Source organism: Sorex fumeus, unplaced genomic scaffold (genome assembly GCF_029834395.1).
Source record: "Sorex fumeus unplaced genomic scaffold, SorFum_2.1 ptg000002l, whole genome shotgun sequence".
Taxonomy (NCBI): Eukaryota; Metazoa; Chordata; class Mammalia; order Eulipotyphla; family Soricidae; genus Sorex; species Sorex fumeus.
In genome coordinates this window covers 18,415,971-18,482,026 of record NW_026606059.1, presented here as the reverse complement: position 1 = coordinate 18,482,026, position 66,056 = coordinate 18,415,971, and the positions used below count along the sequence as shown (strand labels likewise).

General features: G+C 42.2%; 1 protein-coding gene across 1 annotated transcript; it reads right to left on the bottom strand.

The window, feature by feature from the left end:
- Window positions 1–5,611: 5,611 nt before the first annotated feature.
- On the bottom strand, window positions 5,612–42,846 carry SNX16 (sorting nexin 16). The gene is made up of 8 exons (XM_056107326.1): window positions 42,715–42,846; window positions 40,420–40,893; window positions 31,893–31,979; window positions 23,627–23,775; window positions 14,892–14,961; window positions 11,447–11,583; window positions 9,166–9,285; window positions 5,612–7,135 (listed from the first exon to the last, which is right to left on the bottom strand). The coding sequence occupies exons 2-8, from the start codon at window positions 40,792–40,794 to the stop codon at window positions 7,039–7,041; spliced, it is 1,035 nt and encodes a 344-aa protein (XP_055963301.1). The 5' UTR covers window positions 40,795–40,893; window positions 42,715–42,846; the 3' UTR covers window positions 5,612–7,038.
- Window positions 42,847–66,056: the final 23,210 nt, after the last annotated feature.

Sequence of the window (66,056 nt, the reverse complement as noted above, 5' to 3'; positions counted from 1 at the left end):
ATTTTCCACCACCATGGATCCCAGTAACCCTCCCACCGCCCATCCCCCCCATTCTACCTTGCCTCTGTGGCAGGGCATTCCCTGTTGGGGAACTTACATTCTTTTTTTTTTTGGCTTTTTGGGTCACAGCCGGCGATGCACAGGGGTTACTCCTGGCTCTGTACTCAGGAATTACCCCTGGCAGTGCTCAGGGGACCATATGGGATGCTGGGAATCGAACCTGAGTTGGCCACGTGCAAGGCAAATGCCCTACCCGCTGTGCTATTGCTCCAGCCCCCGGAACTTACATTCTTAAGAAAATATTTTATTTTGTTTTGGGGCCACACCCAGCTGTGTTCAGGGTTTACTCCTGGCTGTGTGCTGAGGAATCACTCCTGGCAGAGCTTGGTGGACCATATGGGAGACCATTCAGGGATTGAATCTGGGTTGGCTGCATGCAAGCCAGGCACACTATGTTCTGTACTATGTGCTACATACTATGTGCTATGTACTATGTGTTCCAGTCACAGAAATCTATGTTCTGTAAGAACCAAGCAGGGAGAGTCTCCTAACAGCTTCTGAGGGAACTGCCCCACCATGCTCCCAAAGCTCCCTGTGTCTCCCAGGGAGTCGTGTGGCTACTTTGGGAAATAGAGGAGAGAACAGGTTTTCTTGGTCCTGAGACTAATTCTCCTAGCGGTTCTTCTACAGGGCAACTGTGTGATATAGTACCCATTAGAATAACAAACACACAACACAACACAAAGGCCCTCCCTTGATCGTCGATTTGCTCGAGCGGGCCCAGTACCGTGTCCATTGGAGACTTTGTTGTTACTGTGTTTGGCATATCGAATACTCTCGGTAGCTTGCCGGGCTCTCCGAGAGGGGCGGAGGAATCGAACTCGGGTCGGCCATGTTGGCTGCTTGTAAGGCGAACGCCCTACCCGCTGTGCTATCACTCCAGCCATTGAAAATACAGGCACTGAAAATAAATGTGTGGACAATTATTTTTGCTAATAGAATGCAACACTGCAAAAGAAAAACACAATCAAGATAATTATAAAGCCAAATGTGGATTGAAATTAGTTTTTTTGGGGGGCCATACCTGGCAGTGCTCGGGGCTTACTGCTGGCTGTGCTGAGAGATTATTCCTGGCAGGACTCAGTGGACCACCCGGGGTGCTGGGGATTAAGTCCGTTGGCTGCATGCAAGGCAAACACCTTCCCTACAATACTATCTCTCTAGCTCCCAAAACCATAGTTCTTAAAATATTTCCCAGAGCATAACATTTAGATTCCTCTCCTTACTGCAATCACTTGTTAATGATAGGGACACAAATAATCTATTATTTCAGTATTATGCAAAATCACAGTACAGAATTAACCTTTACTAATCTAGATAGCATTATCTACTCCATAATTATAACTTTCATTTTCCCGTCAATAATAAAAGTATCATGCTGTAACTTTATAATCATATTTTAACTTTGGGATTCTTACAGTAACAGTTGAAAACACACATCATACAAGTGTACAAAAATGTTTCCCTTTAAAAAAGTACTCTAAAAGCGTTGTTCTATTTTCAGCCCCTGCCTCCTTTTCAAAACTTTGTTATGAGCCTAACATACCCAAGGTCAGGCTTGTCGATACTGTTTTCAGCCTCCCTGGCTCCTCTAAGTGGAGTAATGGAGGGTCTTCAGCGAGTTGCTTGCAGTGTTCTCTCCAACGAGAACAGAGACTTCTGTAAGAAAACGGCGGAAACTCTTCTCAGAGGACGTCATTCTTCAGAAAGATGTCTATGGGGGTTGGAGAGACAGGACAGTGGGTAGGATGCTTGCCTTCCACACGGCTGACCCAGGTTCATTCCCTGGCATCCCATATGGTCCCTCGAGCATCACAGTGCAGAGCCAGGAGTAACCCCTGAACATCACCAGGTGTGGCCCCAAAACAAGTAACAAAAAGGTGTCTATGTTGGTTTATTGGCGCATCGCAGATAACATCGCTGAACCTATTACGAAACTTTCAATGTTGAGGTCCACGTTTTTAAACTACAAGGAACTTCTTGAGTTCTGCAAGTTTCTGCTAGATTTATCACTGAGTTTCCTGTGGTGTTCCTTATCTTCTAATTCCCTCCACTCTTGCTTTCCCTCAGCTTTTCAGTCTTATTTAGTTCCAATCAACTGCTCAGTCAATTCCTCAAGAGTAATCTTTAGCCCTTCAAGTCATCTTCATCCACCCCCAGGTGCAAGATGCTTGCCAACTTGTCCAGTTTTGTTCCCTTTTACAACTTACTCATCCTTGGCAAATCTGCCAAAGTCAAGGTTGAAGCTTGAGTATTCTAGGCAGATGCCAATCAAACCCTCGGTGACCTCTTCACATTTTTGCAAGTCTGTGCAGTCTTAGATGTTGTAATCCTTTCAGAATGGTATCAGTGTCATCTCAGTGACTTTCTTCTGACCCAGATCAGCACTCACCAGGGCAAAGGTGCTCTCTAGGCAGTAGTCCTTTAAAAGTTGCAGTGACTCTGTAACCCATTTGTGATGTGAGATAAAAATAAAAACCTTTCTAGTATTGGGATAAAGATCACCAGCAAAAGGGAGAGAGTCCATGAGCATTACTAACAAGCAAAAAATTGAAAGCTATCTAAACAGAATTTGTCCACTTTACTATCACAGAAATCTAAGATCTTGGAAGAGGAGCTTTGTCACCCTTGAGTCTGTATGGCTCCGGAGTCCACTGGCCAGTGTGTGCACATGGAGATCGTTGTGGAAGTTTGTGAAAGATTTTTGATTTGCACCCTGAAACAGTGCTCAGAGGCAATGCATTCTGCCCGTCAAAGCCTTGAAATCTGGCACTGACTTATTCTCCAAAAGACTGAAGTCCTTTCAAGTTCCCATTGGCAGGATAAGGTTTTATCCATAATGAAACTTTTGCTCTAGTATATAATTTTTCTCCACGATTAGCCTATTTGGAATGTCCACTCTTTTCCTTGGCTCTACTTCAGCATTCACAGGCTCCCCACTCTCTTGGGCACTTTGTAATGACTATAGGACTGTTTGGAGGATCCAGAGTCAGCAATAAATGTAATGTTGTTTGGTTCAGCTTCTTCTGACAAGGAAACAACCTTCTTGCTTTGCTCATGGTTGTCACGGTGCCAAAAAAAAAAAAAAGCAACCAAGGAGGAAGTGATCGGTCATCCCTGGTCTATTTTGGTCACTACAAGTTCCTATATATCTGGTAAACCTCAAAATTTTGTGAATGGTTTTGTCGATTATCTGTCAAAGGCTGGAGCGATAGTACAGCGCTAGGGCGTTTGCCTTGCGTGCAGCCAGCCCAGCCAAACCGGGTTCGATTCCTCCGCCCCTCTTGGAGAGCCCGGCAAGCTACCGAGAGTATCTTGCCCCCACGGCAAAGCCTGGCAAGCTACCCGTGAGGTATCCAATATACCAAACACAGTATCAAGTCTCACAATGGAGATGTTACTGGGCCCGCTTGAGCAAATTGATGAACAATGAGAGGACAGTGCTACAGTTCAAGATTGCAACTATGATGAAATGTGGAGCATGTCAGTGAGTAATAACCATAACTCATTTTCCACTTTTGTTGTCCTTAATCTTTTCATTTACCGACGAATCATTTGATATGTCTCCCTGCAAAATTAGCAATAGCGTTTGTATGGTCAGGGGCCAGGATGAACATACAGGAGTTCCAATCAAACCAAAGGGATGCTATCGAGACTCAGTAAATGTTAGCTGTCTGAGGATTCTGTGGCTACCACATGATTAAGCACTAGGCATTTTGGGACCATGGTCGTGTGTATTTTGTCTTTCCGCTGTCAAGCACATCATTATTGAAAATGTAACCCAAGTCTTAACATCTACTCCAAACTCCTGTATTACTATAATCCACAAAATCCTATTCAATATCAAATTATTCTTAGACACGGTCTTCTAAATAAAAGAGTTTTTTGGGGGGATAGGTGTCAGACCTGGGACTGCTCAGAGCCAACTCCTGGCTGTATGCTCAGGGATAACTCCTGGCAGTGCCTGGAACACCACCTGTGGTGCCGGATATAAAACCCAGATCAGCTGCATGCAAGGCAATCACTTTCCCGCTTGATTACTTCTATGACCCCTAATGGGCTTTTAATTCACTTATCTCTGTACAGTAGAGGTAAAACACGTTTGCTAAGTTTTAAGACGACTGTTCTCTTAATATATGAATTTAATTTTTAAAGGCTAAGAGATTATCCACAAAAATATTTCAATTTTTTATTAATATCGGTTACATTTGAAGTACACTGCACCTTCTCACAAAGACTTAAAATGATTAGTAATATATATATATAAAGTGCAAGCTTAAGAAGAAAACCAGACTTATTCCACATCTGTGAAATGTAGCAGTTAACTTAGATTTACAATTATCAGAAGTAGGAAGAAGAGAGAAATCGGAGAGGGAAAGTACTATTCAACATCTGAAAAAGCAATTTATTAAATGAATATAATACTGGGAATTAATTACAAAAATAAAAAAAACCCTCTAAATCTATATCATAGTGGTTTACCTGTTAATTGTATAGCCTCGTTTTATTCTAAAAGGCCCAGTTTTGAAGATGTGTGGTCCACGTAAAAAAAAAAAAAAAAAAAAAAAAAGCACTCTATCTGAATTTTAGCAAAAATCACCTTGTTCTATTAGGTGAAATATAACCGATTTCTTTAAATGCCTTCTTTTAAATTACTGTAAAAGTCTGGAAGAGTATTTTTAAGTGAGTGAGCTGTTCAGTTTATTACATTCTTTCTGTCTCTCAGGACAGAAACCACATTTCTAATACACATTTCCACTTTGTGGAAAATATTCTGACAGATTTATTGTACCTGCCTATTTTTGACAGAGGCTGCAGGCAGCTGGGCTCAGGGCATCTGAAGACAATTCCCTGGTGACGCCCAGCCCTAGCAGGGCAGGAGATGGGTGAGCACCTCTGCCAAGCTGGGTGCAGGGCTGGGCCGGGCAGTGCTGGGGTACCAACGTTGGTGTCTGGGCGATGCAAGGGGGGCCGAGCAGTGCTAGGCTCGAACTCAGGGCATCTCACATCTTAGGCATATGTTGTACCACTGGAGCGATCTTCATGGCCCTATACATTTCAATAAAGACAAGAATTTTTGGTACTTTTTGCCAAAAAGTGTCCTTTTCTAGATCAAAAGCTAATCCTGGTTGGTGGGCCTGTTAATCTGTCAGCGGGATTTTAAACAATGATGTCCTAGAGTGTGTAACAAATACTGATAAACATTTAACTAGTAAAGAAAAAAATAATGGAGATTGTTATTCTTATGCTCCAGCAAGTATACCTTAGTAGGTGGGAAGCATATGCAGTTCAATGTAGCTGCATTAAAAACGCAAGCGCATTTATGACGCTTCATAACAAATATGCAGAACAGCAGGAATAGGGCTGGGGAGGTCAGTGGTCGGTGGCACACGCCTTGCCTTGCAGAGGCCTGGACCTGAATCATAGTCACAGGAGCCCGGCTGGGTGTGGTTCCGGCAGCTGTGGACCACGGTGAGGGTGCTGCTGTGGACTGTGACCAGATTTGCTGAGCATTGCCACGAGGAGCCAAGGCCTGGCCCCTAAGCACTTCTTTCTTTCTAGGGCAGGGGGCGTAGTGTTCCGGACTTACTCCTGGCTCTGTGCTCAGGGCCACTTCCTGGTGGGCTCGGAGTTATGTGGTATTGGGGTTTAAAGCAAACCGGCTGCCTGCAAGGCAGGTGCTTGGACAATCGCTCCGGCCTCGTCCCTACGCACTGCTGGAAGACCTCCACCAAAACACCCAAACAAAACAGTGACGAGAAGATAAAAATGAAACGAGGGCCTTTTAAACAACTAAACATAAAGCAGATATAAACATTTTAAAAAATGAAGCTGACTCACAGATCCCAGGAGACTTTTTCAAAAAGTGAAATAGTAAAGGCACTGTATATTTTCTTTTTCCTAGCTCCAATTATTAAGGAAATTAATTCACCAATGACACTTGGCACAAAACACTTTAATCTTATAAAGTGCATCATATATAATTTTATAAAGTTAAATGTGTTAAAAAGAACGTCAGCCTGATTACACTACAGCAGATTAGTCACATATAAAGAAATAATGTAATGCCAGGAGTCAACATAGTTAGGAACTTCGTAGTAATATGGCTTTTTTATTAAGATTTTTGTTTACTGTTTGCCTCGAATTTATGGTCTATTTCCTAAAGGAAAATAGACCATAATAGCCTTGATTAGCAAAAAGAGGTAGTGTTCTCAGAGGCAAACTTACCAATTCTAAGTGGAGACTTAAAGTAAATATAGAAGAAAAATATGTAACATAAGAAGCTGGGACACTTATAGTTTCCGATTATCAATTAATTAGCTTTTAACTTGAAAGCTATCAGTTTTGTTATTCTTCTATTTTTTTTTAATAGTTTCCCTTTGGTTGGTACTAGAAAGTTTCCTTTTTTAAATAGCATAGCACTCCAAATAAGCAATTTTTATTTAAAGATAATAAACAGGTTATTATTTTAAATTCAACTTTCAACCACCGATTTAAACAAAAGTGAAAACATCATGTCAAAGAGCAAAGTATCCACCAACCAGGCAGTAACATGCAATTTTCACTTGAGTAGTAGAACAGACCCAAATACACACACACAAGATACTCACGTCATCACACTCACATCCATGTTACTTTGGAGCAATCCACTGTCCAAAACACCACAATAATTTATGCACACTATTTAAGAACGTGGAGCTTGGTAACAGAATTCTTAACTAGAATTTTTTTTTAGTATATTAAGTACAACAGTTGGCTAAAGGATCATTTAAAGCAGCAGTGAATATATTTCTTATTACAATAACTTAAACTGTATGTAAACTTTATACATGTGCATCCTTACAGTTTTCAGTAAATGTTTCAGTCTTTTTTAAAATTTACAATTTTTGCCACTCTGGAATGGGAACAAAGACGAAATATTTGCCACTCTATTCTAAAGCTGATAAAACAGACATATACAGAACTGCTTGTGAAGCTTCAGTCTTCTTCAGCATTATATGCCACTTCTGCGACTTCTATCTCTGACACAGAATTTTCAGGTTCACTAAAACTTAAGTGTGGCTTATTACCAACTCTGTAAAGAAAGAGAAACACATCAATGAAGAGACTGGATAGATGCTATTTCATTTTCCATAAACTTAAAAAAAAACCTCTTAACATATGAAAAGCATATTTTTGTACTCAATGAAAAATATAATGAGAAAGTATTTAAATAATTTTGTTTTTGCACCATATCCAGCAGTGCTCAGGGCTCTGCACTCAGGAATTACTCCTGGCGGGGACTGGGGGACCATATGGGATGCCGAGGATTGAACCTGGGTAGGAAGTTTGCAAGGCAAGCTCCTTACCTGCTGTATATCATTGCTCTAACCCCCTAGAAAGTATTTAAATTGCTAATCAGACAAAAAATTTTATTTTTTGTTGGTGGGGGAGGGGGTGGGGGGGTGCATCCCATGCGGTGCTTAGGGAGTCTAGGTGCCTCTCCTGATGCTACTAGGTCAGATGGCTCACACCAGGGCTGAGAGTGCCATTCCGGCGCTGTTATTGCTAAACCCATGATACTTGGGGTCAACTAGAAGTTAATATTTTATTTTATTTTTTGCGGGGCTGGAGCGATAGCACAGCGGTAGGGCGTTCGCCTTACAAGTGGCCAACGTGGCCGACCCAAGTTCGATTCCTCCGCCCCTCTCTGAGAGCCCGGCAAGCTACCGAGAGTATCTTGCCCGCACGGCAGAGCCAGGCAAGCTATCCGTGACGTATTCCATATGCCAAACACAGTAACAACAAGTCTCACGATGGAGATGTTACTGGGCCCGCTCGAGCAAATTGATGAACAGGAGGACTATGACCAACTGTGACTTGCTTTTTGGGTCACATCCGGCAATGCACAGGGGTTATTCCTGGCTCTGCACTCAGGAATTACTCCTGGCGGCGCTCAGGGGACCATATGGGATGCTGGGAATCGATCCCAGGTCGGCTGCGTGCAAGGCAAATGCCCTACCCACTGTGCTATTGCTCCAGCCCCGGAAGTTAATATTTTAAAGTCATCACTTGCACGTGGCCGGCCGGCTGAGCTGGGTTTGATTCCTCTGCCCCTCTCGGAGAGCCCGGCAAGCTACCCGTGAAGTACTCGATATGCCAAACACAGTAACAACAAGTCTCACGATGGAGACGTTACTGGGCCCGCTCGAGCAAATCGATGAACAATGGGAGGACAGTGCTACAGTGCTACTGTCATATAACTCTTCAAAGTTTATTTTGGACTCTTCCAGCTCTCTCAACTACCGCTTACCAACATAAATCTAGTCTGCAATTACTTTTGCCAACAGAAACTCCATGTATATCACAACATTAGAAGCTCTGCCATTTAAGTACTGAAAACGACCTTGAGTTTATAAGTAAAACATATTATAAACCTTCAAATGCACCATGGTTTAACTAGGTAGGCAGGGTCATACTGTTATATCATCCCATATTTTTGAATGGAAAAAGTAACACTGAAGGAGATAAAAGATTAAAAAAAAAAAAGGGCCGGAGTGATAGTACAGCAGGTAGGGTGTTTGCATTGCAAGCAGTTGACCCAGGTTCGATCCTTGGTATCCCATAAGGTCCTCTGAGCACCGCCAGAGGTAGCTCCTAAGCATTGCTGGGTATAAACTACAAAGCAACAACAACAACAACCACCACCACCACCACCACAAATTAATAAAATAACAATTCGGTCAGTGCTAAATGTATGTTTACCGAGTCAGTGCTCGGTTAATAAAACATACTTTCTGAAAAAGGCGAATAAAAAAATGTAGAGCCTGGATACCAAAATTCACCCTTAGGCGCTGGCTAGAATATCTACGGTCTGTTTCCGTTTTTTTAAAGGTAATTAATGATGAAAATCTGATTTCATAGATAGTACTGTATCACTATCATCCCGTATCACTGTCATTACTCGAGGGGGCACCAGTAACGTCTCCACTGTGAGACTTGTTACTATTTTTGGCATATGGAATACGCCACCGGGAGCTTTCATAAAAAGTAAGCTACAGAATTATAATTATTTCCATGCCATGATTAGGACGATTAGAGTGTAAGACATTAGACACTATGTACCGAGGTTCTTCTTCCAAGGCCTCTCGGTCCCCAACAGGTGCAGTGCACTCCACCTTCCGGTCAGACCCGTCTTCTGCCTCATACATGTGCAGTGACCCTGCAGGATCTAATGACAGTGTTCTGAAAGATAGTAAGAGCAACCAGTGAGAGTCTATGAGGAAAATACGCGTGCTTATTATTGCGAATACAGGAGGCCTTAGTAGTCTTCGGCTACAAAGTCTTAATACAGTCATCTGGTGAATGAACTACTGATACAGAGTCTAATGATTACTTTCTAAATTTAAATGATTTATCTAAATTTAAATGATTTAAATGATTTATATTTTATTTCTGATATTTTTTCTTTTAATTTGCATTGATTCCGGTTTTCAAAGCCGCATATAACAGAGCTGTTTCAGACAGACATTCTGACGCCAGTCCCACCAACAATGCCCCAGGTTCCTTCCTGCCCCCAGCCTGCCCTTGACAGGAATGTTATGAATTTATTTCACATGACTTGTTCCATAAAAACTTAAAGGAATGGCAAATGGAATTATCATAAAATAAATCAGTAAGTGAATTAGTGATGATTGGTTACTGTATGATTTTAACCTACGTAAAGAAATTCAAATGATGCACTACAATATAGTATACTGTCTATCTTCATAACTGAATTTTCAACTCTGGCACCTAAAATATATTGCTGCGTGCTATATTTCAATCTTACTGTGGTAATTATCATGCCTTCCCTGCGATAAAGCTTTTCATAAACAAAATTCTGTGCCAATATATTTTAGAGTTCCATGAAATGGGCAAAACCTACAAAAGTAAAAAAAAAAAAAATTTTTTTTTTTTTTTTTTTTGCTTTTTGGCTCACACCCCGTGATGCATAGGGGTTATTCCTGGCTTTGCACTCAGGAATTACTCCTGGTGGTGCTCGGGGGAACATATTCCCATGGGATGCTGAGAATCGAACCCACGTCGGATACGTGCAAAGCAAACTCCCTACCTGCTATGCTATCGCTCCAGCCCCATAAAGTAAAATCTATTGAGTGAAGGGAGGTAAAGGTAAAGGTAAAGGCCCTCCCGTTGTTCATCGATTTGCTTGAGCGGGTCCAGTAACGTCTCCATTGGAGACTTTGTTGTTACTGTGTCTGGCATATAGAATGCGTCACGGGGAGCTTGCCAGGCTCTGCCGTGCGGGCGAGATACTCTCGGTAGCTTGCCGGGCTCTCCGAGAGGGGCGGAGGAATCGAACTCGGGTCGGCCATGTTGGCTGCGTGCAAGGCAAATGCCCTACCTCTGTGCTATCGCTCCAACGGGAAAATATAAACAGTTGTATAATAGTACAAAGAGTACCAACAGTACAAAGCACTAAGAATCCTAAGAAAAGGAATATTGGTTTTATGTCAGAAAAAATATTATAGATACTGCTTACGTGTCTGCATTAAGTGAAATATTTCAATAAAAATATCTCTGGCTGTTAAAAAAAAAAAACCTGATCAAACATAGGTCAATACAGATATTAATTCATTATTGAAAAGGTGTAAAAAGTCCCACAGTAAACTGGGAATAAACATCCCTTTTTTAATCTAGCAAAGGGAGACACAGGTGCCTTTAGTGAGTGCCCTGCACATTAGGGTTTGTCCTAGTGAAGCTCTTTTAATGCTTCTTACAAAACTGGTTTCAGGGGCTAGAGCAATAGCACAGCTGGTAGGGCGTTTGCCTTGCACACAGCTTTCTGGGTCACACCCGGAGATGCTCAGGGCTGCAGTAAGGAATCACTCCTGGCGGGGCTGGGGGACCATATGGGATGCCGGGGATTGAGCCTTGATCAGCCGTGTGCAAGGCAAATGCCCTCCCCGCTGCACTGTCACTCCAGCCCTGAGGAGTCCATTTTGTTGCGTTTTTGTTCTGTATCTCTCCATTCTCTTCTGGCTTGTAGAATCTCAATTTAAAAATGCTCTTAACACTGATTCAACATATTTTGATGAGAAGGCCAACTAGAATCTTCATATGCAAAGTACTGCCACGTATGGCCCTCACCCATTGAAAAAAAAAAAAGGCCTAAAATGTACCATTTAAATAGATTAAAATGCACATTAATAATTGAACAGGTAGAGCTTATTTTTTTGAAGTTTCTTCCCACTCTCCAAATGTGCAGTCACCGAAATAATCCAGGCAAGTTTCCGGTCTACCAGTAATCTGCAATTTCCTGAGTCATAGCAAAATACAAAGGGTATTAGCCAAGAGGACTGAGAGCGGAAGTGGTCAGACCAAAAATACAAGTACCGCAACATACCTGAACCTGCTCTGGAGAGCGTCTAAGAAAAGCTGCTTCTCGCTGAGTAGTTTCTTCAGCGATTCCACTTCTTTTTGTTTTTCAAGGAGTTCCTTCTGTAAACGGTAGTTCGTCTCTTCTAAAGTTTCACAAAAAGCCTTAGAAACAATGAAACACATACACAGAATCACTTACACAATACTATTCTTCACAGCGCAAGTTTCTGAAACTGTGTGGGGCCTTCCAGAAACGAAATGTGTAAGTCACAGAAAAGTTAGCAGCAATATAAGGTTTCCGAATGTGTCAACTCAGCAACCAAAAGCCAATTCTTTTTTTTTTTTTTTTTTTTGCTTTTTGGGTCACACCTGGCTCTGAACTCAGGAGTTACTCCTGGCGGTGCTCAAAGGACCATATGGGATGCTGGGAATCGAACCCGGATTGGCCGTGTGCAAAGCAAACGCCCTACCCGCTGTGCTATCTCTCCAGCCCCGCCAATTCGTCTTTGATTTGACTTTTACATGTGGCATTAGAAAGACATCTGAGTTCAATTTTTTTTTTTTTTTTGCATGTTGCCAACCAGATTTCCCAGCATCATTTATTGAAGAGGCTTTCCTTGCTCCACTTTATATATCCCTGTATCAAAGATTAACTGACCATCTACCTGAGGGGCTGCCTTTGGATTTTCAACTCTATCCCACTGATCTGAAGGTCTGTTTTTACATTCAGAGGGAGACACAGACAGGGGAGGTTCTCACTCGGACATGGCGTATAGAGATACACTGTAGGGGAATAACTAAAACCCCACGGCAACAAAAATCAAGAGCACCAGAACTGGTCCTTGGTAGGGACCTTACCACCGGGAGGGCAGGGGAGGTGGGAGGAATCAGGGAAGAGAGCACTGCAGTGAGAAAGGAAGTGGTTACTCTGGCCCAGGACTCAGTGCTGTAGCACTGTAGCACTGTCCTCCCGTTGTACATCGATTTGCTAGAGCAGGCACCAGTAACGTCTCACAGCAAATTGTGACACTCTTGTTACTGTTTTTGGCATGTCGAATATGGCATGGGTAGCTTGCCAGGCTTTGCCGTGCAGGCGGGATACTCTCGGCAGCTTGCCAGGCTCTCAGAGAGGGGCAGAGGAATTGAACTTGGGTCGGCCACGTGCAAGGCAAACACCCTACCCGCTGTGCGATTGCTCCGGCCTGGAGGTAAAGGGATACGCACAGTAAGGTAAACCACAGTGCTGAAAAGGGTGGGGGGGGGGATGGGGAAGAAAGACGAGTAAGACTGCCTGCTTGGGGGCTGGAGAGATAGCACAGTGGGTAGGGTGTTTGCCTTGCATGCAGCAGACCTGGTTCGATTCCCAGTATCCCATATGGTCCCCTGAGAACCGCCAGGAGTAACTCCTGAGAGAAGAACCAGGAGTAACCCCTGTGCATCACTGGGTGTGACCCAAAAAGCACAGTCACGGTCACGGTCCTCCCGTTGTTCATCGATTTGCTCGAGTGGGCCAGTAATGTCTCCATCATACTTGTTGTTACTGTGTTTGGCATATCGAATATGCTACAGGGAGCTTGCCAAGCTTTGTCATGCAGGCGAGATACTCTCGGTAGCTTGCCAGGCTCTCCAAGAGGGGCGGAAGAATTGAACCTTGCTTGGCCGGGCCAGCTGTGTGCAAGGCAAATGCCCCACCGCTGTGCAATTGCTCCAGCAAAAAAAAAAAAAAAAAAGAAAAAGAAAAAAGTGCCTGCTTTTTCTTTCACTGATCCTATATGGATTTAGTTCAGTTTAAAAATTAAATACTTAGATATGTCATATAGTTGCTAAAATCTTGCACTCTGTTCTCTATCTTTTTTACCATTAAAAGAAAATTAATTTGGGGCTAGAGCGATAGCACAGCAGGTAGGGCGTTTGCCTTGCATGCAGCCAAGATGGCCGATACAGGTTCGATTCCCAGCACCCCATATGTTCCCCTGAGCACTGCCAGGAGCAATTCCTGAGTGCATGAGCCAGGAGTAACCCCTGAGCATCGCCGGGTGTGACCCAAAAAGCAAAAAAAAAAAAAAAAAAAAAAAAAAAAAAATTAATTCAAAATTTGACAACATTTACAAGTATTTAAATTAAATTTAAAAGTATTCAAATGGAATTTAAAAATTTATTTTACTACGGTAGGGCGTTTGCCTTGCACGCAGCCAACATGGCCGAGCCGAGTTCGATTCCTCTGCCCCTCTCGGAGAGCCCGGCAAGCTACCGAGAGTATCTCGCCCACACGGCAGAGCCTGGCAAGCTACCCATGATGTATTCGATATTTCAAACACAGTAACAATGAAGTCTCCAATGGAGACGTTACTGGGCCCGCTCGAGCAAATCGACGAACAACGGGAGGGCCTTTACTTTACTTTACATTTAAAAGTATTACTTGAAAAAGACCATAGAGGCAGGCTGGGCTGGGGTGATGCAGATACCCCAACCGGGGGCATATCCCTGGTAGGAATGATTACTGAACACAGAACCAGGAATAAGCCACCTCTGAGTATAGCCCCCAAACCAAAAAAAAAAAAAAAAAATTGAAAATGTTTTTAAAAACCTGAAGTTTATTTAGGAATCTCATAGATGACATACTGAAGATACACAGTTACTAAGTTGTTCATTGGATTTCAGTCACACACTGTTCCAACATCATCCCTTCAACAGTGTACATTTCCCACCCCCAATGTCTCTAGTTTTCTCTTCGTCCTCTGCCCCCAGTCTGCCTCTACGGCAGGCACTTTTCTCTCTCTCTCTCTCTTGCTCTCTTTCTCCTTCCTTTTGGGCATTACGGTTTGAAACATAGGTACTGAAAGGTTACCACGCAAGCTGTCAATCACTCTAATACAAAGAACTCACACAGTTTAACAGAAAACATTACAAACCTACCAATTAAGTTTGTTCCTTTTAGATAATGCCAAACATTTTGGGTGGGGTGGGGACAGCCAATCTACTATTACTACACTCTGCTTTGTGAGTCTGGCCTAACTGCTACAAGAAACAGACTTTAACACATCAAAAATGCAATTTAAGCAGCATCAGACTTGATCTGAGTTGATGAGACATAACGGCTAAAAAGAAGTTTCAAACTTAATGGTAGGTTTTTAACACCAATGCTTAGAAAACATCCAAAGAAGACTTTTAAAACGCAGTAAAATGAATTTCAAAATAATTTTCTTTCAGTGGTAAAAAATACTGAGCACAAAGTCCAAGATTTCAGTTAGTGACTACATGACATAGCTGAGTATTTCATCTTTAAGCTGAACTAAATCCATATACGGTCAGTGAAAGAAACCTTTGACTCAAGCAGTCAAAGCTTTCTGTGCAAAATTACCAAGTCTGAAATGATGCTTAATTATTTTCTTCATTTAAGAAACAATGGCGTTACTGTAGTATATTATGGGTTTCTCCTCCGTACGGTACATGTGATACACAGCACTTACCCGGCTTTCTTCCAGGCTGTCAAATGGGCCCGGTGGATCGTCCAGACAAAGGAACTCTCTCACTGCAAGGCTTCCCAGAGGGAAAGAGAGAAAACACACCATCAGCTAGGGCATAAATAAATTTATAAAAGACATAAAGCAAAAAGCAAAAGTTACTTTGAAGCTCTACAACGTTTAAAGCAAGTTGAATTTGCCTGCCGATAAGCCCAAATAAAAGAAAGCTGGTTTGTGTCTTCATACAAAAATTCAAACATGAAATCTACTGAACATCTACAATTTTTCAGTATTAACAGATTATGAAATTTTTCTCCCGACTACATACATGAAACATAATTCAGACTGGCACAGGAAACCAACCTAAATGCTTTTCAAAAGAATTTGTATTTTAATTAATCACAAAACTCATATCCTGTTAGAAGTTAATGTAATTTCTAATTCAAACTTCATTTATCTCGTCTTAAATGGCTGCTTCTAATGAAAACTTTTTTTTAAGCTAGAGTAGTCTTGGAACCATACTTATATAAAACTTTTCCTAGATAGAACAAGAAAAAAAATTAGCATTCCATTTCTAAAGTACTATAAATAACAAAATAATGAAATATTATACTTTGCAATGAACAGAAATAGGTTAGGAAGGCAGATAACCTAAGTTCTTTGTTACAAAAATTCTCTCAAGCAATTCTGGACAGAGAACTCTGTGAGTATGTTCAAACAAATATGGAGACAAATTTAGAAATAAATAGGTGAGAATATCATTTCCTAATATGCTACACTAATTGACTATAAAGGTGGTGTATTTAGGGTTTAGTTTGGGTCATTAAGGATAATTACTGACAGAGGAAGATCATAAAAAGAAAAATGGGAAGTTTAAGGACTCTTCCAAAAGAACATACCCCGAGTATCCCTTAGGACAATTATCGAGACTGGTTTTTTTTTTTTTTTTTTTTGCTTTTTGGGTCACACCTGGCGATGCACAGGGGTTACTCCTGGCTCTGCACTCAGGAGTTACTCCTGGCGGTGCTCAGGGGACCATAAGGGATGCTGGGAATCAAACCCGGGTTGGCCGTGTGCAAGGCAAACGCCCTACCTGCTGTGCTGTCTCTCCAGCCCTGAGACTGGGTTTTTATTTATTATCACTTTGATTGTGTGGTGATGGGGATCTAACCCAGGGTCTCTCGTTTGCAAGTTGAACACTCTGTCACTAAGTTACATGCTTGGCCCCCTGATTTTGTGTTTAAAAGAAAAAGAAAAACAACCCTAAAAGCACGGGCCAAAATTTATTAAAAGGTTCGCTAAAAACTAGGTAAAAATGCATTGAAAACACCAAATATCAATTGTCAATACCAAAATTGCACAAAAAGTCACTGTATAAAAAGTACTGGAAATGTCTATGATAGGAAAAGTTTTCTTTCGGGGTCACACGCGGCAGCACTCCAAGTGTTGTTCTGGTTCTGGGCTTAGGGGTCATACCTGGCAGTCCTTGGGGTGGGGGGGGAGGGGGGGACCCATCTTCAGTGTTCAGGGATTGAACCCGGGTCAGCAAAAGCAAGGCAAGGGCCTTAACCTTTGTACTATCTCTCTGGCCTGAGACAGAAATGTTTTATCAGTTTTCCTCCAGAGTTGCCACTTCGTTAAAATAACAAGCAGCAAGATATGAACTATAACCCCGAGGGTAAGGGCAGGTGGGTGTAAGGCCGAGGGGCTCACGCTGAGCTCTCTGGGGAGGCTGTGAAGGCCGTTAAGGGGACTTAGATTAGACCCTGATCTTCTCTCTAGTTACTAAGTGCTCGCCTGTGTCCCTCTACTGGGTTTCCTTTCTTCTAATCCAGAATATTTCAAAGATGTATGCATTAATCTCAAGCCTAGCTTAAAATCTACACGTGCCTCCTTGATCAAAGAGGGAAAAGTCCCGCTCCTCAGTGTTGATCTAAGGCACCCGCCTAGATTCACGTTAAATTTCCTACTCGACAATCCTGTGATCTCCCAGGAGCATGACGCTGCTTCTTGCATGCTTCTGTGTTTTCCCTCATGCAATTAATCCTAGAACATTCTTTCTGCCGTTTCCCGACTAACTCATGTTATTCTTCATGACTCACCTCATTTATTACTAACAGCATCTTCTTTGATGAAGTTCCCTTTTCCTATTTCTCTAAAAGGGTTTAGCACTCTTATGCAGTTCATACAAATAAACCATAGTTTCTTGAAGATACCTACCTCCTAAGACTTATTATATAGTATTATTAATATTTTCTGTTTACCAAGCATTCCGCTTCACTGAAAATTAGATGACAGTTCCTGGACTGTGTAAAACATCATAGGATCAAGCAGAAAAGCATAAGTATTCAACAAATATTGAATTTGTAAGAATTATATAATTAGGAAAAATAAACTATGAATGCAACAGAACAAATTTCTGTCCACTGTTATACCATTGTACAACTCACAAATGTGAAGACTGACTTTTCAACAGATGCCTGAACTTTCATATAAAAGCAACTGCCTAAAATGACTCCATTACTAAGCTTAAAAAATTAAGTCTTGTGTAAACTCTCAGATATTAATTTAGCTAGGTAAGAGTTTGCATGTAGCTGAATAGAAAGAATTGTTTTTTTTTTATAATAGTGCAAATGTTTATGGTTTTTTTAAAAATTTTTATTAGTGGAACACCATGAGGTACAGTTGTAGACTTACAAATTTTTGTGCTTGGGTTTCGATTATACAATGATCAAATACCCATCCCTCCACCAGTGCCCATTTTGCACCACCACGGGTCCCAGTATCCCTCCCACCCCCCTTCCCCCCATCCCACCTTGCCTCTGTGGCAGGGCATTCCCTTTTGTTCTCTCTCTCCTTTTGGGTTGTGGTCTGCAAAAGAGGCACTGAGTGGCAATCATGTTTGGTCCATAGTCTACTTTCAACTTGCATCTCCCATCCAGGGAGGATCCTCCAAACACCCTTTATTTGGTGCTCCCTTCTCTATCTGAGCTGCCCTTTCCCCTAGCATGCCCGGCTGGCCTCTAAGCCATGGAGCAATCCTCCTGGAACTCTTCTCAGCTATTCTTGGGTATTAATCTCCTATTTTGTTACTTTATGTCCCCCAGATGAATGCAATCTTTTTATGTCTGTCCCTCTCTTTCTGACTCATTTCTCTTAGCATGATACTTTCCATGTAGTACCACTTGTATGTAAATTTCATGACTTCATCAGAAAGAACTGTTTTCACTGCAGTTTTCTACAAAACTAATATTTGAGGAAGTCATCTAACTTAATGGAGTCTTCAAAAGCCAACCTGCAGACCATGATGATCTGTAGTTGTAATACCACTGGTCTACAAGAGCAATGGTTCCCAACCACATCCACATACATAGGTGTAAAACAATTGAATGCCACAGTTATAGCCAGCCTTGGTAATAACATGCTGATTCCCACGAGATGAAATTAAGTATGGCATACATAACTGAATCTTATCATTTTATAAAAATATAGAACGGACTCAACATCTCTCGATAACACCTTATTTTTTAAAAAATAGTGCGGTAATAAAATCTCCTTAAAGACTGCTGATTAAAAAACTTAATTATTATTGCTTAAGAACTAAAGAATTACTGAGTTTTATAACTAGAGGTGACCTTAGAAAATAATCTAATCTAATATATTCCATTTAATAATTTCATCTTTAATTGCACTGATTGTTATCTCTAAGAGTAAGGTAAAACTCATTTTCTCAAAAATCTGACCATCTTTATATATTGGAGAATTATGAAATGATACAGAACTTTCTTATCTAAATAGGGCCTGACTCTCACTTCTCACTCCGGACGAGTGCTGGCTCTTCACGTCACACTGCTATTCAAGAGGATGTCCGCACACCTTATCAAGATCATTTAAAAACCCATTAAAAATTCGGACTCTTGACTTCAGACTCGCTGGTTTATGACCGGAATTTTAACAAGCTGTATACAATTGGAGAAGCAATGCTTAAAATGAAATGTTACTTTTTAGAAAAGAAATTAAATAAATGATAACGTTGCTGTGAACGTTGGGGAGAAAGTGACAGTGACTCTTTTTTTGCGTTTTGACCCACACTGGGGTGTGTTCGACACTAAGGATCATGCCTAGCTGGGCCAGGGCTACTTGTGGGGCCCGAGACTGAACCTGGAGTGACTTCAGGCAAGGCAAGTGCCTCCCCTCTCTCTCCCTGACCCAGTGATTTTAAGTACTTCTGAGTCCAGATTTAAGTCTGTCTCTCTCTCTTGTTTCTCTCCCTCTCTCTTCTCTCTCTCTCCCTACCCCTCTCTCCTCTCTCTGCAATGTTTCATATACCCTGGGAGATACGTTAACATATCCAACTTTAAAGGGACCCAGCACCAGCTGTGAAACTACAGACCATGTTTTGCTTTAACCTCAAACGAAATAACCAAGGTATTGCTGAGGGGGTGATTTTGGATAAAGACCGTTCTGTTGCCGATAGGAATTAACCGGGAGAAGAAGAGGAAGCAGATGCGAGGAGCATACTTACTCACTCTGGGAGAAGCCTCACGCACTAACCACTCTGCAAACCTGAGCGTGGAGTTTTACTCCAAAACTACATTTCCTTGCAGAGAAGCAGCTGCAAAAAACTTAGGTATTGGGCTGGGCCTCAACCGACACATGACCAATGTCTCCTAAGCTAGCTGAAGGCACACCCAGTGCAGCTCAAAAACAAACAAGACTTGAAAACAGGCAGAGAAGGTAAAGGCGTGTGTGTAGCTTTTTTTTTTTTTTTTTGCTTTTTGGGTCACACCTGGCGATGCACAGGGGTTACTCCTAGCTCCGCACTCAGGAGTTACTCCTGGTCATGCTCGGAGGACCATATGGGATGCTGGGAATCGAACCTGGGTTGGCCACGTGCAAGGCAAACGCCCCACCCGCTGTGCTATCGCTCCAGCCCCTGTGTGGAGCTTTTTAAAAGCATTGATCACAGCCAGTTTTAAGCAACGTGTGACACGTTTAACCAATATCCTATCTGCATTACAAAGAGATGCACAAGCCTTCCTATCAGCGTGGTTTAATTTTCAGCCAACCTTCTTGTCTTTAGTTGTTTAGAAACTAAATATTTATGTTCAACAAATCCCTTCATTAAGAAGCTTTACAATGAACACTCAAAAAAGTCAAATGGCACTTGACTATCCTTCTCCCCATTAGTGAAGATGGCTATTGTGACCCCCTTCTGAAATAAAAAAAAAAAATTAGTATTCTCATTTCTTTCTATTGTTTCCTCATGCAAACTACATTTCAGACACAAACAACAAAAAACTATCCTATGGGGCCGGGCTGGTAGTCCAGCAGGGAGGGCATTTGCGGGGAGGACGTTTGCCTAGCAAGCCTCCATTGACCTGGGTTCAATCCTTGCCATCCCATATGATCCCCCAGGCACCGCCAGGAGTAATTCCTGAGCGCAGAGCCAGGAGTGAGCCCTTCAAAAAAAAAAAAAAAAAGAAAGAAAGAAAGAAATCCCATGAGTTGTTAATCCATATCCACCCTGAATTTAAAAACCAAAAACAAGTCATACCCATATGTGGCATATGTAGCAGGGTTAGAGGCTTTGAGGGAATCCAGGGATCCAGGGACAATGGTGGGAGGAAGAGGTCACACTGGTGGAGTGTGTGGGCTGCAGGTGGCACCCAAGAAAAATGATCAATAACAGTATGGGGCCCCTTGGAGGGGAGCAGGTTGAGTTTCCCTCCCCGCCCCGACCAGGGCTCCGGTGGCCAAAGACCTCCAGAACCAGCCACCACCATGCTGAGACCACTCTCCGCACGCATGAAGGTATCGGCAGGGGAACAAAGGCATGCGGGTCCCGGGGCTGAGATCTCCAAGCCTACTCGGATCGGGGCTGAGCATCTTCCACCCAGATCCTCTAAATTCCAGTAGGCGGGGGTCACACCCACCAACTGGCCCCCTGGCACCGTGTACCCAGAGACTATAAAACCCAGCTCCCATCTTTTTATCTCATTCTTACTTTTGACAAACTGGCAGGCTACCGATTGTAACCTGCCCACACAGTAGAGCCTGAAAAACTCCCCGTGGTGTACCCAATAGGCCAAATACCAGTAACAATGATGGGTCTCATTCTCCTAATCCTGAAAGACCCTTGAATATGGCACTTTTTAAAAAATTCTCAGGGGTAGGATGAAGGAGACGTTACTGGGGCCTGCTCGAGGCAATTGACGAACAACAGGATGGTCGTGATCGTGAACAGTATGGGAAACCATGGTGCTTCAAATATCACAAAAGTCATTAAAAAAAAGGGCAGAGGCATAGCAACATGATGCAAAAATTCATAATTTTAACCCCTGTTTTTTATAAAGAGGGAAAATGTGGGTAAATCAAGATACATATGTAAGTATTTTTGAAAATAAATTTAAAAGGGCTGGGAGGATGGCACAGGGTCAGGCAACTACCTTGCATGTGGCCAGCCCTATCACCCGGCACCCCAAAGCTCCCCATCCCAACCTCCAAGAGCAGCCCTTCCTTGAGCACACAGTGGCCTCAGAGCACTGTTGGGTGGGTCCCCCCCCAGAGAAGAGAAAATAAATATTAAAACATTTGCTATTATTCAATGACATAACAATTTCAGAGTAGCCCACAAAAGCATAAAGCAATCACAGCATATGTTAACTAGAACAGATTCTGTGATATAAGACAATCCCCCCACTTTCCATTGTTATATATATTTTCACATGAGCAAATTAAGTCACATGCTGTTCTTGGTATGCTTTTATTGTGCTGGCATCTTGAAATTGCATTCTCTCTCATCTGGAAATTTCCTTCCTTCTCTCTGCTGGCAGAATGATCACTTTTTCTTTAAAATCTAGTGATCTCAAATAATCTTCCTCTAACGCCCTTAAAGTCAAAAGCTCTCTCCCTGCTCCTCCACTGAGAAAGATCTAACTTTATCCACTGTATTTCTGGGGGTGCATCTTCATCCTATTCTGTTTCTCTCAATTAAGGATAAGAACTAAAGCACTTTCAGGTAAATGCAAAACTTTAATGCAGAGTTAAATGTAAGTACTTATCTAAAATAAGACTTTTATTATAGAAGATTCTTCTTACTTTGTACTTTCAAATGCACCAGAAACTAATACTCTCTTAAAACACGCAAATAACATCATAATATCCTTTCAGTTCTTACTGTCCTCCCTTTCTACTTTGTTACAGCTGGAAATACTGCAATAGGAAAAGATGTCATTTGTATAATGGCAGGCTCTTAGCTAACATGAAATTAAGAAAGAACTGTGTCAGAGGTGATGAGGACAGTCAAAAGGAAAGTGAAAAAATTATATGAAAGTTAATATGATTATTTGGCCAAATAAAGACAGCAACTTCTCAACTAACAGACATATTCCAAAGTGACATCTTAAGTTAGAGATTTTTTAAAAAGCTCTATGTTTTGATAGAAGAGCTCTGTTTTATCCTTCGGAGGGCTAGGACTTTGTTTTTCCTTCTGGATTATAAAAATAAAAGAACTGTTATTTCACTCTACGCCTACATTTTTGGAACCAAAAATAGCTTTTGTTTGGTGAATTACCTTATGAGCCAAAACTATTTTTAAGGTAGACTGCAGAAATATTTAAAATACAGAACAGTAGTACAAAAGCAGTATTTACAGTGATGGCATAATAACTGCTAAAATTCAGTCTGTGATACTTTGATAATTAGGCATTTACTTCGAAGAAGGAATAGAAGTGTGAGATGAAAAAAAAAATAATAATAAAAAATGTAGGAAAAATATCATGCCAACCTGATCATCAATTCCGAAGTGTCCGTATGGCAAATTTAGAATTTTTAGATTGTCTCTTATCACTTGGGATAATAACTTCTTCTTCTTCTTCTTCTTTTGTTTTTTTGGGTCATACCCGGAGATGCTCGTTCGAGGTTACTCCTGGCTCTGCACTCAGGAATTACTCCCAGTAGAGCTCGGGGAAACACATGGGATGCCGGGGATCGAACCCAGGTTGGCCGCATGCAAGGCAAATGCCCTACCCGCTGTGCTATCACTCCGGCTCCGATAATAACTTCTTTGAACCCATAGTTTGAGTCTAGTTCTCAATGCTCCAAAATCCCACTTGGAGCTAAAGAACTAATACAAAGGTTAACGCACTTGCTTAGCCTGACGATGCAGCCGTGAGCCCGGTTCAAATGCTAGCACCTCACATGGACCCTCGGACACTGCCAGGTGTGTACTTGCCCCCACACTAGGTAAGTGACTCAAATCCCACCTCAGTACTGCTTGGCCACCACCAATAGCATGAATCTTTTGCTTCTCTGAGTTCCTGTGTAATACCAAATGGCATTTCAAATATCCTTTACTTTGTTCAAAAGAAAGCCTAATTTCTTTAAAAAGTGCTGCAAATTATCCCAAAGAAGACAATGGGTATCTATCGTCTTATTGTGACATAGCTTATTTCAAATCCAAGTTTTTTTTTCACTGCACTCCGTAAAATGTATGACTATATGACATGAGAAGAGCAAATCTTACTGATTTCTAACAAGCATTAATAAAAACCAAAATGCCAAGTAAAGCCCTCATTTTTTTTTTAAGAGGCAAAAAAATACTACCCTCTTTAGAGGACAAATAAATAATATACCTGAACCCTGTATTTTTATGATAGAATAGCCAAGGCCTTTTATTCTTTAGTTTAAATCAGTTGTTAAAATGCATTCATAGTCTCTTAATTCAATTTGTTACATACCAGTTAGCAATGTCCTTATGAGCTATTAAATTTTGAAGAAACGCTTGTAATCCTAATTGTCTATCTTCTAAAAAGTCGGCATTGTAATTATCTTTAAACCAGCGTTTTGGTGGAAGCGCTAATCGGAAGCCCGGAAACATATCTTTTAACTGAAAAACAAAACACAAGTTTCAACTTAATTACATCAGCAACAAAATATAGACGGCTGACTATGAGAAATTACTTATGAAATAACGTTAAGTTCAAATCTGATTCAGCTAAGGTTTTTTTTTTAACACCTTATTTCTTTGATTTCTAGTGATTTTGCAGTACAGTAGTTATAGAGTTATAGCTGCTCCATATCCTTGCCAATAAACTTGGCAAGCTATTTCCAATGCTAGCTGTTCTCATTGGCTATGTGATATCAGTTCATTGAGATTTCAATCATAAGCATTTCTGAGGCCTGAGAGATAACAAAAGGTCCGGGAAGGAACTAAGCGCTTGTCTTGCATATACCCGAGAACATGTGGCCTCCTGGAACCCACCAGGAGTGAGCCTTAAACAGAGAGGAACCACTGGGTGTGGCTCCCCTCAGCCCTCCCTCCCCCCCAAAATATATATACTTTTTTTGTTGATGAATAAGGATGAATATTTTCTTATATGTTATTTGGATCTGCATATATTCTACAGTAACTTATCTATTAAAATATTTTGACTTTCTCAGTTAAAGAAATTGTGTTGTCTTTACTAGTATATTGTAAGAGATCTAGATAAAAAAAACCTTTCTGAAATACATCTGTGTGTATAAAACAGTGTTTTTTTCCAGACAATGGCCTGATTTGTCATTTTAATAGCCTTAAAAAAGTATAAGGGGGGGCAGGAGTGATAGCACAGCGGGTAGGCCTTGCATGCAGCCGACCTGGGTTCGATTCCCAGCATCCCATATGGTCCTCCGAGCACCACCAGGAGTAATTCCTGAGTGCAGAGCCAGGAGTAAGCCCTGTGCATCGCTGGATGTGGCCCAAAAAGCAAAAACAAACAAACAAACAAACAAACAAAAAAAACCCAAAACACATAAGCTTTGGACTCAATTTAATTCATCCATCTTCTTCCTTCTCTGGTTCTGATTTTTAAGAAAATAACTAAAAAAAAGTCTGCTCATCCAAAATTGAAATTATTCTGTGATTTTTCCCCCCTAGAAGCTTACCGTTTTAGTTTTTTCATTTTGGTTTATGGCCTATTTTGCATATTTTGTCAAAATTTCATGTTCTTTTTGGGGAAACATCCCTGTGGTGCTCAGAGCACAGTCCTGGTGGGGCTCAGGGGATCTGATGCAGTGTTGGGGATCAAACCAATGTAGACTACATGCAAGGTAAGACTTATAAAACCCTTTGATGGAAGATTTTTTTCCCAATCTTCTAAATTAGAAGGCTGTTTACAGTTGCATCTCCAATAACTAGCATAACACCTGCTATATTACAAGTAGTCAATCATCCCAAAATCTGGAAACAACCTGAGGGCCCAAGAACAGACAACTGTTTAATGAAACCTTGGTACATCTACACAATGGAATACTATGCAGCTGTTAGGAAAGATGAAGTCATGAGATTTGCTTATAAGGGGACGGTCATGGAGAGTATCATGTTAAATGAAATAAATCAGAAAGGGAGGGACAGACATACTGGCTGTACTCATTTGTGGAATATAAAATCACATAATATGAGACTGACACCCAAGGACAGTAGACACAAAGGCCAGGTTTATTGCTCCATAGTTGGAAGGCTGTCTCATGAGCTGGGGGAGAAGGCAGCTGGAACAGAGAAGGGATCAGTAAGTCAACGATAGTTGAAGGGATTGTTCGGGATGGGAGATGTGTGCTGAAAATAGATGAAGGACCAAATGTGATACCCTCTCAGTATCTGTATTGCAAACCATAATGTCCCAAAGTAGAGAGAGAATAAGAGGGAAATGGTCTGCCATAGAGGCAGGGGGAGAGTTGAGATGGGAGGGGGAAACTGGGAACATTGGTGGTAGAGAATGTTTACTGGTGGAGGGATGGGTATTTGATCATTTTATGACTGAAACTCAAACATGAAAGCTTTGTAACTGTGTCTCATGGTGATTCAATTAAAAAACAAAAACAAAAACAAATGAGCACTCAATCATTTATGTTCAATAGATGCAGGAACAAAATCATATTTCTGCACTTAAATATAATGTAAAGGTAACGGTAAAGGCCCTCCCGTTGATCATCGATTTGCTCGAGCGGGCCCAGTAATGTCTCCATTGGAGACTTTGTTGTTACTGTGTCTGGCATATCGAATACTCTCGGTAGCTTGCCAGGCTCTCCGAGAGGGGCGGAGGAATCGAACTCGGGTCGGCCATGTTGGCTGCGTGCAAGGCAGACGCCCTAGCCGCTGTGCTATAATGTATCACACAGAAACAAAGGAAAAAATTCACAGGCTAAATGTTCAGTAGCACTGCACTGTAGCACTGTCCTGTTGTTCATCGATTTGCTTGAGCGGGCACCAGTAACGTCTCCATTGTGAGACTTGATGTTACGGTTTTCGGCATATCGAATACGTCACGGGGAGCTTGCCAGGCTTTGCCGGGCCAGCGAGATACTCTTGGTGGCTTGCTGGCTTCTCTGGGAGGGGCGGAGGAATATAACCCGGGTCGTCCGCGTGCAAGGCAAATACCTAAACCCACTGTGCTATCGCTCCGGTCCATTTAAACAATAAAAGACAAAAATTATAAAGTATTTGGACAACTGAAAACTCTGATTTGAGATATCAAGATGTGACCAGACATTTTTGTTTTGAGAGTTTTATATATGTGTTTGGAATAAAAATAAAATAGCAGTAGCCTACAAAAACTTAAAATGCATTTTGCCTGTAAAAGGTCATTTTTTGCGGGCGTTTAGGGCGGGGGATAATGTGGTTCAGGCCATATTTTGCAGTGCTCAAGAGCTAAGTTGGTCCTGTGCTCAGGGCTCACTCCTGAAAGTGCTCAAGGGAATCATAAAGTGATAGAGACAGAACCGTGGATGTCTGCATGCAAGACAAGCATACGGTAGCCTTAAATCTCTTAATATTTTAATGGCGTTCAAATGTATGATTGGCATTTTTTCCCCCTACCATTAAAAAAATTATCCTCAGAAGAATGCATTGTCCTGCACTGAATTCCCACTAAGCCTTTACCTTCTGGATGTTTTCTCAATTACTTTTGAACAACAACAACAAAAAAATGACAATTTGGAGAATAGTACAGGAGCTTGAAACATTAATAAATGCTAATTTTTATATTTCATTAAATCAATGCAATTTCTGGGACAATGACATCTTAAAATAACTGTATTTCTATAAAAAAACTTGAAAAAAGGAATGTACATGTTTTTTTGGGGGGGGGTTAGGATGGATAACTGAGCACACGCATATCATTTTACTTTTTTATGAAGCTCCACTGCAGTGAGGGGAAGAAAAATGAAATGACATTTTGGAAACGAAAAATGTAGAGTGACGACTGACTTAGAGAAAAGCGAGAAAATGCTCAAGCACATGAAAATCAATACCGAGTTTACATGGCAGAAACCTCAAATTGCTCAGAAACCGGCGTTATCAGGCAGGGGCTCAGAAAAATGCTCTCCAAAGAGTTTAATGAGTACAAGAGAAAATGCATACAGATGTCATCATCAGAAGGTCGCCCAAAACAGTCCTCTCTGGTTGCTTTTCAGGAAAGCTATGGGAAGGGGCAGGAGACAGCACAGGGGGTGACTGGGTGCAACTCCCAGCACTGAATAAATGATCCGTGAGCATGGAGTTGGACTAAGTTCTGAGCACCGCCAAATGTGGCCGCCACCAAGACGAGGAGACCTGGAGTGAGAGACACTGTGTGTAGGACGTCTGTTTTGCATGTGGTCAACACTGTAGTACTATAGCACTGTCCTGTTGTTCATCGATTTGCTCGACCGGGCCCAGTACTGTCTCCATTGTGAGACTTGTTGTTACTGTGTTTGGCATATCAAATACATCCTGGGTAGCTTGCCAGGCTTTGCCGTGTGGGCGAGATACTCTCGGTAGCTTGCCAGGCTCTCTGAGAGGGGTGGAGGAATCGAACCTGGCTCGGCCGGGCCTGCTGCTCGCAAGGCAAACGCCCTACCGCTGTGCTATCACTCCAGCCCATGTGCCAACACAACAAGTTCAATCTCTGCCATCCCAGATGGTCTCCCTGGCCCTGCTAGGAGCATTCTCTGAGCAGAGTGAAGCCCTGAGCACTGCTGGGTGAGGCACTCCTCTGCCCCAAACTAAAAGGTAAGGAAGTCAACAGAAGCCTCAGCCAAGAATTTCCACCCACGGGAGGCTCTTTACCATGGAAGAACAGAAATAAAGAAGACAAAGGCAACAGCAAGATAAGAAAAGGGAAATACGCAAAAACACAAATAAAACGATTTTGATAGTTAGTGGATTAAAAAAATACTACTTCAAGATATAAGAGTGGGGCATCAAGAAAGGGGGCCGTTCAGTGAATGGAGAAGACGGTCACGGAAAACCTAACAAATCACATTCACGGTGAGGAACTAGTCTCAAAGGTCGATTACATAAAACCTTGCAATGTACTGTGATAGAGAGGAAATCACAGGGCACTATGCTCAGTGAAGGGATAAATACATAGGATTTTTAAGAAATAGGTGGAAAAGCCCAGCAAGCTACCGAGAGTAACGGGCCCGCATGGCAAAGTCTGGCAAGCTACCCGTGATGTATTCAATATGCCAAACACAGTAACAAGTGTCACAACAGAGACGTTACTGGGCCCGCTCGAGCAAATCGATGAACAAAGGGACGACAGTGACAGTGACAGGTGGAAAATAAAGGAATAGAGTAAGCGATTTAAAAATGGCCAATAGTAATAACCCCTGAGAGTAGGCCCACAGAAATGAGACTGCCAAGAGGGTTGGGTGGGAGGGGGAGGGAAAGGTCATTGAGACACTAGCAGGGTGACGCTGGCTGCCTGTGGACAGTGGGTGTGGTGCGGGACACGGGATGCCGAGATGCTACTAACCAGACTGGCAATGACAGTGCTGAACCTGAATACCAACCTCCCACTCCGACAAGATCTTAAAATGCGTTTGTTTGGTGAGAAGTTAGAAAAAGAACCGAGAACACAGAAAGAATGATCAAGAAAGCAGCTCAAAAATATTTCCCTGAACAAAGGACTTAAAAAATGAAATGTGCTGATTAAGTGTACAACATAATAGAAGGAAACAAACCTATACAAAAGGTGAACTTATGATGATGATGATGATGCTATCATTATTTTTGTTTTTTGGGCCACACCTGGAGATGCTCAGGGGTTATTCCTGGCTCTGCACTCAGGGGAACATATGGGAAGCAATGGATTAACTTTGCTTAGTCATAAGCAAGGCAAGTACCATACTGGCTGTACTATCTTTCTGTCCCCCCCTCCCCTCCACACACAGGTAAATTTTAGACTGATTGTGTAGAGATCATTTCAGAGAACTACAAAAAAAAAAAAAAAGATTATAGCTTGATGACTTAAAAATTCTAAAACAAACAAAAAAACCCAATTTTCTTTCCAGTCCAGAATTCTGTGCTTGAGCCAAATTTCAATCAAGGATGGGAATAATTTTAGACAGGTGACATTTGAAAAAAACCTTTCACGGATCAGCCTCAAGAAATCATCCTCCTGGACAGAAAGTGAAATTCAACGAAGAAGAAAATGAAATCCAATACAAGAGAGGAGAGGAAAAATGCCCCCAGAAATAGCAGAGGAGGATGACTGACTGGACCTTGGGATGGTGGCGAAGGGGCCGCACTCTGGAGGAAGCACAGTGGAGCAGCACAAGTGAAATACACACAGGGAGGAAAAACGGCACCAAAACCGAGAACGGTAACACAACTATACTCACGTTATCTAAACTACTTTTAGGAAAAACAAAACAAAACAAAAAACCTGGAAGAGCATCAGAATCTACTTAAAAAGTCACTTGAGCAGTTTAGGACAGTGACCCATGACACAGATTTCTTAAGGAATACCATTAAAATGATTTTACTGTAAAGACCAATGTCCAGTTGAACCCAGGTCGGATTTTCACATAGCTCTTGGCTTTCTCATCACAGTAAACAAATAATGCTAGTGATCTGTTCCTATACGTTATGCCTGGGACCAACTGAGAACAATTATTTTAGCCCAAAACAATGTTTAATTTTGACCCGTTTCTTTGGATCTGTAAGTAGATCACAGAGAAAAACCTACTTTTCAATAGTGTATTTCTACCAAATACTCATCCTGCAGTCTACCTATCAATCTTGTCAGATGTGAGATGACTCTTTTAGGGGAACTGAATTCAGATTACATCACAGATTACAAATTTTTTTTTTTTAACCAATGTTAACAATGCTAAAGAATTTCATAGCATCAACAGGCCTTTTCTTTTCTCACTAGCAACTAAAGTAAGCGGATAATATAAACTCATTAAAGTCAGGATCATATCTCTATCGATTTTACATACCCTTCAGTAAAGGATAAAACAGTTCCTGTTTAACTTTTAGCATTTTACCTTTCACGCAAACTAGTTTCGGATGTTTTCAGAATAGCAGAAATGTCCCAGCAGTTAGGGAGTTGTGAAGTCATGCAGATGGGACTTCCCACCATCAAATACTTTTATTAGAGTATGTCAATTTAAACCAAGGAAAAATGAGATTCCCTTCACATTTTTCCCTTACATCAGCGAAGACTGATGTCAGATAAAGCTCCCAAATCTGATTGGGTCAAACTAAAACACAGCTTGAGGTGTTCTCTAGGAAGCCTCAGAATTTCAATGGAGGGCAATAACGTTTAAGTAAGTCAACTCAACAGAGAAAAGTTTCTAATTTTATTTTCCTGGAGGTATGGTTTGAACGATTTGCAAACCTACTGGCAATTTGTATTCTGTGGGTTACAGTACTTATATCGGCTGTATCCTCTACTTTCAGGTTTACTTTTTGAAATTTATTTTAAAGGTCTTAAATACTTAAAATTTTATTATCCTCCCTGGGAAATTCTACAAAAATTCATTACCTTTGCTCCGGGTATGAACTTTGTGATTGAGTTGCTAGATAGCAAATGGAATTCTTGCAAATATAATTAGGTTTCTAACAGCTGACCTTAAGACAGGAAGATTATCTGGGTGAGCTTAATCTTATCACCTTTCAGAAGCAGTTAAAAATAAAACTTTCAGGAGCAGTTTTTCCTGCCCTGTGGCGGAGAAGAAAGTCTAGAAAGTCTGAGGGATACAAAACAAAATGCAGAAATGACCTGGCTCGCTGTCACTGCCTTTGAAGACGCTGGGACCATATGCAAGGACTCAGCCAGCTGGGAGACAATTGCTGGCTGACAGCCAGTAAGGAAATGGGAACCTTGGCCCTGCAACTGCAAGAATCTGAAGTCTGCCTGCAGTCCAAGTGGGCCTGGAAGCAGGTTCTTCCCCACAGGGTCCAGACTCAAGAGTCCAGGAGAACCAACAGCTTTGATTTTGACCTTGTGTGACACGCGGTGGCAAATCCAGCTGAGAATGCACAAAATACTAGGTAATAAACAGGTGGGCCGGAGCGATAGCACAGCGGTAGGGAGTTTTCCTTGTGCACAGCCAGCCCAGCTGAGCTGGGTTCGATTCCTTCGCCCCTCTCGGAGAGCCTGGCAAGCTACTGAGAGTACCTCGCCTGCATGGCAAAGCCTGGCAAGCTACCCGTGAAGTATCTGATATGCCAAACACAGTAGCAACAAGTCTCACAATGGAGGCGTTATTGAGCCCACTCGAGCAAAATCAATGAACAACCGGAGGACATTATTATTATTATTATTAATAAACAGGTGCGTTGGAAGTCGCAAAGTTTGTGGCACTTGGTTGTGTAGCAATAGCCCACTAACACAGTTTGCTGAAAATACTTTCTGTTCCTTCTCTTTCAGTCCTGTAATTTTATGCATCTCTTTCAAATTCACACAATCATATCTCATCATTCCTGTTAACGATCTTAAGATTTCCATATTTTATACCGAACATAATTATCACGGGGCTGGGGATGAGGCTTAAATGACAGAGAACATGCAGGATGCCCATAAGACCCTGGCGTGCCTTAGGGGGAGGGAACCCGAGACACTGCTTGGGGTGAGGAGTCCCCACGATTCTAATAAAACAGAACAGAAATAAATAAAAAGAGCGACTTATTTTCCAAAAAGAGCAAATGCACATCAAAGGTGAAAGTTACTTTTAAGTGACTGACTCACTTACTTTGTCATTAAGTCTAGAGAAGTCCGTGTACCTCCTGAAAACTACCCAGCTTTCTTCGGGTGTTCTCCTTACGAGTATTTTATATACCTACACAAGGAGAAAAATATTTACAAATACAAGTAAACCAGTTTAAAAACTTGCACTTCACAAACCAGATTATAGTCATTATCACATAAAACAATATTAGAGATCATTTTGACAACCTAACATAAAAACAGACAATGTAGGTACCAAAAGCATTACCTTCTTCTTAAGAAATATGCATATGACAAAACTGAGACAATTTTTTTTTCTGTACACACTAATAAATTTACTCGGAAGCTTCCAAAATATAAGCCAGCATATTTTAAGACTGATAAAAAAATGAATTATGATTTTCAAAGATATTAGATAGTCACTATTGTCCTGTTTCATAAGAGAATTTTCAGAATCAACGATTATGGAAGTTTCCAAATAATCTGTTAAGATTTTCAAAGCTGAAATACAAACTAAAAAAATGTCCGTGTACATTTATTTATTTATAATTACAATTATCTTTGGCTATTGAATAGAAAAACTTGAAGCAATACGATATTATAAAGTATATTATATAAATATAGTTTGAAAGTATATAAGAAGAAAAAACTTGGTTCCATTAAAAAATAATTTTAGAACTAATTATGAGGAAGTACAACTTAGAACAGAGTCGGTGAAATATTTGACAGCTTCAGTATGGTATTTCAGGCCAAGCTAAATGTACAGTGCATACGAAGTACATTAAATTAGTGAAAGTCCCTTTGAAGAGAGCATCTTCGTAGTGCACAGTAGAAACTATAGTTCTAGAGTTCCCCTCTAGCTATATTGAAGGTGCCTGAACACTTCAAATATGGTTAGCCCATATTAAGGTGTGCTGTGAGTACGAAACACACACAGACTTTAGAGACAATATACAACGGCTAAAAGTACTTGATTAAAATTGTTTTACTGATCACACAAGGAAATCTTTTTGGAATACCTTAAGTTAAAAATTTTACTCAGTTGTAGACTTACAAATTTTTGTGCTTGGATTTCAATTATACAATGATCAAATACCTATCCCTCCAACTGTACCTCATGGTGTTTCACTAATAAAAATTAAAAAATAAAAATGCAGGATCTTTAAAAAAATTTTTTTTACTCGGGGCTGGAGAGATAGCACAGCGGGTAGGGTAGGGCGTTTGCCTTGCACGTGGCCTACGTGGGTTCAATTCCCAGCATCCCATATGATCCCCTGAGCATCGCCAGGAGTAATTCCTGAGTGCATGAGCCAGGAGTAACTCCTGAGCATCGCTGAGTATGACGCAAAAAGCAAAAAGCAAAAAAAAAAAAAAAAAAATTTTTTTTCTTACTCATATAACTGTACCTGTTTGTTTTAGCCGATTTTTGACTTGGCTACTAAAAATTAAAAATGCAAACATCTCCAGCATCTACAAAAAACCTACTGTTTACAAACCAGATCACTCTTATTGTCTCCCTTATGGACTGCTCTTTAAGTCTTTAAGAGGGACAAAAGTGAGGTTGTTTGAAAGTGAAAAACAAGAGATTTATCTTTGTAACATACAAAGGGAAGGATGATAATATGGATACTCTTTGAGTGTCCACAAAGTCCTGATCCAAAGCAGTCCCAAAAGAGACACAAAGGAAATATTTACTTGCCAAGAATCACCAATTCAAACAAAAGGGATTAGTCAAACTTCAGTCTTTTGAGTCTGAATAATAACTGATGCATGATAAAAATCACTCTGGTTTTATCTACATATAATCTGTATTTTAACTTTCCTGTTTTTTAAAAGAATGCCCCTCCTTTGTAATTAAATCATACTAGATATTCCTGTTTCTCTAGAAAAGATGAAGTATAGAATTTTGTATTTCGGCTTTCTCTAGAAAGCTTTATTTGTTGAAATTCTGCTTTCAATGAAAACAGTAGGCACATTACTAAACACTCCTAACAGCACTTAATTGTCTGTGCTCTTTTTGAAACTTAGTATCTACTCTTACTTACTTTTTATGGACTCGTTTTATTAATATTGCCAAGTAAATGATAACATATGCATAAGACACACTGAATAATAAAAATACTAATAAAATACTAATAAAAATAATAAAGGCTCACAAATCCGAAGTACACAAGTTCTGAATTTTATAGCACAGCGGCAGGGCGTTTGCCTTGCGCGCAGCAGGCCTGGCTGAGCAGAGTTCGATTCCTCCGCCCCTCTCGGAGAGCCCAGCAAGCTACTGAGAGTATCTCGCCCGCATGGCAAAGTCTGGCAAGCTACCTGTGACATATTCCATATGCCAAACACAGTAACAACAAGTCTCAAGATGGAGACATTACTGGGCCCGCTCGAGCAAATCGATGAATAACGGGAGGACCGTGACAGTGACCGTGAAATCGATGTGCGTGGTTGGTACTGAGAGCAGGCAGCAAAACATTTTCAACACAAGAAGCTCATCCTGAGTCCCTTTCCCATTCCTATTAAGGTCTCCAGTCTAGGCACTTGATTTTAATCACTTTTCCACAATTTGATTCTGAGATCTCACCACCCAAGCCTAATACTTCTTCCAATTAAGACATCAACTCAAAAAAATACATAAAACAAGGTGAGGGAATATCTTTATTATAATGCTAAGACTCCCAGGCTTCTATCTGAGCTTGAACCTCCCTAAAAGGTGCACAGATACCCCCATCCCCGTGGGCAACACACACAGGCACAAGCATGCGCCCACTGACACCTAACATCTCCGCTAGCTAGATTCTTTTTTTGTTGTTTGTTTTTGAATGGGTGTGTGTCTGGGCCACGGCTACTCAGGGGCTACTCCTGGTTCTGCAGTCAGTCTTGACTCCTGTCAGTGCTGGGGGACACACACATGCAGGGAATGGGACCACGGCCAGCCGCATGGTCCCAAGCAAGGCATGCGCTTGCCCTCCTGGACTGTCCTGGTGACCGGCAGGGTGATGTCTAGTAAGTATCTTGACTGCTATGTCTGAAAACCCTGATCTTACCCAAATCTCACCGAATATCAATCTTCTTATTCTCCTTGTTTATTAGGCCCCTAAATCTGGAAGCCCCCTTTCATTTCATTCCCTCACAACCAACTTCCACTGTATTGTCCTCAAAACAGATCCAGAATTTTATTTCTTCATGTACCTTACTCATGTGCCTTAGTTGTCATCCTAATCCACAAGGCCATCACAAGTCTCTGGGGAATACTGCAAGAACCTGTCATCTCTGTATATTCTTGTCCAACAAGCATTACTCTCGACACTGTCAAGGGTCAGGATAAACTTTTCTTCTTAAAATGTTTTAGAAGATTCCCATCTAGTGCAGAGTACAATCTAAATTCTTTACAGCAATCTATGCGCCCGACTTAACCCTTGGACTTCACTAGTTACTCAGTCTCCAAGTCACTCTGATGCTGCTGTCATTCATAAGGTCTTTGCGGGTGTTTCATCTGTCTGGAAAGTATCTCTCCAGATATTCTTATGGTTTCACTCTCTTTCAGAACTACACAGAATTTCTGTAAGGCCAGGGAATTAAACTACAATTTTAGAGTCTCATTTTTCTCTCATTGTGACACTGTCATGTGAAATACTACGTTTAAGAAGGTTTACTCTTTTTTCTTTCATTCTTTAATTCTTTCATTCACCTGAGCTGCTGGACCATAATTACCTGGAGCAGAACCTAGTATCTCAAGCAATTCCCCCCCCCCCCCCCCCAGAGATTCCCTCCATCATTTCACAAATTTACGGCATAAAATGTTGAAGTAAATACAAAAACTTTACTTTAAGAAAGTCCAAAAGAAAGAAATATTTCAAGTTATAAATGGATTTAGGTTGCTATAGTATATACACACTGATACACAAGGACAAAATATATGAACTAACAGTGACCAAAGGGGAAAATCATAAAGATTTAAAAATACCAGAAGGATAACCACATGGAGAAATAAATCTAGTTAAAAGATGTAAGATCTCTGTACTGAAAACTACAGAACATTATTAAAAGATAAACAATTTTAAGCGAATGAATTAGATGCATAGGTTCAGACTCACTATGGTAAAGATTTCAGTACTTGATTAGTCTACAGTGGTCTTCTGAAAGTGGGTGGTATCACTCTGGGGGCCACTGGAATGATGTTGGGGGGGGGGTGACTGAGCTGAGGGTATACAATTGGGAGTGCTTTTTTGTTTTGCTTTGTTTTTTTGTGCCACACCTGGTGATACTCAGGAATTACTCTTGCTGGCTCTTGGGGGGAACACATGGGATGCCTAGGATCAAAAGTGGGTAGTTGGTGTAGTTGGCATGCAAAGCAAATGTCTTACCCGCTGTACCATCACTCCAGCCCCACTGAGGGGTGTTTTCTGTATGTTCATTTAAAGAAGATAGATTTCCAACAGGGGAAATGGAGTGATTTTTTCCCCCCCTCTTGAAAAGGGTATGGAAGGCAAAATAAACTTGGGAACCTCTGGTATCTCCATACAAATCTCATAACATAATTATAACAGATTATAACATAATCTCAATACAAAGGGCCAAGAATAATTAAATAAAAAAAAACTGCTGAGCAACAACAACAAAGCTAGAGAATCTGAAGAATTATGTACCAAGACAACCTACAATTTTTTAGTAAGACAGTGTGGGAGTGGTCAATGAGGAAAAAATGGACATAAACCAGATTGAGACCTTCATGGTCGCCTGCATTATGATACCGGGAATAGTGCAAATGCAAAGGAGAATAGTATAGTCTTTCTCATAAAACCTAATCGATTAATGAACTGGTCCTATATGGGGAGAACGGAAAAAAGTGTCTCGATTCTGACCTTACACCCTGGACATAAAAATCAGTTCCAGACAATTTACAGATCTAAGTGTGAGGTCCAATAATAAAGCTTTTATTTTTCTTTTGAAACTTTTAATTTTTACTTGATCACTTGACATCCCGTTACGCATCGATTTGCTTGAGCAGGTGCCAGTAATGTCTCCATTCGCCCCTGTCGTGTGCTAGTGTACTAATTTTATATATAATTTTATTTACTATTATTATTATATTTTGTTTTGTGGCCACATCTGGCAGTGCTCAGGGAACCATGCTGGGGATTGAACCTGGGTCATTCCACATGTGCGGGCAGTGCCCTACCCGCTGTTCTACCACTCCAGCTCTAATAAATTTCTTTAAGAAGAGAATATAAGACTAAGTTTTTTTATGTTCTAAGTATGAAAGAAAAATTTAGAAACTGGGCCATATTATAACCAAACTTTTGTTTATGAAATAAAACCATTCAGGAAGCAGAAGGGCAGATCAGAGTAAGAAATAACAGTGCTAATACTGGTTCTAAAGAAGTACTTATTGGGGCTGGAGCAATAGCACAGCAGGTAGGGCATTTGCCTTGCATGCGGCCCAACCCAGGTTCGATTCCCAGCATCCCATATGGTTCCCCGAGCACGACCAGGAGTAATTGGCCAGGAGTAATTCCTGAGTGCAGAGCCAGGAGTAACCCTTGAGCATCGCTGGGTGTGACCCAAAAACAAACAAACAAACAAAAAGTACTTATTCCCATAATGCAAAGAAGATTACAAAGTGGAAAAGACTTTGCAAAGGAAAAATGAACAAAGGAAGGTCTTGAATAGATACTCTTGCAAAGAGAATATGGACAAAAATAGTCTTCCATTTAATTTCTGATGTCATCACATACATGACACAAGGCCCAGTTGGCTCTGCTGAGTTCTGTGAGCTCCAGTGCCAGGAGCACCACACCTGGAGAACACCCTGAGCACCACAGCTAAAGAGTGCAACCCATGATGAGCGTGTACTGCAACTAGGTGTGCTGGCTGTGGCCAGCACAACCCAACGTGCGAACACCATAGTCCAGTGAGTGACCCACTGGTCACTGCAACGAAAAGCAGCAAAGGGAGGGATTTATGAACTATAAGGATTTGGGGGGAAAAGACCTTCAACTTATAAAATTTATTTACCCTTCCCCCACAAAATAAGGCTGTGAGTTTCTGCAGTTGCCAGTTCAAACCACAACATCACCCTACCCATTGGACTAGATAAAAGGACAAACTGTAAAAACAACCATGCACTGGGGAGATGGAGTGACTGGAATCCTCACACACTGCTTAGAGCTGGCACACTGCTCATCAGAAATCTCTAACGCAGGGTGAAGGCCTGCGTATAATAATCCCATTCCCTGTAGACACCAAGTAGAAATGCACATATATACTTTCTGAGTGACTGAAACGAAATCCTTCACAACATAGTTATTTGTAGCCCCAAACTGGAATTGATCCAACTGTTCTTCAATGGTACAACAGGCAGGCAAATTGTGGTCTAGTCATGCAAAGGAATCACTGTCACTGTCCTCCTGTTGTTCATTGATTTGCTCGAGCGGGCCCAGTAACGTCTCCATTGGAGACTTTGTTGTTACTGTGTTTGGCATATCGAATACGTCATGGGTAGCTTGCCAGGCTTTGCCGTGCAGGCGAGATACTCTCGGTAGCTTGCCGGGCTCTCTGAGAGGGGCAGAGGAATCGAACCTGGGTCGGCCTGGCAGGCCGTGTGCTAAGCAAACACCCTTCCTGCTGTGCTATTGCTCCAGCCCACAAAGGAATACTATCAGCAATAAAAAAAAAATCAGTTGTCTACAATTATATTCCAGATCAAGAATGAATCTTGGAAACATGACGCTCCATAAAAGACACCACCACTAAAAGAGTATAAAAGGCTCCATAATTTCATCTAAAGTACAGAAATGGGCAAAATTCGGGCTGGAGAGACAGCACAGCGGGTAGGGCGTTTGCCTTGCACGCGGCCAACCCGGGTTCGATTCCCAGCATCCCATATGGTCCCCTGAGCACCGCCAGGAGTAACTCCTGAGTGCAGAGCCAGGTGTGACCCAAAAAGCGGGTGGGAGGGAGTGGAGGGGAGAAATGGGCAAAATTAATATCAAATTATTTACTAGGTTTTAACTGGTAGATAGCATGAAGGTGAGACTTAGGAAGGCAGTAATGCTGTTTCTTCATCCCTGTGTTAGTTTCAGTGGTGTCAATTTACAGAACTGAATTTGGGGGTGTAAAAACCATTTGCATTTTACGTTCAAGAAATTTAAAGTACAGGTGTAGGATAACACTGTTTTGTCCTTCCTGCATAGCCTCAGCTAGTTTCGGTTTATTGGGTTGCTCACATCACAGTACTCCCATTCCTCTGTGTTTATTTGTAACTTCTTTCTTTGTGCTCTGCTGACTTGTAAATATTGTTTTTCTCTTCTCCCAAAGTCCTTTGCATAGTTTATGCTGAGCAACTGTCCTTTTGCATGGATATAAGAAGACTATGCTTTGCTTTTGTACTGTGACTCTCAGTGATATTTTCCTCCTGGGCATCTGTTCTCTCACTTAAGCCTCAGCTGCCTTTCCTTCCTAGTGCCCACAAAAGCAGGGTGATGCTGAGGGACAGGACGGAACCAGGGCAAGCGGTAAGCTATGTGCTACCCTGGCATCGAGATGGGCCTGGCCAAAGTGCCATAAAGCTTAACTATAAGTTAAGAGCTTGGTCATGGACAAATGTTGACATGATCCAAAAAGCAGTAACTAGATTCAGACCCTGCTAGGGTTAGGAAAGATTAATCTGACCTGAGCACTACAGTCTGAGTCTGTGGCAAGATGTTCCCAGAAGAGCTGCCCTACAAGCCTCAATGTTATCTCTCAGTGTGTCCAGACAAAAATAACTAGTTTAAGATGTTGACTGAGTTTTTGGACTAGGGAAAGGAGAAAACCACCATAACTGCCCAAGGTGGTCAGTAAAGGCTTTGGTTTGCCTCTAAGTGGTGTTTCCTTTGAACTCGGTGGGCCCTCAGTAAGGGCTTTCTCACATTGATTTGGCTACCAGACTGGGTGTAACATGGTCCCAGAGGGCAAAAGTGGGAGAGCCAAGTAGGGGTGGGGAGACTAGGGAAGAGAAGCTGAATCCAGAGAGCGGGGATGGAGGAATAAGGAGCTAGGAAGGAAGAGTCCGTGAGAAGGGAGAGGTGAGAGAAAGAGCAGGGCAGCATGATGGAGAGTGAGAGACTAGCAAGGGGGACCGAGGGAGAAGGATGTGGAAGAATACAGGAGCAGGCACGTGGAGAGAGAGAGAGCCCAGGCTTCGAGGTGGAGCACAGAGAGATGAGCGGGAGAAACAGGAGGAGACGGGAATGAGGAACAGTGTGAAACTAGGATGGGAGGCTCAGAGAGGCTGGGGCAGGCGCGTGGGGAGAATGGAATAAACAGCATCTGATCAATCAACTGGCTTGGCCCTCGTTTTGTCCACCGTCTGCCCCGTGGCCCGGGCCACCCCGACTGGGCTAGTGGTCTGGGAGGCCCCAGAACCCAGGTAGCGAGGGGAAGAGCTGTTGGGGCCTCTCCCTGGATACATTTATACATACAGGCTGATAATAATAATTTTAACACCAATTTAGAATATACGGCAGTCAATCTTTTTCTACCAGAGTAGGGCAGAAGTCTATACTTACAGTAAATTTAGCTCTTTCTTCCATCACTTCGTAACCCAGTATCGTAGGTGTGGAAGGTCTATTTTCCCAATTCACCGGTTCGGGAGTTTGTTCTTCATTTTCTTTTGGTCTAGCAGAATATTCAATGGAAGAATTTGTACCTGTGAACTTAGTCCTAATGAGGGGACTGCTAGAGGCGGATGCTGTCGTATCCATCTGATAAGGGACACTTGTCTGTCTGAAATTACTCATAGTCGAGTCCTCCAACTGGCCTTTGGAAGAGGTTGAGCTTGTTGAGATGCTCCCAAAAGAAGAACTTCTTTGGTTTCTGTTGGTTGTAAAACTGGACGCAGAGTTGCCTATGGGCATGGGGACAGGGACATAAGGTGTTGCCATCTTCCTCCGGCCTGCGCAGCAAACCAGAACACTGGCGGTCCAAACACTCAGAGAAGAACTTGTATGCAATCCATTATTTTCTTCATGGGACTTTACTATCTAAAAATGAGAACACACTGAAGATTAGCCTCTCGTATGGAGCAGTAATCAAAAGAAAACCAAACTTTTGCACCCATTTACTTTGATGGAGGGAGTGGAGAGTTTGGGCCACACCAGGAGGTGCTCAGCACTTACTCCTGGTTCCGTGCTCAGAGGACTATATGAGGTGCCTGGGATTCAACCAGGGTCCACTGTGTACAACGCAAGCATCTTAACCTCTGTATGATCTCTCGGGGACCCCGCCCCCCCACACTGGTTTATTATTTGTAATGAAACATGATCTAAACAGGTAATTACAAAACATTATTTTCAAGAATTCTCATTTGCAAGGTAAAGACAGCAGAACTAACTTTTCTCGCTTCCTTTCTCTTTCTTAAATCCAGGAACTCACATAGGCAAGGCAAGTAAGTGCTCTACAGCTAAATGACATTCCTCCAGGTCCCCACATTTATTCCTTTAACTCTTCATCTCATACGTTATTTTTCCCACTTAATATCCCCCTGATGGATTTCTGCAACGTTCATCTTAACTGGATTTCCTCTATACGAAAGAGTGGCGTCTCCCTGAAGTTTCAGTCCCCGATTACGATCTGGTCTAGACTGCACACTGTACAAAGAAGTCACAGGGGAAGGTGCAAATCTATTCACACTGTCTTTACGATTCAATTAGTGAAACTCTCCAGAATGATTCAGGACAACAGAGACTGCTCTACTAAACTGTTAAGCCAAGGGTCAAGGTTTTTCCGAAATAAGAAAAACAAAACAACCGGTTAAAATTCTATAAAAAAAAAAAATCCATGAATGTCTCTCTCCAAGAAGTAATGCAAAGTTTAAACATTATTCAGTTTTCCTGATCATTAACTCTGCCAAAAAAAAAAAAAACAAGCAAAAAACAAAAAACCACCACAAAAAACCAAACCCTGAGAACTTCAATCTTTGGAATTCACACTTAATCATCTCTAACCTTCAAAGACTAGCATTTGGCTTAGCATGCGAATAATTTCAGAGTGCAAAGGAAGGGCTTTTGCCAGCAAGGAGCGAAATGACCAACCCCCAACGGCACATGGACCAAATGCCTTCACATAGAACTGCCAATCCAGCCAAGCGGAGGCGGCTTCTGGGCCCGGGGGGCGGTGGGCCACGCGTGGCCACCTCTTGGCAGGCAGCTGGCCTGCGACTAGGAGCCCAGCACGTGGCCCGGGACACCTACCCCGACGCCTCCCCAATCCAAGCTCCCCCGGGGCGGCTGAGCCCCGGGTCCCAGGGTGCATCCTGCCATGGACAGCAGAGGAGCCCGGGTCTGACACCTCCAGCTTCTCAAGGTCGCGGGGATCGCCTTGCCCATGGCCATTGTCCCCACTCCAGGTCACCCCAGGGGCTGGTGGGGGAGCCCCCCCAGCTCCCCACGTGCAGAGACGACGGGGGAGGGGCGCCCCCAACACTCCGGGGCGTCGTCCCGGGCCCCCCCCCCCCGGCGTCGCGATGCTCCCCGCAGGGCTCGGTCCCACCCTGCGCAACCTGGGGCAGGTGAAGGGGACCCCGGGGTGCCCCCTGCGGCGCCGCAGGACCCTCGGGACGCCGGGTTTGGGGATCTCCTCGCACTGGGGACCCCCCCCAGCAGGGCGGGGCTGGCCGTGCAGCCCGCGGGTCCCGAGACCCCCGCGGCACCCACCCCGCGCCCCGCCGGCCCGAGGAGAAGCAGGTGTCACGACCCCAGGGACCCCTCTCCTCCGCCCCCAAACCCCCGGCCCCCGCCGCAGCCCACCCGGGACAGCACGCTTCCCGGCGATCGCCCCGCGTGCGCGAACCCGCGTCCCCCTACCTGTCCGGTCTCCAGCCTCAGCACCGGGAGGCGCCCCCGGAAACCTCGGCCCCCGCCCCCCCAAACGGGAACTCCCCGCCCCGACTCGCTCGCCCCAGCCCGGGTAGCCGGGGCCCGGGTCCCGCGCGCTCGGAGGAGGGGCCAGGCCCGCCGCCGCGCAGGAAGTGACGTCAAGGCCACGCCCACCCGGAGGCGGACCTTAAAAGGGGCCGGGGCTCCCGGGCGGCCCATTTCGAGTAAGAACCAGACTTGATCTGCCCCAGTTCCATTGCTGTGTGAAGTCTTGGTAAATAAAGGCCTCTGGTGACGGGTTTTCCCGACAGGCGATCAGGAGGGCACACTTTGGAGGAGTCCCTCCAGCCCGCCCATGGCCGGCGCTGCTTTGCATCATGGGATTTGTAGTCCGCACCCACCTCGCTGCGTTGGGTTAGGGAGTAGGTTGCTCTCCAGAATTAGCAGTGCTGCGAGGGGCTTTGCTTTGCACAGTCGATTGTGAGAGAAAAGAACCATAAGTGACCTGCTCCTAAAGTAACCAGAGTAGTGAAAACCCCGATTGCCATCCAGCCGTATTCCAAAGAACCCGTAATGAATGCACTTTCCTAAATCCAAGATAGGTTTTTAAAAATTTTTTTGAATTTATGATGCTACAAAGAAGATAAGTCTTCATGACTGCTACTGTTCTTTAGGGATGTTAGGCTCGTATTTGCTAAGGAAAAAAATTGAAGGCGTGTAGAAATCCTTCTGAAAATATATATCAAATTCCTTCTCAAAAACCACGGTCAACTTCGCTCAGAACTCAAAGCCGCCGCGCTGTAAGCTTCTACTTTGGAACTAAGACTCTTGAATACATCAGAGTCCTTAAGACTAGTGAATAAAGCAGAGTGCTTTGCTTGAAATCGCATAATCCAGTGAATCCTTGATTCTCATACCAGTAAGCTTTTAACCCTCATGCCCTTTCCGGAGCACTTCTGTACTCAGGTGTGAACTAAACATTTGTGTTTTTTTTATTCCTGGGCATTTCTCTAGGGCTTACCCCTGGCTCTGCACTAAGGAATTACTCCTGGCGAGAGTCTGGGAACCATATGAGGTGCTGGGGATGGAATCTTGGGCGACTGCATACAGCACAAGTGCCCTACCCACTGTACTACCTCTCCGTCCCCAAAATATCTTTTTTTTAGCTTTCAACAAAGTCTTTACTGGTACTAAATAGTCAAGATTTGATACCCGAGAAGTCTTCATGGATTTTGTGTATGAGGAAGGCTTGCATTGGGTCGTTAAGGGTTAGACAAATAAAGGAGTGAGCTTGGACACACAAGGTAAAGTAAATAAAAAAGGAAACTTGAGAAAGACATAATAGAGTGTGGGAGAACTGGGCAGTGAGAACATGCCTGAGTGAAGGGAGTGTTGGGGTAAAGCTGTGGATAGAGAAATGCGCCCTTATTCATTTCTCAATTCCATCTGAAGTGTTATCCCATCAGTAATACCGTCCTGATTTCCACAGGTTGATTCAAGGAAACCCCCTTCTTTGTTTATCTCATTTGGTACATGAAGGGAGGCCATAATCACATTGTCTTGTAAGTTTTTATTTCTGTGTTCAGGCTGAGATAACATATTAGAAATCACTGTTCTGACAGTATTTTCTCTGGTACCCGAGTTAGGCAGGTAGTTATATAGAGTTTCTGTAATTACGATTTCTTTTTTACACCTGATCCATTTTACTTAATCCCATTTCCTCTAAGATCCTTGTACACTTTCAACTCCCAGTTTTCAAGAATAAAATCCAAATGATTTGAGTTGATTTATTAGGTCTCTTCTGAACTGACCTTTGTTTACTCGATAGTCCTAGTTCCCTTGATTAAACAGACAGCTATTTATTGAGTGCCTATCCTATGCAATGAATCTCAAAGTCCAACCATTTCTGTCAGTTCCCATTTTGAGTTCTCCCCGTTCCACCTATCTCTCTAGCCTTTGTTATTGCTTTTGCATGGGATTCTACTTTTCTCATTCGATGTTTGAGGCTTACTTACTTATGTTATGTTATGTTATTTATTTATTTGGTCACACCCGGCGATGCACAGGGGTTACTCCTGGCTCTGCACTCATGAATTACTCCTGACGTGCTCAGGGGACCATATGGGATGCTGTGGGATGCTGCAAATCAAACCCCGGTCAGCCGCGTGCAAGGCAAATGCCCTAGCCGTCCATGCTATCCATCATCCCCTGAGGTTTATTTTTAAGAGACTTCCTCTCCAACAGCCTTAGTCCCGATGTCTTCACCATCTTCTTTATAAACTTTTTTTTCTAGATTCAATGGCATCAAATATGTTGCCCAGTGCACTCACCTTCCTGATTGATATATGTGGTCTTGAAATAGAGGCTTCTTTCTCACAGCCTGGCAGTACCCAGGGATCAGGTGGAATGAATCAATGAATTAACACATGTAATGAAGATTTTATTTATTCTTCCTTGGATAAGATTGGAAAATGCACTGGAACATTATATATATCCAGTGGACTTTGGTTTCAAAGAAAAGTGAAATGGAAGTTCAGTCTATGAAACAAAGTGAAGCAACTGTGATCAAAGTGAAAGGGTTTCTCTTTTTTCCCCAAAGTTTTATTTGTAGTACTGAGCTAATTAGGTGATTTCTGAGGTTCATTTGGAAGTTAATTTATGAATTTATATTGGTTCTTAGTAACTTAAAATAGAGAACTAGATATCACAGACTGATTAGCAGTGTTAATTAAGATCTGTCAAAGGCATTGGGTAGAGTGAAAAGAAAGTGAACCCCCAAAGGTAGTACAAGGGATTAAAGCACTTATCTTGCATCCTTCCAACCCAGTTTAAATGTCTGGCATCACATCTGGTCCCCCGAGCACTGTGAGGAGTCATTTATGATCACAGAGCCACAGTGAGCACTGTTGGATGTACCTCTCCTCCAGCCCCAAATGAAAAAGGCAAAAAGGAAACAAAAATGCAAATAAAAACAAAGCAAAAAGGCAAATGCCTGAAATTAAATAGACCACTCAATCAGATCTTCCCATATACCCAGGTCTTTATCTAAATTCAATTTAGAAGATGTCTCAATTTCTATTATATACATAGGGAAGGAATTCTGTTTTCTGATGTTCCCGTGCCAAGTTGCAGCATCGCAGTGTGTAAGAGACCCTTCTCATAGTCTCCACCTTCTAGGTGAATATTGTGGACACACACAATAAACGTGATAAGAAATATGTTTAAAATGTAGCTAAATTTGTATTCTTTGAAGTAATAAATCAGTAACATGATCAAGAATGTGTCTCTCAAGAATGTGTCTTGATCACTAAAAAGAAAACAAATTTGTAAAAATCTGGTGGCACAGCATTCCAGGAAATCTGCCTCCATGTAGGAAGTGAAGGGAAGTTGGTTAGCAAAAGTGTCCCTCGTCCTTCTCCCAAGAGCTCTGATTCCAGGACATCTAATGCCAGAAATTTTTATAATTGCGACATATAATTCACATGTTTCTGAATCTTTGTATTTGACTGTTAATTCTCAAATCTGGTTAGTTTGATCTCCACTTCTCAATTGTAAATTTTCCCTTTCCTGCATATCCTTGGAGTCCCTGAGGGGTCTAGTACATGCCCCAGGGAGTCCTTTCGTTCCGGGTATCGTCCCCTGCTGCTCCTGGCCAAGTGCTATTACTTGCTTCAGCTGCTGGAGAGTCTCTGCTTGCCTTGACGTTAAGAGAAATCAGACCCTCATGCTCATGCAATTCTGGGGTGAAACTTTGACACTCCGAGTGCAAACCGGGGAACCTTGGAGTAATAAACACTGTTTACCTCTGCTGCCCTGGAGACTCTCATTCGGTGCCTTCTGGACTATCCCTCGAAATGGAGAACATTCACTTTTGCTTAAACCCTAAGATAGTGTAGAATATGCTGAGCGTGCCCTTTCAGTGTGGTTCTCACAGTCCTCTTTCCCCAGGCTGCACATCAAACACGAGTGACCAAGTTGGCAGCTGAAAAGCGGGCCCCTGAGTGGGATCTTTGTGTGTCATGGGTCGTGATGAGAGGTAAAGGTTAGGCTTCAGCAACGCCCATCCTCTGCTCATCACTGACTCCTTTCCTGAGCTTGCCGTGGTGGAAGCCCCAAGTGTAGGTCTAACTGCTAGTAGCTTACAAGCCTCATTTTGGATTTCAGTCTTACAGCCTGTCGCTGGCTATGATGTTCCCACCTTTCCCAGAGGTTCTGTGAGCTACAAAATCTTTAAGAGAATATGTTTATTTTCGAATTGTACCGAAACATTTTTTTTCTTTTTATTTTTTTGGCCTGGAGTGATAGCACAGCTGTAGGGCGTTTGCCTTGCGTGCAGCCAGCCAGGCCGAGCCGGGTTCGATTCCTCCGCCCCTCTGGGAGAGCCCAGCAAGCTACAGAGAGTATCTCGCCCGGCCTGTGTGGCAAAGCTTGGCAAGCTACCCGTGACGTATTCAGTATGCCAAACACAGTAACAGCAAGTCTCAAAAATGAAGATGGTAATGGGCCCGCTCGAGCAAATCGATGAACAATGGGAGAACGGTGTTTGTTTGGTTTGCAAAACGTATTGGCACAAAAAATTACCTGAGTGGGAAATTGAAACACTGGTGGTGGGGGTGGGGCTAAGTATAGCCATATGATATCTTATCTTTTTTTGTTTATTTTGTTGTTTGGGCCACACCTGGCTGTGTTTAGGGCTTCCTCATTATTCTATACTCTAGATCACTCCTGGCGGTGTTGGGGGGGGGGATCATATGGGATGTTATGGATTGAATCCTAAACCAGTATGTGGTTTAGTAGTGACATACAAGGCAAATGCCCTACTCTGCTGTACTGTTGCTCTGCCCCCTTATTTATTTATTTATTTATTTATTTTAAATATTTGATTTGCTCGAGCGGGCCCAGTAACGTCTCCATTGGAGACTTTGTTGTTACTGTGTCTGGCATATCGAATACTCTCGGTAGCTTGCCGGGCTCTCCGAGAGGGGCGGAGGAATCGAACTCTGGTCGGCCATGTTGGCTGTGTGCAAGGCAAACGCCCTACCCGCTGTGCTATCTTTTAAGCTTTCACTATATAAAATATGCTAGTTCCGACAGAGTATATGTTTCCTTGTTTACTTTTGTGGGAAAAAGAGCTTCTGTTTGAATATTCCTAGCTAGAGTCCCGGGATTCAAATTGATTGACTATATCACATGCTGAACATATATGCCAGAGACTGTGGGTAAGGGAGAAAAATCCATTTGCTGGCAGGATCAATGGCAGCTTACCCAGGATATGAGTTCAGCTTTACCACAGTGCATAGGGCTCACAGGAATGAGCTATATATTTGAAGAAAAATTTGGGTGCTGGTAGGAAGGGAGAATGGACCATGGATGCTGAAATACAGGGAGTAATGTTCCCTAGTAGGTGAATTAACGACATAATGAGATGAATTCAGTGATGGGGATATATGAGAATCCTAGATAAGAGTCAGGAACTTGGATGCATCCTGCTTAATGGATGAAGATGAATAGCTTTTGAGAAAGGCAGACGTGACTTGGAAGAACTCTTTTTCAGTAGAGATCAGCATATACATTTACTTAGATCTGTCTTCATTTGTAGAAAATCAGGCTAGTTGATATCTATAACAGGTTGAGTGACTGTATCTCCCTCTAGTGATAAGGAGCATTGTTCTGCTGACACCATTCTAGCTGCAGAAATGGTGAAGTGACTCTAATCCCAGTTTTATTTCTCTGAAAGTGGAGAGATACACTGTGAAACATAAAAGGAAGGAATATACCATTTAGGCTTACTTCCAAATGCTGGCAACGTATTTTTACCTGATTGCCCCTATCAGCATTTAAACACTTTCTTTATTGTCTCTCCTTTACCTTGTCATTACTTCCCCTTTCTGTTTGGCTGGTGATGTTATTCCTATTGGCCAGATCACCTAAAGCATGAAACCAGGCATTTTCTTTGGTGTCCCTTTCTAAATTCTTTTTTAGCCATAAAACAATAGTTTATTATGTGTGAGTTGTTTAAAAAACAGTATTTCTTCGTTCTATACAAAGTTAAAGGTAAGTGTTCTGTTTAACACCGGAACTTGTAGCTTTACAGGTTGTCTGGAGGAGGAATACTATTCCTGAAATACGCTTAACCAGGAGAGCGTTTCATCAGCCAACTGTCCCCACTCTGAGGCTTTAATTGCTATTACCTGGTAATCCTTCCTCAGGCCCTGATCAGCATCACATTTTCTTGCCAACAATTACAATATGTCCAATATGTTCTCATGTTATGGCACCAAAATCTGGGTTAGAATTTTCGTGGGTATCACTGGACTGGAGCGATAGCATAGTGGGTAGGACATTTGCCTTATATGCGGCTGACTGGGGTTTGATTCCTCTGCCCCTCTCGGAGAGTCCGGCAAGCTACCGAGAGTATCATACCCTTGGCAAAGCCTGGCAAGCTACCTGTGATGTGTTCGATATACCAAAAACAGTAACAAGTCTCACGATTTGTTGTGAGACGTTACTGGTGCCCGCTTGAGCAAATTGACGAACAAGGGGAGGACAGTGCTACGGACAGTGCTACATCACTGGAAAATAAATGTATTGGCACTTCAGGGGAAATATCATACAAAGCTTGAGTGATGATTAGTGATGATCTCTGTAAATGATTTTGGCTGCGATTTTCTTGGCCGTGAGCTTCCTGAAGATCATGTTGCTGTCTGCCGGGAGGTCTGAACCTTGGTGGTCTCATCTGCCATTTCTGCCTCCTTCTGGTGCCCCCCTCTGCCCTCCACTTCTTTATCTCTTGTGCAAAGTGGTCTGTCGGTTGTTTTATAAATATTTCTCAAAGTTGTTTTCTCCCCATTATCACCACAAATATTAGCATCTTTCTTTAGACCTTCATATATATGACCTTGGGTTAATACACTTAGCCCCAAATCTTTATCTTTAACATAATTCTCCACTTTTTGCTACTAGAGTGAATGTTCCGTAGTACAAACATCCAAGTGTTGTAATTCAGTTGTTCAATAACCTAAGCTCTTATCATTTCACTGATAAGGTGAAAAGTGAAAATTCTAGCTTTGTAGCCAGTATGCAAGTACCTTTATGAATTCACACTTACTGGCACTATAGTTTAATCATTTCTAATTTTATTTTCTTCTTCTTTTGTCAGTGGCAAAGGGGCATTGTGGTCTCACTCATAGTTCACAGTTCTTTTTTTCTCTTGTTAGTCCTTATTATGGGTAAATCCCCGGTCATAAATGTGAAATGCCTCCTTTCCTTGGTTCCTGTTATTTCTTTCCTCTCCTTTAAAAGAGGCCATTCATAAAGCTTGCATTTTAAATCTTTCATGCGGTTCATAACTTCCCCACTTTTAGTCGGCATTTCTTCTTCTATGCCCTTGTTTGTTCTTTCTATAGCTATTGGCCTTTAACACACTTTATTGAAATTGTTCTCATTCTTGTCTTCCCATTCTTTCAGTCATGCCACATTTCTGAAGTACCTTTTTATATAAGAAGCATAGCTCCAAACTGTTGGCCATTTAGAAATACTGTATACTTACTGACTTTAGTCAACAGTTCTAGAATGCTAGAATGCATCTTTTCACAAAGATCGACATAAGGACAGAGATTTTACTTGCTAGAGGTTAAATGCCAAATTATTTACTACTCACTTTACATGTGCTGTTTTACTTATGCTTTTTATCAACAGAAGATTTATTAAACATTTATGGTTGATACAGTCTGAACCCCGAGTTTGATTACATATTAGTCCAAACAGAATTAGCAATTACCCTCATGGCATTTATGGCATAACTGGGGGGATATAGAACGAAGGAATAATTGCAATTCAGGACAATAAGCACAATTGTTGGGTAAAACAGAGAGTCCATGAGAAGGAGGATGCCAATTCGGGCGTCTGAGGGGATAGTCGATAATGAACTTTTAGAGGAAATAGTGTCTAAGTTCAAACATGAAGGATGATTAGAAGTTAGGCAGGTGGAGAAAACAGGAATTATAAATGGTAACTGAGAGGCTTTCCAGAAAGACAACTTTCCTAAGGTCTGGAGATAAAAACACATAGAATCAAGAGTATTGTGGCAAAACAGCATAAATATATGGGTATATCCTTGAACTTTAGGTGGAGAATTAATCTCGCTTATTAGATCTTTTATATCATTTAGAAATGGTTTCATTTATTTATATTTATTTATTTAAATTACTTTCCCTTAGGGCTGGAGGGATGGCACAGTGGTAGGGCGTTTACCTTGCACACGGCCAACCTGGGTTCGATTCCTCCGCCCCTCTCAGAGAGCCCGGCAAGCTACTGAGAGTATTTTGCCCGCACGGCAGAGCCTGGCAAGCTACCCGTGACGTATTCGATATGCCAAACACAGTAACAACAAGTCTCACAATGGAGATGTTACTGGTGCCCTCTCAAGCAAATCGATGAAGAACAGGAGGACAGTGCTACATGCTACAGTGCTGCTTTCCCTTTATTTGAACACCATGACTTACAAAGTTGTTCACTGCACAGTTGTTACAGGCGTTCAAGGTTCAAATACCAACCCCACTACTATTGTCACCTTCCCTCCACATTGTCCCCATTTTCCCAACAACCCCCAAGCTTGTTCCCTTGGTAGGCACAGCATAATTTCTTTCATGTTGGTTTTTACAAATGAATGGTTACTGGAATCATCAAAAAATACTTCAGTAAAAGAAAATTGTGGAAATGGTTATATCTTACCCAGGGGTCCTTCAATCCTTGTCTGAGGGTTTACTAGTCCAGCCTTCTGTGGTCTTGTTTATGGAGAGCAGTCGGCTTCTGTGTTACTTTCCCCATGGAATTTGGTGTGCTCCTACAGGGGTGTCAGTGTTGTAGAATTTGGAGGGTGTGGCAGGGCTGCAAATGCATCCAGCAGCATAGAAGCAGTGTACTGGGATTTATCGGTGGGAGGACAAGGGCAGGAATCTGGCTCCGATTGTGTTTCAGACAGATTCCTCTGTTTCTGGAGTCTGAAGGAAATAGAAGAGAAGCAGGATTCAGAGAGTAGAGCAGTGGCACACAGCAATCCTCAACAATCCTTAAGGACCAATTTTTTTTTTTTTTTTTTTTTTGCTTTTTGGGTCACACCTGGCCATGCTCAGGGGTTACTCCTGGATCATGCACTTAGGAATCACTCCTGGAAATGCTTGGTGCTTGAGACCAGCATATGGGATGCTGGGAATCGAACCTAGGTTGGCTACGTACAAGGCAAACACCCTATCTGCTGTGCTATCACTCCAGCCCCAAGGACCAAGTATTTTGACGGTGATTTTCCAGATGCTTCAGCAGAGCTCAAGTAAGTACGTGGCGGAAATCAGAATTGGGTATCTGAACTGTCTGAACTTCAAGCTTCATGATTTTTTTTAAGTATTAGACTTTTAAAACTATTTCTTTTTAACTATTAGATTCCTAACTATTAGATTGTGTTATTATTTGTAGGAAGAAGTCGTGTTTTAAAATTGAATTGATGGGTTGCTGTGCATATTGTGTGCTATCTGTTGAGAAATGATTAATCATAACAACATTGAAGGACATAAAACAATAACTTAATTTTGCTCATGCGTCTGCAATGGGAGCAATACTTGATAGAGACAAACTGACTGCTGTCGTCAGTGATTCAAGGAGAAAATTGAAAACCTGGTCCTGGAATCACCTGTGGATACTCCTTGCTTATGTTTTCCAGCCGATTCTTACTGTTGCCTAGAACATTCGTTGGGACTGGGGGCCAGACAACCTCTACAAGGGCATTTCTTGTACCCTGGTCACAGTAGCTGGGCTGGGTTCCAAAGATAAGCATCCCAAGCAAAGAACACCTTGAAGTTGTATTGTCTTTTCTTTAAAAATACTGTTAGAGGGGCTGGAGAGATAGCACAGCAGGTAGGGCGTTTGCCTTGCACGCGGCCGACTCGGGTTCGATTCCCAGCATCTCATAGGGTCTCCCGAGTACCACCAGGAGTAATTCCTGAGTGCATGAACCAGGAGTAACCACTGTGCAACAGCGGTGTGACTCAAAAAGCAAAAAAAAAAAAAAGTACTGTTAGAGATCAGGTATTTTTATGGAAATTGTTTCCTCAGAGTTTCTTGCATGATGCCATTGGTAGCATGCATCTTTCCACATTTGAGGCCCCAGGTTTAATTTCTAGCATCGCACATACACTTGAAAAATAGCTTCAAGGAGAGCCATCTTGTGGCAAAATTTCGCATTGCACAATTAAAATTTTTTGTTGTTGGCTTGTTTTTGGGCCTCACTAGGTGATGCTATTGCCCACTCATGGCTTTGTGCCTGGGGGTCGTTCCCCTGCCCCGCTCAGCGACCTGGCAGTGCTGGGGTAGAACTTGGGGCTCCCACGGGCAATACGAGCATGCGTCCTCTTCAGCTTTATCTCCAACCCTGTTTTTTTTTCCCTTTTTGGGTCAACCTAGCTGTGCTAAGGGTTGACTTTTGGCAGGGCGCTGGGGACTATATGGGGTGCAGTGGGTGGAACTTCAGCCACTGTGAAAACAAGCACCTTATGCTTTAAACTATCGCTCTGACCTCCTTTTCTCTTTTTTCCTTAAAAAATTTAAGTAATTGAATTTTAACATAACTTTAGGGGTGTATGATTGAAAAGCAGTGTATGTCTGTATTTTATTAACTTTAATGCTAAAAGTAAAATTTTGTACTTCACCATACTACTGTAACCTTGGTAGCAATTTCCCTAACCCCATTCCTTTTGGCATGTCACTGTCACTGTCCTCCCACTGTTCATTGATTTGCTTGAGCGGGTCCAGTAATGTCTCTACTGTGACAATTGTTACTGTGTTTGGCATATCGACTACGTCACAGGGAGCTTGCCAGGCTTTGCCGTGCGGGTGAGATACTCTCGGTAGCTTGCTGGGCTCTGCTCTCCAAGAGGGGCAGAGGAATCGAACTTGGGTCGACAATGTTGGCAGCTTGCAAGGCAAATGCCCTACCCGCTGTGCTATCGCTCCATGTATTATTTGGTTTTATAGTTCAAAGTTTAGTTTAATTAAGTTTACTTAATTCATCTGTTTTATCTCTATCCCACAGATGAGTAAAACCATATAGTATGCTGTATGTTTCTTTATCTAAGCATAATCCTTTTAAGCTCAACCCATGTTGTTACAAATGGTAGGTTCTTTTCTTAATAGATAAATATTGTATATAATTCACATATTGAAATAATGTTTTTTCTTTTTTTTGAATTTTATGTGTTTTATTTATTTATTTAATTTATATTTTAGACATTAACCCCCTTTTGGATGTGTGATGTAAAAATACCTTCTCCCATTCAATGGAATAGCTTTTTATTTTGATGCAAGTTGCTTTCACTGTGTAGAGGAATTTTAGTTTGATGTAGTTTATTTGTTTATTTTTGCTTATTTTCCATGGCTTCTGTAGTTGAGTCCCTACACACATTTTTAACTTTGGTGCTAAGGAATACATGACTGTGTTTTTTTTTTCTACTATATATTTAATGGTCTACGGCATTATATCCAAGCTTTTATTGCATCTTGAATTAATAGTGTGTGATGTTAAATAATGGTCCAGTTTCATTCACAGATTTGTTTTGTTTTAAATTTTTTTGGTCTCCTCAGTGGTGGCTGAGGGTCGTGGAAATTTGTCCCTCTAACCAAAAAAAAAAAAAAGATGAAAACACCACCAAAACAAAAGACCCACAAAAACAACAAACCCTAAGGATTCAGAATGCCAAGGGTTTGCAAAAATGCACCCAGGAAAGAATAATAGAGCAGGAAAGAATAAAATGAATAGATTCACTGTATCACTGTTATCTCGTTGTTCGTTGATTTACTCAAGTGGGCGCCAGTAACGTCTCTATTCCTCCTAGCCCAGAGATTTTAGCAGTCTCTCCTTACTCGTCTTTCCCAAAGATTGGAGACCTGTCATTGTTACTATTTTTGTCATATCGAATACATCACGGGGAGCTTGCCAGGTTCTGCCAGTGCAGGCAGGATACTCTTGGTAGCTTGCTGGGATCTCAAATATGTAAATATGTTGTGGTAATTATGGAAAATGGGTAGGAAGCGTCATATGATGTGTCGAGCATTCCAGAAAGTGACCTGGAGTGTGGCAGCGATTGGGTAGTGGAGGTTGGCTGCTGGGTCTGGCCCTTGGAACAGAGAGGGCTCTCACACGCCTACTCTGCGGCACCCCGAGTGAAAACAGCCTGGCGCGGAGTCTGGTGGCATGGTTATGGGAGCTTCATTTTATGCTTCCTTCCTGGAGAAGCAGCCAATGAGTTCTGGAGGGTGGTTGATGAGGACGTTATCTGGCACCGGTAGGGAGGGATTTATGGGTGTGACCCCTGGGTCACCAGAGACTGGGGGAAGCAGCCAGAGGATCTCTGCTCCCGAGTCCTATTGAGCCCTGAGTCGAAGGTCACAAAGTTCTGCATTATCTGGGTTCCGTGGAACTTCATTCATGTGTGAGGCTCAGCCCAAGCATCCGAAAAGTGGCCTGGATCGTGGTGGCAGTTGGGTAGTGGAGGTTGGCTTCCGGGGCTGGGTCTCTTGGGGTGGGGAGAACTCTCACCCACCCCACTCTGGGTATATACATATATACTTTGTGAAAACTGTCACTGTCACTGTCCTTCCGTTGTTCATTGATTTGCTCAACTGGGATGTCTCACAACAAATTGTGAGACTTGATGTTCTGTGTTTGGCATATTGAATGCATCATGGGTAGCTTGCCAGGCTTTGCCACACAGGCGAGATACTCACGGTAGCTTGTTGCTCTCTCCGAGGGGGGTGGAGGAATAGAACCCGGGTCAGCTGCATGCAAGGCAGCCGCCCTACCCGCTGCGCTATCACTCCAGCCCCAAAGTATATAAACAAAGTATATATATATGTATATATACTCTTTTGCTTGCTTTTTGGGTCACACCCAGTGATGCTCAGGGATTATTCCTGGCTCTGCACTTAGGAATTACCCCTGACACTGCTTGGGGGACCATATGGGATGTGGGGAATTGAACCTGGGTCAACCACGTGCAAGGCGAATGCCCTATCCACTGTACTATCGCTCCGGACTTTATATTTCTATGGTGCCTTCTAATACCCTCATATCCCTCTTCCATGTTGAGGTGCTCACTACTTCTTACTGTCTCAGTGTTGGGAAAAGGGGAAGAGTTGGGGGAGCATAGTTTGTTGAGTAAGTGGTGGGAGACCACTGACCTAAAGCTGGGACAGCCCACGTATGTGTATCTTCTTAAGTGTTTGTCTCATTTTTGTGACCAACCCCTGCTGCACGAAGTCATAAGTGCCATTCCAATGGCATTAGACAGAGAGTCACCGGGGCTAAACCTCAGTGCTTATGTGAATACACAGCTCTGTGGATCCTGTGAAGGCCAGGCACAAGATTCAGCCCTTTGAGTTATCTCCCTGACCTCTCATAGACAGTTTTAGTTTTTATTTTTTGCCACACTCAGCTTTACCAAGGGCTTACTCTTGGCTCTGTGCTCAGGGATACTCCCGATCACATTTGGGACCATGTGTGGTGCTGGGGATTAAACTAAAGTCAGTTTTGTGCCAATCACCTTACCTGTTATACTAGCCTTCTGATGGGCATAGTTTTAATTTTTAATTTTTTTTTTTTTTTTTTGCTTTTTGGGTCATACCCAGCCGACGCACAGGGGTTACTACTGGCTCATGCACTCAGGAATTACTTTTGGCGGTGCATGGGCGACCATATGGGATGCTGGGAATTGAACCCGGGTCGGCCGCATGCAAGGCAAATGCCCTACCTGCTGCGCTATCACTCCAGCCCTGCAGAGTTTTAATTTTTATTTGTTTTTTGGGGCCATTCCTGATTGTGCTTGGGGGACCGTATGGGATGCTGGGGATCGAATCCACGTTGGCTGAGTGCAATTACTATGGATCCAGCCGCAACTCAGATATATATTTCTTTTAAATTGTAAGTAGCTCTAAAATAAGAGTATTGGTAATAAAATAAAATGTAATTATATTCTATAAGGCAATTAGTATCATTTCTGGAATATATACACTGGCTTTGACATCAGCAAATATTATCCAGAGCTATGCACTGAGAATTTAAAGTTAAGAATAAAGCATGCGTATATAAAGATGATGTCCTAGCAAGGTATTTATTTTAAAAATACCTTTTATTATTTATTTTAAAAGTGGATTTTATTTTTGTTAGTGAAACACCATGAGGTACAGTTGTAGACTTGCAGATTTTTGTGCTTGGGTCTCGGTTGTGCGATGGTCGGGTACCCATCTCTTCACCAGTGCCCATTTTCCACCAACAGGGATCCCAGTATCCCTCCCACCTAACAAACCTTAGGGCGTTTGTTCTACCCTGGGCCTTTCTGTAAATTTATTTTATTTTGATCCGTTCCTGGGGACGGGGGAGAAGCTCCTCGAGGTGACTGGCAGGGTCCCCCTCTCGGGAAAACTCGCCCAGGTTCAGGCCCAAAGGTTTGAGGTGCAGTTCAGTGTTCAGCTTCAGTGCTGGGGGCCACCAGGTTTGGTGCTGCTGACATCTCACCCAGCGGTGCTGACACGGGGAGGGGGGAACTAAGGGAGCTTGCATTTGAACTTGGGGTCTTTTGCCAGCCTTGCACGCGCCCCAGCCCTTTGAGCTATTGCCCTGGTGCGTGGCAACTTTTCGAACTCATTTCAAATTCAAACAAAAACCAAGTTATCGGTGTTCATCTGAGGTGTGAAGAATGTATTTGCTACAGTTGAAATAGCATAAATTGGACCTTCTCCACTTGAGTCAAGTGAAGATACAAGACACAGTTTCCCTTAAATCCAGACATCCCGATTAAAATATAAAAAGTTGAGATCAACGGTCTAGAGTGGGGAAGCAGGCTGGGCCCTGGGCTCCAGAATCACGACCAAGTTAACTCATTAATTTTAAAATAGCCCAACTTAAATTCTCAGAAACTGACGTTTTAGTCTGATGTCACTCAATTCCTCTCCCCTAACCCTCATTGAAGTCGTCATAAATAAGAAATTGACAAAAAAAAATAAATAAAAGTGGATTTTATTCAAGCTATGTTGATTGATCATAGATCAGTGCCAGAACCGGTTTTTGGCAATGAATAAGACATGTATGCTTATTAATTAATATTAATTAATATTTTAATGTTGTTTTGATTTTTATAGATTTAATGGTCTAATAAAAAATGTAAAAAATAATAGTAAAAAATGTAAAAAAATAATAATCAAAAAATGCATTGTGAAACCAGGAAGGTTAGAGGGAACCAGTCATGTGAAAATATGGAGGTTAGATAAAAGGAAAAGGGAAGGAAACTGAATGAGATTAGAAACATGAAGAAAGCAGATGAGGGCTTGAGTTCTTGGTGAAGATTTAAATAGGAATATGTGATAAAATGGAAGTAGTTCTCATAGCTAATTACCCTAAGGGTGTACACTTAGCTCTAGGGCTGTGGAAACTTAATATTTACCAAGCAGTAAGAGTTTTCACAGCAGTCGTATTCTCAGGCAGCAGAAGCTATGTTAGCTGACAGGAGTATCATTCAATTGTCTTTCTATCTAATGATCCCCTATGCGATTTTAATATAACTCGTAAATAATATGCTATTTGCAGTTTTCTACTTTTACTCTTAAAGGCATATTTTGGAATTTTCGTATGTGTATGTGTAGGTTTGCTGAAGTTCATTTTATTGATATATATACAAATTATGTGGGATAGATGCACTATAATTATTTGGGCATAATGCATGAATATTAGGTTGATCCTTTTTGTTGTTGTTGTTATTGAAATGATAATGTTACTAGATAAAAAGATGGGCTTATTTTCAGCGGTAGGGCATTTGCCTTGCACGCAGCCAACATGGCCGACCCGAGTTCGATTCCTCCGCCCCTCTCGGAGAGCCCGGTAAGCTACCGAGAGTATCTCGCCCGCATGGCAGAGCCTGGCAAGCTCCCCATGACGTATTCGATATGCCAGACACAGTAACAACAAAGTCTCCAATGGAGACGTTACTGGGCCTGCTCGAGCAAATCGATGAACAACGAGAGGGCCTTTACTTTACTTTACTTTACTTTACTTATTTAAAAGTTTGATAAATACTGGTAAATTGCTATCTTAAATGGGTTTTTTTTTTAAGTTTAGCTTTTTTTTTTTTTAAAAAAATTGATTAGTGAAACACCATGAGGTACAGTTGTAGATTTAAATTTTTTTGTGTGGGACTGGAGTGATAGCACAGCGGATAAGGCGTTTGCCTTGCACGCGGCCGACCCGGGTTCAATTCCCAGCATCCCATATGGTCCCTCAAGCACGGTCAGGAGTAATTCCTGAGTGCATGAACCAGGCGTAACACCTGTGCATCGCTGGGTGTGACCCAAAAAGCAAAAAAAAATTTTTTTTTGTGCTTGGGTTTCAGTTATGCAATGATCAAGTACCCATCCCTCCACTAGTGCCCATTTTCCACCACCATGGGTCCCAGTATCCCTCCCACACCCCATCCTCCTCGTCCCACCCTGCCTCTGTGGCAGGGCATTCCCTTTTGTTCTCTCTCTCCTTTTGGGTGCTGTGGTTTGCAAAAGAGAAATTGAGTAGCAATCATGTTCAGTCTATAGTCTATTTTCAGCATGCTTCTCCCATCCTGGGAGGATCATCCCAACACCCTTTATTTGGTCCTCCCTTCTCTAACTGAGCTGCTTTTTCCCCTAGCATGTGTGGCTGGCCTCCAAGTAGTGGAGTGAACCTCTTGGTACTTATCTCGGCTATTCTTGGGTGTTAATCTCCTATTTTGTTACTTTATGTTCCCCTGATGAATGCAGTCTTTCTATGTCTGTCCCTCTCTTTCAGACTCATTTCACTTAGCATGATATTTTCCACGTAGTAATGGTTTTATGGGTATGTTTCTACCAATGTTTCCCTACATCTTTCTGAAACGTTGATTTTGAAATGCTGATTGATCTAAGGAAATTAAAGGTTAAAGAATTTCCAGGTCAATAACAAAGAGGTTTGAATTAATATCTGACTTGAAATGCCTACTCTGTCAAGTATCTAGTTGTGTGACATTGTGTAAATTATTCTTCAGTCATCTTTTTTAATCTACAAAATACAGGCAGTGGATTATTGCCCTGTAAAGAGTTAATTGTAGGTAACTAAAAATGTAAAGTACTTGTTGCAGTTTTTGGTATTAAGGAATATAGCTATTTTATTTTTATTTCATCAAGTTTTTAATTTAAATATAGACCTTAAAGTATAAGCCCTATTTTAGCTTTTATTAAAAAATTATAAGCTTCAGTTTGATCATTAAGTTTTCAGAAGACAAGCCTTTCTTCTGAAATTATAGCTTGTTTTAAATACATATTTGGAAGACTGAGAATAGATTTTGCCAACTTCTGATTTTTCTAACTTCAAAAATCTAGTTGTAGGACCAGGATGCAATTCCGTGGCAGAGCCTTCGATTTGATCCCTGGCATTACTAAATAAAAAAAATGAAAATCTAGTTGTATTCATTTTTTAAAACATTTTCCTTGTACTGCTTTCTTTGAGCATATAACTGCAACAACTGTTTCTTGATACACTGGATTACTATAAAATGTACTTTTCCAGTTATATTTGTCTGATGATATTTGTCAGAATATCAAACTAATTCTGGAGAAAAGCTATCGTTTCCCTAGACTGTATTTTTAAGGCTTCAAGGATATATTAAAAACATCAACAGCTGGCATTTCTACCTATATAAATGTAAAATGTTCCCAAGAAAAGCATTAAAAAGACAGTTTTTAAACTTCAAAGTTACAGTGTAACCCTTGATTGTGTTTTCAGAAATTTATTGGACTGAACACAATTATTTGGTTTGTAATGAGTTTTAGGAGAAATTAAGAGTGGAGGAGGTATTGGAAAATGAAGTATGTCTCTTAATTGAAAAGAGATTATGATTGGTTTTTTTGTTTCAGTCTAAATCAAATTATATGACAGTCGTTTCAAGCAATTGGAAAGAGGAATTATTGTCTGGAAATAATGGCTTCATTTTATAACTTAAAATGTTATAAAAAAAACCCATTTCTTGTCATTCTACTGAAATAAATGATTTAAAAGCGAAACATTATTCTTCATTGTTGCTCATCTGCAGTGTCCATTTTTTTCCTTCAAAAATGTGTTAGGGGGCTGGTGTGATAGCACAGTAGGTAGGGTGTTTGCCTTGCACGCGGCCGACCCGGGTTCGAATCCCAGAATCCCAAATGGTCCCCTGAGCACTGCCAGGAGTAATTCCTGAGTGCAAAGCCAGGAGTAGCCCCTGAGCACCGCCAGGTGTGACCCAAAAAGGAAAAAACAAAAAAACAAAAACCAAAAAACAAACAAAAATGTGTTAGGAGACGGGGCTGTTAGAGAATCTTGCTTATATATGTAGCTTTTTAAAATACTGCACAGAAAACAGTTTGTTGCTTAGAGACAGGGAGCGTGAGAGAGTAATCCTGGTGAAGGGTATCAAAAGGGTTAAACTCCCAGCTCTCAGGTAGTTCTAGAGATGGAACATGATGACAAAAACTAGCAGTAGTGCTGTGTTTTGGAAATTGCTGTGAGATCTCAAGAGTTCTTATCATAGGATGTGCTGGGAGGTGGTTCATTTGCTATGTAGCACAGGTCTTGCAAGTCGGATGGAGGGAGGGTTGAAATGAGCTCGAATCCCGGTGCCACCACAAACACTGGACTTGATCGTGGAAGCTCTCTTAGTTGCACCTGGCAGGCTGCTCTGCTGCCTGGTATTCATTGTACCAACAGCACAAAGGATACCTGCTCTCACCATACCAGGCATCTGTGAGCACTGCAAAGGGAGGCCGTCACTTGATTAGCACCTCAACTAAATAATGTGTGAATTGTGTAAACACTGCAGCTAGTAGTCCAATCCCTCCTGCTTCCTTCCTTCCTTCCTTCCTTCCTTCCTTCCTTCCTTCCTTCCTTCCTTCCTTCCTTCCTTCCTTCTTCCTCCCTTCCTCCCTTTTTTCCTTCCTTCCTTTCTTCTTTCCTTCATTTCTCCCTCCCTCCCTCCCTCCCTCCCTCCCTCCCTTCTTCCCTCCCTCGCTCCCTCCCTCCCTCCCTCCCTGCCTCCCTCCTTCCTTTCATTCTTCCTTCCTTCCTTTTATTTTGGTGTTTGGGTCACACCTAGCAGTGCACCGGGATTACCCCTGGCTCCTTCTATCATTCCTTTCCCAAATGTCACTAGTCTTTTCATAATAATCCACAGTGCAACTGAGACCATGATAGTTCTTGCCAAGGTGTTGCTGATTTATCATGGGTCAAAGAAGATTATTCTTGATACTCAGTGCCTTAAATATATGTCACACCTGTGGTCACTTAGTCATTCTTTGTCTTGCTCTCTGCATGGTTTTTATTTTCTGAGTAGGGATAGCTCAAACTCCACCATTTGAGCCATTCCAGAATTTTCAGTCCTCTTCATGCATCACATACTCAGGCCTGGAAAGAGGCAAGGTTCCTCAGAACACAAGATCTTCACCTCCCAAATCTTCATCTTAACCCTCTGACACAATCTATTTTAGAATAATCGTTAGTAGTAAACCGTTGCCTTTCTGGAAAAACCCTACTCCAGTTCTCAAGGATATAGAGAGTTTCTAAGCTATTAGTAATATAATAGTCTTGAAATTGATATATTTTCCTGAAACTGAGTTAGTTTATTTGATCTATTCCTGTGATATTTGTTTTCTCATAAATATGTTTTATATACTCAGCTCGAGTGTTTGTTCTCTGTGAGTAGATATTTTCTTTTTCTACTAAAGTTTCTAACAAAGAGAAAACGTTAATAAAAAAGAGAAAGATTCAACAGAAGTTGATTAATGAGCATGATAAAGTAGTGCAGAGCACACCTAATTTATAAAATACTGATTTCCCCAAGTAATGTTTCTTCCTACTGGACAGTATAGAGGTACAACAACTTTTCATGAATCACCAATCTCTCTCAGTAGAACTGTGATGTTCACCTCATGATGATTTGTGTTATGAAATTTCCCCACTAGCATTATCGTTGTTTTGGAACGAATCTGACACTAAAACTTCATTCATTCACTGTGGCAACTCTTCAATTGTATAAGACAGAAATATTTACCTGGAAGTGTAAATTTTCCTCTTTTCAAAGCTAATGGTTTTCACATAATAATATATCTTTGTCATCCGACGCTTTCTGTGTGTGTTCCCTTGGATATCAAACACAACACACAAAAAGGAAGGTCTTACTCTTTTATCAGTGCAATGTTGCTTTCTATCATTCATACCGACCTGGTGTCAGCAGCTATTTTGCCAGACCCCATCATCGGTACTTACTGTTAACCATAAAGATAGATTCTCAGATTGTGACCTTTGTTCTACACACTGAGGACGAAGGAAAGAAAAAGTGGTATTTGATCTGAGCAGAAAATGATAGACGAGTCAGCACCAGAGGACTAAGTGAAAAATTCTGCTGTTTACTATAATTTAACAATATTAAGTTGATTTTAAAGTTATGTACTCATATTAGTTTGATATGTTAAAATATTATTTTTTTAATATTTTAAAATTAATTAATTTTGGTTTTGAGGCCATATCTGGTGGTGCTCAGTGATTACTCCTGGCAGTGCTCAGGGGACCATATGGGATGCCAGGGATTGAACCTACGTCAACCTCATGCAAGTCTTCTTGCTCTACTATTGCTCCGACCCTGTAAGTTTATTTTATTTTTAAATTTATTTATTTTATTTATTTTATTTTTTGGGTCACACCCGGCGAAGGACAGGGGTTAACTCCTGCCTCTGCACTCAGGCGGTGCTTGGGGAACCATATGGGATGCTGGGAATTGAACCCGGGTTGACCAGATGCAAGGCAGATGCCCTACCCGCTGTGCTATCGCTCCAGCCCCAAACGCCCTGTAATTTTATTTATTTATTTATTTATTTATTTTTTATAATTTTATTTATTGACTCACCGTGAGGGCAGTTACAAAGCTTTCGGGTTCACGTCTCGGTCATACAATTAAACACCTGTACCTTCACCAGTGCCCATTCTCCACCCCCCAAAACCCTAGTATACCCTCATCCCACACCCTTCCCCTACCTGTGGGGCAGATGATTTCCGCATTACTCTCTCTCTACTTTGACTACAAATTTATGTGAAGCAGAGAGGAGAGAGATGCCCACTTTCCCCCCGTTGCCCATCCTGGGCCCACCGGGAAGACTGGGACTGATAAAGTCCATGATTAGTCCTTTCATGGCATGGACCAGGGCCCTGCCAGCACCACTAGATAGCTGTTGAGTCACATCTGATGTCCACTTGTGCTTCTCGACATGGGAGTTAATCCCCACTACCCGATTTCTCAGGAAACCATGGACTCAGGCTACAGTGAGGAACTGTTCTTTTGCAGGAAAGGAAAGTCAGTCTTGAAGCCTTTCCCCAGGTATTTTGGGTCCTTATCTTTTTCACAGAAAAGAATTTCATGAGTGGATGGGCAGATGAGTAGTGAAGTAAAAACAGCTTTTATTTAGAGGCTTTTTGAGGAAGGTAAGAGGGGGAAGAGAAAGAGAGACAGAGTAAGAAGAGAGAGAGAGGCAGAGAGGGAGAGAGAGAGGGAGAGAAAAGGAGAAAGAGAGGAAGAGAGAATGGAGAGAGGGAGAGAGAGGGAGAAAGAGGGAGATGTTCAACAGATAATGTGGGTTTCTCGAAAGGCGGAAACAAGTCCCACTATACATCTCTAGAGGAAAGATGCAGGCTACAATGTGCTTGATACCACATGTGCTTGGCACATGACACAAGAAGCACATGGGCTTGGCAGCATAGGCACGTGCTTTTTTTTTTCAAGTTGGCTTTTATAGGGTTTCTCCCAAGCTGCCCCACGTGGGGCTTTCTTAGCTAGTTGAGAGTCTGTGGCGAGAGTAGAGTTGGGAGTGGTTGATGGTCTTTGAAATCCTTTTCTTTGCCTTTGTTCCTGCTGGAGCTTCTCTCCTAGGGGATCCAGGAGTCTGGGTCTGTTGGTGCCAGGTGAGGGTCTTCTCAGGCCTCAGTTCCTGTATCCACAGTTGGGCTTTTTGCAGCGTTGGGACTATTGGTTTTATTACTTCCTAGGAATTCTATTGGGCTGGAGCGACAGCACAGTGGGCAGGGTGTTTGCCGTGCACAAGGCTTACCGGGCCGACCCAGGTTCAATTCCTCTGCCCCTCTTGGAGAGCCCGGCAAGCTACCGAGAGTATCTCACCTGCACGGCAAAGCCTGGCAACCTACCCGTGACGTATTTGATATGCTAAACACAGTAACAAGTGTCACAATGGAGATATTGCTGGGTCCGCTCGAGCAAATCGATGAACAACGGGAGGACAGTGACAGTGACAGTGACTTCCTAGGAATTCTATTGCCATGGGGGCCCTTTTCTATCTACTTGCCTACAGCACTAGTATTTTATTTTTGGTTTTGTGGCCATATCCGACAGTGCTCAGTGCTCTGTGCTCCAGGGTCTCTGATGTGCTTAGGGACCAAGCCCAGGTCATTCAAGGCAACCCTCTTGCTCCTGTGCTATGCCTCCAGCCCCAAATCTGGTATTTTGGAATGTGACTCAAATTTTCAAGTATGTTTCTTAATACTCAATTCTTAAATTAGGCAATTTTATTGCCAAGTTCAGTGATTTTAAATTATTTTATTACCAATCACTCTGCCTTAAGGCAGTGTGCTGAACAATCACCAAGGGGCGGGAGTCTGTAGTTGATCTTACTGCCCATCCATGAGAGACAGATGCTTCTTAAAGTACGCTAAGGTCCACTTGTATTTATCACTGGTGGCTCATATTTTGGGCTGGAGCAATAACACAGTGGTAGGGCGTTTCTCTTGCATGTGACTGACTTGGCCCACGTGGGTTCGATTCCTCTGCCCCTCTTGGAGAGCCTGACAAGCTACTGAGAGTGTCTCACGTGCACAGCAAAGCCTGGCAAGCTACCCATGACATATTCGATATGCCAAACACAGTAACAGAAAGTCTCACAATGGAGACTTTACTGGGCCCGCTCGAGCAAATCGATGAACAATGGGAGGACAGTGACAGTGACAGTGGCTCATATTTGAATGTGGTTTAATTAGCACAAATTGCAGGGCTGGCATACACATGTTAAAGGAGTGCAAAGTATAGAGAGAGGATTTTCATAGAAACTTTCTTTTTCTGTTTGTTAGGGAGTCTCGGGTGAGGAGCGTTGGAGAGTACTTACGCAGTGAGGTTCCCTCGTTATCAAAGGAAATATTACAAGTGAACAATAAGAGACTTTTTTAAAAATCACGGTCTTGGTCCTCCCGTTGTTCATCG

Coding starts and splice junctions, on each gene's coding strand:
- SNX16 (XM_056107326.1), bottom strand. CDS start 40,794: ATGGCAACACCTTATGTCCCTGTCCCCATGCCCATAGGCAACTCTGCG. Junction 11,584..14,891: donor ACAGCCTGGAAGAAAGCCGG/GTAAGTGCTGTG, acceptor ATTGTTTCTAAG/GCTTTTTGTGAAACTTTAGA. Junction 7,136..9,165: donor GCCTTGGAAGAAGAACCTCG/GTACATAGTGTC, acceptor CTTTCTTTACAG/AGTTGGTAATAAGCCACACT.